The sequence below is a fragment of the Carettochelys insculpta genome, chromosome 11 (genome assembly GCF_033958435.1).
Source record: "Carettochelys insculpta isolate YL-2023 chromosome 11, ASM3395843v1, whole genome shotgun sequence".
Classification (NCBI taxonomy): Eukaryota; Metazoa; Chordata; order Testudines; family Carettochelyidae; genus Carettochelys; species Carettochelys insculpta.
In genome coordinates, this window is record NC_134147.1 from 5,589,327 (window position 1) to 5,661,120 (window position 71,794).

At 43.3% G+C, this 71,794-nt stretch overlaps 1 protein-coding gene across 9 annotated transcripts; it reads left to right on the top strand.

The window, feature by feature from the left end:
- Window positions 1-6,519: 6,519 nt before the first annotated feature.
- NISCH (nischarin) lies at window positions 6,520-60,564 on the top strand. 9 transcript variants are annotated; one of them, XR_012646927.1, is made up of 21 exons: window positions 6,524-6,714; window positions 14,318-14,401; window positions 15,787-15,969; window positions 20,855-20,903; window positions 23,388-23,551; window positions 25,469-25,564; window positions 30,861-30,956; window positions 31,586-31,738; window positions 35,023-35,091; window positions 35,574-35,759; window positions 37,032-37,160; window positions 40,037-40,150; window positions 41,199-41,304; window positions 44,150-44,271; window positions 45,609-45,664; window positions 46,241-47,563; window positions 48,251-48,425; window positions 50,649-50,802; window positions 54,030-54,158; window positions 54,524-54,732; window positions 57,164-57,782. XR_012646927.1 is itself a non-coding variant. In XM_075004835.1 (21 exons), the coding sequence occupies exons 1-21, from the start codon at window positions 6,628-6,630 to the stop codon at window positions 59,786-59,788; spliced, it is 4,266 nt and encodes a 1,421-aa protein (XP_074860936.1). In that variant the 5' UTR covers window positions 6,529-6,627; the 3' UTR covers window positions 59,789-60,564. The 9 variants fall into 9 exon arrangements, 5 of the variants coding, with proteins under 5 accessions (XP_074860940.1, XP_074860939.1, XP_074860936.1 ...); XM_075004835.1 differs by lacking the exons at window positions 54,524-54,732; window positions 57,164-57,782 and adding exons at window positions 57,792-57,953; window positions 59,160-60,564 and having other exon boundaries at window positions 6,529-6,714; XM_075004836.1 differs by lacking the exons at window positions 54,524-54,732; window positions 57,164-57,782 and adding exons at window positions 57,792-57,953; window positions 59,160-60,564 and having other exon boundaries at window positions 6,529-6,714; window positions 40,037-40,117.
- The last annotated feature ends 11,230 nt before the right edge of the window (window positions 60,565-71,794 follow it).

A 71,794-nucleotide genomic window follows, 5' to 3' on the forward strand; every position in this document is an offset into this window, starting at 1 on the left:
CTGAGGCCGAGGGGACTGGGGTGTGGATGATGCTCTGGGGCTGAGCCGGGGCAAGAGGCTGTGAGAAGGTGCAGGCTCTGAGAAGGCGGTTCAGGGCTGACAGGAGGTTGGGTGCAGCAGGGTTTGAAGGATGTGCGCTGCAGAAGGAAGTGCGGGGTCCAAACTGGGGCAGGGGTTCAGGGTGCGAGAGGGAGTGTGGGGTCCTGCCAGGCGGCACTTACCTCAGGTGTCTCCTAGACAGTGGCACAGCAGAGCCAAGCCAGGTTCCTTATCCCCGTGTCACTACTAGACATGGCCAGCACGTTCCCACAGCTCCTGTCCGGGAGAAGAACAGGGGGCTCTGCAAGCTGCCCTTGCCTGCAGGCTCTGCTCCTGCACGCTGGCTGCAGTTCCTGGCCAATGGGAGCTTTGGAATCAGCGCTCAAGGCAGAGGCAGTATATAAGAAAGGCCATCCAGGATCACTTTCTGATCTATACTGTCAAATGCCTTCTGAAAATCAACAAAGCAATTGTAGATGTTCTTGTTCTTTCGTCGAGCTTTCTCCGCTGTCAATCTTAGTGCCAATATCTGTGGCACGGTACTTCTCTCTTTCCTGAATCCCGCTTGCTCGTCCAGTAGACGTTCTTTAGTCTGTGATCTGAGCCTCTCCGTCAGTATCATTAGCAGCACCTTGCCTAGATGACTCGTTCGGGCAATCGTTCTGTAGTTCTTGCACTCCAATGTACTTCCTTTCTTGTGTATTGTCACCAGCACAGATCTTGTTCATTCCTTAGGCGCCTTCCCTTCTTTCCATGTTACAGTACGTAGTCGGTGTAGTTCCTGAATCATACTTTCTCCACCGTATTAGATCACCTCTTCCGTAATCTTATCATTTCCAGGGCTCTTGTTGTTCTTTAGTTGTTTCGCTTCTCTTTCTACTTCATCCTTTGAAATATCAGTCTCCCTCTCGATGCTCGGCAGAGATATCTCTTTTAGTTCTTTGATCGGTCCCTCTGAGACACTCGGGTCCAACTGTGCTTTGTACAGATTGGCGCGATATTTCGTCCATCGCTGCACAACCTTCTCTTTGTTCATGAGCACCCCGTTGGTCTCGTCTTTGATCGCCATCTGCTTTGGCTGCCACTTCCTATTAATAGTCCCAATCCTCTTACACACCTTCCTCGTCTTACACTCGCCATTATATCTCTCTGTATCTTCACGCTGCTCCTCTAACAATTTCGCCTTGTCTTTTCTGGCCACTTTCCTTACTTCATTGCATTTCACTCTATATTGCTGTTCTGCCCTCTTGGAAAATGCAGAGGCAGTGGTGAGAACATGTGGAAACCTGGGAAGTTGGTTTAGAATGAGTAGAGGTATGAGACAAGGAGATCTGATATGTCCGATTATCTTCATCACAAACGTAGAGAGAGCAATGGACAAGATCAAGGAAGAGGTAGAAGGGATATTTCTGCATGGGATGAGAATCAACAACTTGACGTTCACGAATGATATAGTTGTCATTGAAGAAGATGAAGAGAAGCTAGCGAGAATGGTGCAAGTGCTAAATGAGGAAGGGAAGTGGTATGGACTGATTATGAACATTGATAAAACACAATGTTATTTGGAGATAAGGAAACAGGAAGGAAGATCAGCGTAGACGGGATCGAACTAGAGAACGTAGAGAAGTTCACGTATCTGGGAGCAACATAACATACGATCTAGACTGTAAGAAAGAGATCGTGACTAGAATAGCCAAAGCAAGAGCGAGTTTGAAGGCAATGGATAAGATTTGGAAAAGCAAAGCGATTAGCTTAAGAACAAAGCTGAGCATCTTGCAAACGTGTGTGTTCAGCAGCATGTTGTACGGATGTGAGACATGGGTGATAACAAAAGATTCGAAGAGAAGGATATTGGCATTCGAGAGGATTTGTTATAGAAAGCTCCTGAGAAAAGGATGGATGCAGAAGGTCACCAATGAGGAAATATATAGGAAGATACAGCCAAAAGAGAACCTACTGCAGAAGGTTATACAACAGAAGTTACAGTTATTCGGGCATATCTACAGAATGAACGAAGAACAAAAAATCCAGAGCCCGGTATTTGGCATAACGGACAGTTCAAATAGGAGAATGGGTAGACGATATAGTAGATTGGTGCAGAGCTAATATACAGATACTAAGCCACTCCGCACTGGAGAGGGAAAGATGGAAGGGAATAGTGAGGGTGGGATTAGATACCAATGGGCGCTGAACCCATGGTTGTTCTTGATGATGTTGTTGATTGATCCAGGATCAAATTAACGGACCACCTAGTCTAGTATCCCATCTTCCCACTGTGGTCAGTGCCAGGTGCTTCAGAAAAAATGAACCAAACTGGGGTCATCATCAGGTGGTGATCATCTCCTGTGGTCCAGTCCCAGTTTCCAGCAGTCAGAGGTTTAGAGACATGCACAGCTTGGGGCTGCATCCCTGCACATCTTGGGTAATGGCCATTGATGCTCCTATCCTCTGTGAACTTATTTTGTAATTTCCAGGTGCTTAAATACACACACAAGCACACCCAAGACAAAAGTTTTGCTGTGGTAAATGGCAGTGTAATCAGTGCTTTGTTGCAGGAGTGCTCTCCTGTCTGCCAGGCAATCCCACTCACAGAGCCTGGAAGCATTTTATCAGCAAAAATAACAAACAGCATTTGCAAAGCTCACAGCTGTGTAGTGTAGACAAAGCTTGATTTGTGTTTGATCCAGGGTATGTCTATATTACAGCATGTTCAGCGCACCGGAGTTGATCCTCCTGAGTTTGATTTTGACACATCTGGACTCGGCTGTCAACCATGGTACTCCATGCTGTCACCTGGGGTAAGGAATGTCCGTGTGAACCTGAAAAGCCCCGATCTACGCCAGGGAACAAAGCTGATCCTGATACGTCAGTTCTAGCTACACTAATGGTGTAGCTAGAATTGCGTATCTGGGATTGACTTTGTTCCTTAGTGCAGGCCAGGCCCCAGTTTTACTTCTGACCTTCACAGTATCCTCTGGCAATGAGTTCTACAAGTTGACTGTTCATTGTGTGTCCTTATGTTTGCTTTAAACCTGCTGCCTGTTAATTTCACTGGGTGACCCCTGGTTCTTGTGTTAACTAATTAGCACATTTTTATGAACTTTCTCACCACCATTCATGACTTGATAGGCCTTTCTCATGCTTCCCCCTTAGTCATCTCTTTTCTGAGAATGACATCCTTGTGTAATGAATCCCTTGACAGTGATAAGCGAAATGGCTGATGGGATCCTGCCACCCACACACAGTTGAGACTTCATTAGGTACCGGAGAACAGGATCAGACAAGATGACAAACATGCCATTGCAGTAAATTGTTATTCACTTCTGAAGATGGAACATTAGAGGGATCTTAATTAAAATTGCTCTCTAAAAATACTTATTACCTCATTATGAGACATAGCTTGGCAGCAGCTCCTGTGGACATGATGGTGGTGGCAGAAGACCTTCTTCCTGGAATGTACTCAGCATAAACTTTGTCTTTGAAAAGACATAATCCCTTTTCAAGTCACAAGCTGAGTGAGGGAAGGGCACGGCTCCCACACTCAGTGCAAAAAAAGAGTACACGTTTATCAAGCTGGCACTTGCTCCTAGGTGGGAGACATCCTACTTGTTTACTGTCCAGTCCTAAGGTGCTCCTATCTGTTCTCAAGACATGGAGAATGTCAACACTTAATCTATCTGTGATTCAGTTTTCCAATCTGTAAAATGGGAATAACACCATTGTAAAATGCTCTGAGATCTATGGATGAAAAATGCAACATACTGTAAGTGGAGATAATTATACCTCCTCGGAAAAGCACTTTGAACTCTGCTGCTGAAAAGAGCTACATAAGTAGAGCCCTGTGCACAGAGGTGACCTGGGGGTCATTGGAGCTCACATGCACTTCACCCTGGCATCAGCCCTTCCCTGACTCACTGCAACACCATGCACTTCTGGTAAGTGCAGGAGCAGTCCCGCCTCTCCCTGGAGCAGTGCAGCCTGAGACCCGTGCAAGCTTCCTAGCTCCTGCTGCTCTTGGGCCATGCTGCTCCGGGGAGGGGCAGAGGCTGCCCCCACACTCACCAGAAGTGGTGCGACAGTTCCGCAGGAAGAGAGGGACCGGGCGGAATAGGGGAGGGGTGGAGCAGGGGCAGGGGCAGGGGCAGGAAGAGCGTGGGACGTGGACGGGGAGGTGGAGCGTGGACAGGCAGGGGTGCAAGGGGCATGTGTGTGGTGCCCCCCTGGAATCCCTGCACCACTCGCCTCTGCTTGAGTGGACACAATATTTGTATTCATTTCTGTGTCTGCAATAATGAACTGCAGATATCCTCATTGACATTCATGGATGCAGATATCCATGGATATGAAGCGGATATCCACAAACTTTCAGGGTTCCAGATGCAAAATTTCTATCTACAGCTTCAAAAATAAGCCATGAATATCCACCTCCGCAGATGTGAATAGCTGCAGATATAAGGAATGGATTTGCAGGGCTCTGTACATAAAAGCTAGACAATATTAGTGATTAAAGAAATGTTCTACTGTCACTTACAAAACCTAGACCAAGTCTACACGAGGGGTCAATGTTGACCTAAGGTACGCAACTCCAGCTACATGAACAGTCCACATACCTTAGATCCAGTTGCAAGTGCATCCCCAATGTGGGGGGGTCAATGGGGAGAAAGTCTCCCATTGACTCCCCTTACTCTTCTTGCTCCACTGGAGAACTGCAGTGGACAGGAACTCAATCAGCCATTGATTTAGTGGGTCTTTAGTAGACTCACTAAATCAACCCCGAGGAGATCAATCTCCACAGCATTGATCTCCCAGTAAGTGTAGACAAGACCTATAGTGTAAGTGAAGATAGAATTTAGACTATCCTGTATGAAGATTCTGTTTCTACATGGTCCAAAGTCTATTTTGAATTATACCGCATGCAACCCCATTTCATGGGGCATATCTTGGATCAGAATTTGCTCCATAGTTCTCTAAAGGTCTGTTATAATTAATACCTAATTCTAATCCTTAATTTTAATTAATTCTTCTATCACTTGTGTTTCTATTTCTCGCTCTTTCTCTCCCCTATATTTGTTATTTCTATCTTCTTTATTTTGCTAATGTTGAGCCTAATGCAGTCATTGATTGTGTGGGTATAACTGAGGGCATAATTTGCTCCTTTGATTTCTTTGTTTTTTGGGGGTTTTTTTTGGCTAACATCTTTAGATTGTCTCCTTTCTTCTCTAATGTCTGCATCCCAGGCTAGATTCTGATCTCAATGACACTGGTGTAATTTTGGAATAATTAAGAGTACAGTATCAAAACAAAAAAGCAGTCCAGTAGTTAATGGACCCGATTCTGACCGGTGTAACTGGAATTAACAAAGTGGCTTTAATGATATCAGAGAATTACTGCCAATTTACACTGGTGGACTGGTGTCCCTGAAGTTGGAAACTGTTGCACCCGCTCTGTTCAGCTTCAGTTGCCATTTCCAGCTACTCTAGTACCTTCTGATTTTGGCAGTCTTCTGATTAAAGGCCTGCCCATGTCAGAAAGGAACACTATGGAGCAAGATTTCCTCATGCAACTGTTCTGTTGAGCTGCTTGCAAAAGCAGCCATTACCATATTCTTTACGCTGTCATCTTCCTAAAAGGCAGGGCAGCTCCCATGAGATGAGTAAGACCTCAGCTGGCTATTACAACAGTAAACAGGGCTGTCCTTCTGGTTTATGGTGCCCTGTGAGGGAGAGGCAGCCAATAGAGGAGCAAGTGCTGCACTCAGAGCTGCAGGAGAGGAGATGCATGAGCAAGGCAAGAAGGCACAGGTGTGGGAACTGGGGTGGGGTTGCTGCAGCACCCACATTTTACATGTGTTCCCAACTGCTGCCAGCACCGTGCCTGGGATCCTGGCTGCTGCCCAGGCCTCCACTGCCAGCCCCATGTCCCAGCTCTTGCATGGGCCTTCGCTGGCAGACCTGTTCCTGGCTGGGATTCTGGTCGCCGTATGGGACTCTGCAGCTGGCTCTGATGTCCTTGCTGCCACCCAGAGTCTGCCACCTGCCCCTTGCCCTAGACTCCTGCAGCTGCCTCGGGTGCCACTAAATTTTGGGTTCCTGGTGCCTCAAAAGTAGAGGTGACCTGCACTGCTGCATATTCTGCGCCTGCCTAAGGACGGCCCTGACAGTAAGGATCACTGTTTCCAGCCCTGTGGCCCAGGGAGGGCCACTCCTGGAGGTATAGTGCATGAATCACCCCTCCGGCCTGAGCCAGAGCCCCGCCCCTCCACTGAAAGCCCGCCCCCTCTCCAGCCTTAGCCACACCCCTGAGCCTCAGGCCCCGCCCCTCACGGCTACTTGCCCGCGAGGGCGCCGCCTCTCCGATGCCGCTAAGCCCCGCCCCTCGGCGCACAGCCCCGCCCCTCCCGTGTCCCTGCTCGCGGCGCGGGCTCCCAATAAAGTTGCCGCGGTGGCGGCAGCCGCGGCCTGGGGGAGGGGGCGGGAGGCAAACCAACATGGCGGCGGCTGGGGCGGCGGGAGGAGGCGCCGCCAGCAGGGCCGGGGTGAGGAGAGCGGCGCAGTGAGGACCGCGCAGCCGGAGACTGGCCCAGGCGGCATGGAGGCGGCGGGGGCCGGGGAGGAGGGTGAGGAGCCGCCGAAGGAGGCCCGGATACTCGGCTCCGAGCTGGTGGAGAGCTACACGGTGAGGCGGGGAGGGAGGTGAGGTGGGAGGAATTGGGGGGGTAGGGGGGCTGAGGGGGGTCGGGGGGCAGTGGGGGTGAGGCGGGAGGAATGGGGGGAGCTGAGGGGGGTCGGGGGTTAGTGGGGGTGAGGCGGGAGGAATGGGGGGGAACTGAGGGGGTCGGGGGCAGTGGGGGTGAGGCGGGAGGAATGGGGGAGCTGAGGGGGGTCGGGGGTTAGTGAGGGTGAGGCGGGAGGAATGGGGGAGCTGAGGGGGGTCGGGGGTTAGTGGGGGTGAGGCGGGAGGAATGGGGGGGCTGAGGGGGGTCGGGGCAGTGGGGTTGAGGCGGGAGGAATGGGGGGAGTTGAGGGGGGCCGGGGCAGTGGGGGTGACGCGGGAGGAATGGGGGGAACTGGGGGGGTCGGGGGTTAGTGGGGGTGAGGCGGGAGGAATGGGGTGATTGAGGGGGGCCGGGGCAGTGGGGGTGACGCGGGAGGAATGGGGGGAACTGGGGGGGTCGGGGGTTAGTGGGGTTGAGGCGGGAGGAATGGGGGAGCTGAGGGGGGTCGGGGCAGTGGGGGTGAGGCGGGAGGAATGGGGGAGCTGAGGGGGGTCGGGGGTTAGTGGGGGTGAGGCGGGAGGAATGGGGGAGCTGAGGGGGGTCGGGGGTTAGTGGGGGTGAGGCGGGAGGAATGGGGGGAACTGAGGGGGTCGGGGGTTAGTGGGGGTGAGGCGGGAGGAATGGGGGGAACTGAGGGGGTCGGGGGTTAGTGGGGGTGAGGTGGGAGGAATGGGGTGATTGAGGGGGTCGGGGGTTAGTGGGGGTGAGGCGGGAGGAATGGGGGGAGTTGAGGGGGGCCGGGGCAGAGGGGGTGAGGCGGGAGAAATGGGGGGGAGCTGAGGGGGGCCGGGGCAGTGGGGGTGAGGCGGGAGGAATGGGGGAGCTGAGGGGGGTCAGGGCAGTGGGGGTGAGGCGGGAGGAATGGGGGGAACTGAGGGGGTCGGGGTTAGTGGGGGTGAGGCGGGAGGAATGGGGGGAGTGGAGGGGGGTCGGGGCAGAGGGAGTGAGGCGGGAGGAATGGGGGGGAGCTGAGGGGGGCCGGGGCAGTGGGGGTGAGGCGGGAGGAATTGGGGTGATCGAGCGGGGTGGGAGTGAGCGGGAGGAAGCGGGGTTGAGGCTGAGGGTTCCGGGGCGACTGAGGTTGGTGGTCCAGCGAACCCAGGGGGCTGCGAGGTGAGGCTGGGAACATGGGGAGCCATTGGAAGTGGGGAGTGGAGGCCTGGGACCAGTGAGGGTGAGGCTGGATGTTCGGGGGGCCGCGGCGGGGGGTGAGGCTGCAAGCGGGTGTGGAGCAGCGCGTGTGGGGAGAAATGGAGTGTGGCGGGGAGGGAGGGAGCCGGTTGCCCACGTGTCCTAGCGGTGCGGGGAGCCGGGCACCCCCAGGTGATAGTATCGAGTTCAGGGTCTGCTCTCTGGCCGTGGCGGGCTGCTGAGTTGCCTGCGTGCTGGCTCGGAAGAGCGGTGCTAGTGGGTGGCTGGGGTCCTCTTGTCTTCCCTCCCTCCGGCCTGGGGACGGGTGGGGGCAGCTTGAGCAGCACGCTGAGGATGAGCCCCTGTCTGAGGGACTGTCGTGAGCGCTCTTCAAAATCTGGCCCGAATTGTTGGTGCTGCTGTGAAGCCCTTGAAAATTTAGTCCTGCAGCTCTTCAATATCCGTTCCAGTGGGTGGAGCAACGCAATGCCTTTTATTTAGGCAGGATTTGTATGAGCGGCTGTTACGTGCTGAGCATCTGTTTTCTATCAGACTTTATCATCAAGGACAGATAACTTTTAAACCTAGACAAGATTAAATATTTTAATGGTTGAGACAATGGAAATATTTTAATTCTGTATTCTAGTTGAAAAGTTTTGAGGGTTTTCTTGGGAGAAGCCAGATGATTGGTGTTAAAGTTTTCAGCACATGTTTGAGTTTATTTTACTTGGTGAGGAATTAAAAAAGCAATCACATGCAAATTCTGTTTTTAAACCATGTGTATAGGATTCATATAAGGTAGTTCCTTGTTCTGTTTTTCAAGAAGAAGCTGTTTAAAATAATTAAGTAATTATTCATATAAAGAGTGATTTGACAGATATTTTCTCTAACTAAAATTTTGTTCTCTTCCTTTTCCTAGTATATTATGATGAGAATAACCTTTCTCACTGAATCCATTATGGGTGTGCAAACTTTTCTGCACCTTGAGCAGAATAAAGTGCTTGGAAAATGCTTAAAACATTTGAAGGGATCTGGTTGTCTTTAAGGGCAAATTTACACTACAGCAAAGGGTCAAATTAAGGTATGCAATTTCAGCTACATTAATTATGTAGCTAGAATCAACATACCTTAATTTCGGGCTTCTGCTCTTCCTCCACTGAGGGAGGTGAATGGGAGCATTCACTTCTGTAGACTCCCCTTACTTCTAATGAGGGGTAGAAGTACCGATGCTGTTGCAGGTGTACTCTGTTTGATTTACAGTAGGGTATCAACATTTGTGAACTTAAGGTTCATAAATTCAAGTATTTGCTAGTGGCTGCTGCTCTGGGACACGAAGCGCCAGCAGCCACCGCTTCCCCTGGGGCTCCAGGCAGGAGTGGCTGCCATATTCACGAAATTCAACATTCGTGAGGGTTCTCAACAGGGAACCCTTGCGAATGTTGAGACCCTACTATAGTAGCTCCCTGCTAGGTGCTCTAATTCAAAGTCCAGAAGATCACCTGTGTCAGGATCAGTCTTCCCTGTTGTGAAGATGTGCCCAAAATGGCACTTTGAGATCTTTATCTGCTGTTATGTGTAACATTTAAGCTTACTAAACAAAACAGCAGAAGTGTAGCACTTGGAAGACGAACAAAATGATTTATTTGGTGATGAGCTTTTGTGGAACAGACCCACTTCATCAGCTCAATCTCATTTCCAGTAAACGTTACCTCTGATAACAAAAATTTGTGTAGTGTGGCTGCTGAGTCATTGAGCCAAATTGTAGATCAGTGGTCTCCAACCTTTTAAGCACAAGACCAAATTTTGAATATAAGCGCAATCTAGGATCTGCCTCAAGCCCAAATAGCCTTGCCCAGCCTCCTTCCCTGCCTCTGCTCAGAGGCTCTGTCCCACTCTGTCCTGCCTCCATCCCTCATCCTCACGCACTTTTCTCAGGTTGGGTCTAGTTAGATGTTTTTTTTTTCAGGGATCTCTCAGGTGGTGTATCATTCTCGAAAGTGGCTGGCGTATCCAGCAGCTGTTCTTGGGGATGGAGAGGCAGGTGGCTCTGTGTGCATTTCCCCCACGAGCCCCAGTCAACAAGCACTACCCCCATATCTCCGTCTAGACGTGCTTTCTCGTACCTGGTCAGTGGGAGCCGAGAGCCACTGCCATACCTCTCTCAGGTGCCATAGACGCATACCAGCCACTCCCAGGACCAGCACAAGGCTTGAGCAGTGGGGATCCTGCCTTAGCTCCGCTGCATTGCCAATCTGTTAACAGTCAGTCTCCTGATTTGGTTCCAGAAGCCTCTGGGAGATTGCACCCAATTCCAGGAGACTCCTGGCCGGCAGTATGTGCACTACCGTTAGAAACTAAAATTCTAGATGCAATGTATATTTTTTAAAAATTACCATGGGGATGATTACTCCAGTGAGGACAGATTAGGCGTTTTTAGAACTCGCTACTCAAAGTGTTCAATTGAGCACAAGAGAGAGAGAAAAATTATGAAATGCACAGACCAGTCAAAACCCTAAAATAACACACACTGAAAATAAGGTGAAAACAACAGCACCACAAGTGTGTCATGGGTCAGGAGGTGAGCATGAAAAACTCTTTGTCAGTGACCGAGATTCTCCTTGCTGCTTCAAGTATGCTGAGTGGCTGCTGTGTGGTTGCAAAATTTCGAGATAACTTTGCAGCGCAGCTTTGTCCTTCACCTGCCTCCGGGTCTGGAATGGAGGCTATGCGCCCCCCATCATAGTGGGGGGCTCTGCCCCTCAATCATTCCCACCTGCCTCCCTGTGGGACTCCATTCCTGCACCTTACCTAGCTCTGCCTCCTTGGATATATTTTAGTTAGGTCACAGACAGGTCATAACCTCTATGAGTTTTTGTTTGTGTGTGACCTGTCCATGACTTTTACAAACAATAACTGATAAAAATCTTAGCTTTACTCATGTACTATGGAATTCAAGAAGATTACACAGACTAGAAAAAAAATTCAAGAGCCATTTTAATGCCTGTATTTTCATGATGCCATTACCCTATAAAATGGTTATTGGGAGAAGGCAGCTTTGGAGATGCTAATTCCTAAACAAATACTACAGATTGTTATAAGTACTGAAGAATGGAAGGAAGGTTTATGTATTAAACTAACCTGGAAGAAACTAAAACTTGCTATCCAGTCTCTGCCTTTGAAAACGTTTTTTAAAGAAAACATGAAATCTGGACTTTTGCTATCTATTTTTTTAACTAGCCTTGTACCATTCTGCTTGCAGCTTAATCTTTAGCCATACCACTGCTTTGCCCTTCCTAATCACACCATTGCTATTAAATACTCAGTGAAGGTTGTCTGGTTAAAGAAAGGAGATTTGTTCCACTAGCGCTGCATTTTTCTCTCCCACACATGCACCTCAGTTATGTGCTCCAGCATTTCCTGGCAGTTGCAAACATTTTAATTCTAAATACTTACCTTGATATATTTAAAGGATATTATAGTTTCTTGAAGAGATAGTGTTTTCACCTATGTGTAGCTTTATTAGGGTGGGAGTATGATTTTGTGGTTATATCATAGGTCCTGAATTTGGAAGTTATGGGTGGTGTGTGCATCTCTGCCCCAGACATTGAGCAAATCCCAGTTTCTTCATCTGTAAAATGGAGGTACTTACCATTTTCACCATTGTTTAAGGCAATGGAGGTTAGGTCCGTCAATGGCTAACAGCCAGGATGAATAGGATGGTATCCCTAGCCTCTGTCTGTTAGAGGCTACAATTGGATGATAGGAGAGGGATCACTTTCATGATTACCTGTTCTGTTCAATCCCTCTGGGGCATCTGTCATTGGTCCCTCTCAGAAGACAGGATGTTGGGCTAGATGGACCTTTGGTCAGACCCAATATGGCCATTCTTACATTCTTATTATATTTGCTAATGTGTACTGTGTTTTGAGATCCTCAGGTAGAAGTAGCTACAGAAGTACAAAACATGGACGTTTAATGCGAGACTGGTAGCTCTCTTCCTTGCATATAGTGCAAGTGGACTGGAATCAGGTGGTAGTGCTGGCGTTCACTTTAGCAAAAGGTGTCAAAAGTTATGCTGCCCTTTTTAAAATAACAAATATAACATTTTCTGCATGTGCTTGAGAAATTCTATCTAGGAAGTAAATTTCTAACTAAACATCAACCTTAAAAAAATCAAAATTCTTATCAGCTATTCGTTATGTATACTAAATGTAAGTCTTTCTCTGGTACAAGCATTTCAAAGAAATATGTGTCTTGAAGGCATTAGACTTAATTTCATGTCAAGACAGACGAGCTACGCATGCTCAGTATTGTAAGAATATTAGCATGGAAAAAAAGACCTGTCTAGAAATAGGCTGAAGAATCTACAAGGGAGGATCTAACCTGTTTAAGATAAGTAGTATATGCTGAAGGGTGCAGAACACCAGCCTGCAAAATGGAGATTTGTGCTTGGAGAGGGGCAAGCTAGTGAACAGTCGAAAACAGTTCTGAGCTTTAATGGAAAACCTGTGTACAGTCAAAATGCACGTAGAGATCTCTTGCAGTAAGTTGATTTTTGTGAGCAAAAAGTTAGTGATGCAGTTTCATCATCTTTTTCACTTTGTTTATAGCCATCCAGCAGATGGCTCGGTAGACAAACCATGAAAACTCTTAATTTAGGAAGCACAGTCAGCCCTGTTGTATTAGTGGGATCACACAGAATCTGTTAGGAATATTTTTAAACATTAAAAGATTTGTCAGACTAATCAGATTTTTTGCTTAAAAATTTGCTGGTTCTGTATCACTTTGCAAAACAGCTTTGCAGGAGAGCCAAGGCTGTATTTTTATTTACTGAATAAAATATGTATGTTTGGATTAATGAGGAGTGATTCACCAATACACTGATTGCTATCCTTTTAGGAGCATGCCTATTTGTATTAGTACACTATAGGCCTATACATAGGAATCCTATTGCAATAATTTTAAAATAACATTTTGTGACTCCTGTCAATATACCTAAAAATGTTTTTTTGGCCAGATCCATTGCTGATTATATCACTGGTCCTTCTCCATTTGCTTTTAACAAGTGGATGATATTTGTTGCTTTGGCAGAAGGTATGAACCCTCCATAGTGCAGCTAAATTAATTGTTCAGCATTGATTATGTTAGGTGAGAAAATTCCTTCCTCCTTGCTGCAGGTTATCAGTTTGTATTATGAACAATGAGTTTTAATTAAATTGTATCTTCACTGTAGCTTGCCTACTTTGAGGTACTTTTGATCGTATATTATCTAGTTGGTGTTTTGCATATAGCCACAGTGGTTAGCCTCTATAACAGGAACAGGTAAATCATGAAGCAGATTTTGCTGCATTATATATTTCCTGTTGTTAGTTCTAGTGCAATACCCTTTCCTTTCATTAACATTAAGTCTTTCCCTTGCTTTTATGTGGGAGCAGATGTAGGGAGGGGGCTGGTAGCTTTCGTCATTCACTTAATAATTCACACTCTACAACTTGCTTTTGTTGAAGACTCCTAGGCTGTGTATACCCTACAGAATTACATGGGTATAACTAGATTGCTCAGGGGTGTGAAAAGTACAAACCCATGAGCAGCATAGTTATACCAGACTAACCTCAGTGGAAACGGTGCTGTGTCATCTGGAGAACTTTTCCTGTGAACATAGCTACCACCCTAGTGGAGGGGAATTAACTGCCAATGAGAGAAGCTCTTCATTAGCATAGGAGCATCTTCACTTCAGAGTTCACTGGCACAGGTGCAAGTGGAGACCTGTCCATAGGCTTTGCAGTTTCTCATGGACCACAAATTCTGGCATCCATAGTACTCATATAAGCCTGTAATTCCTTGTGTGACCTAATTCAGGGGTGGGCAAAATATGACCTACAGGTTACATCCGGCCCACCAAGCTGCTGGATCTGGCCTGCAGGAGCCTGCTGTCAGGCTCCCTGTCTGCCCCCTGCCACTCTGCACTCAGAGCAGCAATCTGGATGCTGCTGGTCTGGGGTGGGGAGCGGCTTTATGCACTGCCCCCACCCCCAGCAAAATTTTACAGCTCCCATTGGAAGGTTTGCAGGAAGATGTGTGCGGGGCGGGGGGGGGGGGGGGTGCATAGTCCTTCCAGTGGGGGTGGAGGGGTGGGTGGCAGTGGCAGCAGCACTGGCCTGCTTGGAGTATTTGAGTATTGGCACTGCCCTAAGGTAAATTGTGTTTGACCCCTGTCCTAGGGTTTCCTTAACCTTTGTACATGAAACAAACTACCCTTGCTGGATCACTTTTCAATGTTATACTGTATTAACATAGACATATTGTTATTGCCAGCTTTTCTTTATCATTAAAGCTCTTCATGTGCCTTACTCTGCTGTTGGCTTTCTTTAGGTATATATTATTCAAGTCAATGTCGGGAGTCATCAGTGGACAGTCAAACATCGTTACAGTGACTTCCATGACCTGCATGAAAAGGTAAAGAGGGTAACTCTGTGATGCTGAGCTCTTGCAAACTATCTTTAAAACCTTGTCAAATCCTGCTGTGTGGCACAAGCTTACTGTATCCTTTTAAAAGATATAAAGTGAGGAATATTAGGCCTTTTGGATGCGGTGTTAATGAAAGAGATAAGATTCATTGAGCTGCAAAATTAAGTTCTCCTTCCACCAGCAATATGGTCTTTCCCTTTTATACTGCCTTGGATGGACCATGTCAGCCAATAAGAAGGTAATTCAGGCATTAGAAGGGACCAACGCCATTGGGCTTGCTCGGGTTAGGAATGTTTTTATCGTCTCCCCTGACTGAGCCAAAAGAAACCCCCACAATCAACCACAGCTATCCAGTGGGGGGAGGGGGCAGAATGCAGCTTAATTAATGCAAAGCAAAAGCAAGCAAAAGCAGTATTGTACGTCCTGGAAGTTGGTATCTGCCCATCACTAAACCCTTGAACCAAGCCTGCAGACATGAGTTTTTGCACCAGGGATGGGTAGCCTATGGCTTGCCTCGATCCAGCCAACACGGGTCTAGGCTCCTCCACAGCTGTGTGGGGGAGAGAGGAGGCCTGAGTCTCAGACAAGATCAAGGCTAGCTGTGGGCCAGATTCAGCCCACAGGCTCTGCTTGGCAGCAGGGGGAGGTGCCTCTGCATTCTGCTTAGAAGCATTCCCTGCAGGCACTGTTCCTTGTTGCTGCCCTTAGCAGTGGTCAGGAGCCCCAGCCCTAGAACAGGTGTCCCCTTTCCCTCATTGACAGGACCATGAGCAGCCAGCGGTTAGTCATTTCTTCATGTTGTTTTAAGTATTTATATGGCATTCATCATTGTAGTATCTGAGCATCTTGTGGAGGATTAGCCAGTTTTTTGGTCAAGGTTCAAATTCCTTGGTGAAGGTACAGTCAAGGTCCAGATTCCAGAGAAATATTTTTTAGACTTCAATAACAATAATGACAGATAAATAAATGAAAAGTTTGAGGTCCATTCAAAAGCATCTTGCAGTCCAGATTTGGCCTGTGGTCTGCCTGTTGACTACCCTGATCTTGTGGAAGAATTCTGATGGTTGTACTTAACATTTCTGGGGAGGCTGAGAAAGCATAGGGTTCCAATTTTCAGACACTGACAAAACAAAATATATCTATTATTGGAAACCTGTTATTAATTGTTTTCATGTTTTAATAGTCTCATCTCCCCCCAAAAAATAACTTCGTGAAATTGTAGCCATACCTTTTTAAGTAACTAAAGTTTCGGAGAATGGTACAGGAAAAAAAGAGAACATTTTCTTAATACCTTAAGTTGTATAATACTTTTTGCTTCTTTCAAGAGCAAAAGCTACTTCAGGGAATAACTTACAATAATGCCATTTCTACAGCTTGTTTCAGAAAAGAAGATAGATAAAAACCTGCTGCCTCCCAAGAAGATTATTGGGAAAAATTCCAGAACTCTGGTGGAGAAAAGAGAGAAGGAATTAGAAGTTTACCTGCAAATGCTTCTGTCCAAGTTCCCCATTGCTGCACCCAAAGTGTTGTCACACTTTTTACACTTTCATTTGTATGTAAGTCACATCTTAGCTATCTCGGAATTGATAACGTGTCCTCTTGGTGTTGTATCTTGTCCATTTGAGTCAATGAGCAGAGCAGGAGTCCAGTGATGTTTACACCCTCATTTTGAGTAGCTATTTCTTTTTTTTTTTTACTTGATTAAACAAAGTGGTTTTAAAATCACTCTTTGCAGGTTTTGGACAACATAAAAGGCCATAGAATGAACATCTTCAATTAAATCTTTCATGCTGTCCCTACTGCTATTGAAGCTGCTCTCAAATAATGAGGACAGGGCCTTTGGCATGAAAAAATATGTTGGAGGGATACTCTAATGCTCTAAATGAATCTGTAGTGCCATTAATTGTTGGGCTGAAATCGATATTGTGAGGTCTCAAAAGGAACATTATGTAATTGAACTCAACCTGTACTTAATGATTAAGAGTTAGAACTGTTACTGTAGACAGCTTCCAGTAGGCCAGATGAAGAAAAATTCTCTCTCTTCAGGAAGACATGTTGGTGGAGTATCCTCTAGAGAAATATCTCTACCATCAGGTAAAATATCATTGCAGAAGATGGTTGAAATAAGAAGCAATGACTTGTTATTGTGGTTCACAGTGTGAAAATAGGTCATCTCTTGTGATTGGATTTTTTTCTTTTTGTAGCCTGTTGTCCCATAGTAAGGAGAAGGAGGCGTTAAAGAGGGGAATATGCATTGGGGTTTGAGCAGGAAAGAAAAGTAGCGATTGCTTTTAATGGATGAATATGTAATTTTTGACCACAGGCATTAATTTGTATCCTGGTAAATTAAAATGATGATTAGCATTCAGAAAATATAAATGTGCATAGTAACGTGATATAGTCTGTGTCTACGCTAGAAGCATCTGTCAACAGAAGTATATGTAGAAGGGAACCTCTGTCAACAGATGTGCATCTACGCGCAACTTGCTCTGTGGACAGAGAGCTGCCAGGCTGCACTGCCCTCTGGTGCCAGAAAGCAGAATGGCAGCTCTGCACAGAGGGCTGCCTGGCAAGTGGAAGCCCTCTTTGTTGACAGAAGTGTCTACACTGCACTTCTGTCAACAGTACTCTGTCCAGGGATTGTTATGCCTCAAATTTTTGAGGAAAATGCAGGGTTCTGTTGAGATTCTGCATAGTGCATTCCTGAGTTATGTCAAAAGAATGCCCCTTCTGTCGACAAAACCTTCTAGTATAGACGCAGCCAGAGTGTTTAAAATACTGGATTAAGAGAAGTCTGAGTTCTAGTGTGACTATGTAAAGGCTTTTTGTGTGACCATGAATAAGTCGTTTAACATCCTTTTCCTTTAGTTTCCCTAAATGTATAATGGAGGGTGGGTAAACGTTTTGGAAAGTGTTTAATTTTAAGTGAAAGTAGTTTTACAGTGGATATGAAAAGCATTATTGGGTAGGCTGCTTAATCTGTATTCTCCCCCTTCAAAAAGTATGTACTTGGAAAATAGCAGATTTAGGCAGATATCTAGATCTGAATTTTCAAATATATGCTGTTTTTGTTCCTTGACTGTGGCTGCCCAATTTGATGTAAGTGGAGATGTGACTTTCAGAGGTGCTGTATACCCTCAGCTGCTGGCCCCATGCCTCTGAAAATCAACCCTACACATCTGACTTTGACTATCTAAACTGTAACAGCCTGTGTAATACTATTTAAGTTGATTTTTGGCTTTATCGTGCAAGTTAATAATTTAATTCAGAGTATTTCAGGATTCAGAGTGATTTACAAACCCATGATATACCTAATAGAGAGGAAGCCGTGCTGGTCTATACACTATCAAAACAAAAAGCAGTCAAGTAGCACTTTAAAGACTAGCAAAATAGTTTATTAGGTGAACTTTCGTGGGACAGACCCACTTCTTCAGACCATAGCCAGACCAGAACAGACTCAATATTTAAGACACAGAGAACCAAAAACAGTAAGCAAGGAGGACAAATCAGCAAAAGATAATCAAGGTGAGCAAATCAGAGGGGTGAGGGGGGAAGATCAAGAATTAGATTGAGCCAAGTATGCAGACGAGCCCCTATAGTGACTCAGAAAGTTCCCATCACGATTTAAACCATGCGTTACTGTGCCGAATTTGAATATAAAAGTCAGCTCGTCCACTTCTCTCTCTAAAATTATTATCGTACCATTTTAGAAAGAGAAGTGGACGAGCTGACTTTTATATTCAAATTCGGCACATTAGCGCATGGTTTAAATCGTGATGGGAACTTTCTGAGTCATTATCGGGGCTCGTCTGCATACTTGGCTCAATCTAATTCTTGATCTCCCCCCTCCACCCTCTGATTTGCTCACCTTAATTATCTTTTGCTGATTTGTCCTCCTTGCTTACTGTTTTTGGTTCTTTCTGTCTTAAATATTAAGTCTGTTCTGGTCTGGCTATGGTCTGAAGAAGTGGGTCTGTCCCACGAAAGCTCACCTAATAAACTATTTTGCTAGTCTTTAAAGTGCTACTTGACTGCTTTTTGTTTTGCTGTGATATACCTGTATTTGCAAGAAATAAATTATTTTTGTTATAAATTTGACATAATAAGAATGTTTATTTAAGTATTGTTTTCTGTTTAAATTTTCACAGTTCTGAGAAAATATGGAGGGAAACCGGTAAAAGGGGTGTGACAATTTAATGACAAGTAGATGCAAAAAGTTTCAAGTCTTTAGAGCTGTTAAGACACTAATTATGAATAAGATGTCAAAATATGCCAAGTAAACATCCTTTGATCAAACTGTAATGAGTTCTCTAGCAGCACATTTCTTGTCTGTAAATTTTGATTAATATCTGGGGTAGTAGTTTTTCCACAGTTTCTATACATATGCTGAAATGAGCACTTAATTGACATTCACCAATAACAATCTAATTGTTCCATGGTTAAGTATACCTAATGAGAAAGGCATATAATATTTTACAATTATGCAAACTCAGGGACAGAGGTTGAGACTTTCTAATGACCATCTCACAAGTCAGTGGCAGAGATGAGATTTGGAATCCCAAACCCTCTGCTCTTATTCTAGATTACCTTTTGTCTGGGAATGTGTCCAAACCCTGCTCATTAAAACATATATAAAAAATATTAGCGCTGTAGTTAACTAGCAAGCCACATATCAGAGGGGTAGCCGTGTTAGTCTGGATCTGTAACAGCAACGAAGGGTCCTGGGGCACCTTATAGACTAACAGAAAAGTTTTGAGCATGAGCTTTCGTGAGTGATGAAGTGAGTCTGTGCTCACGAAAGCTCATGCTCAAAACTTTTTTGTTAGTCTATAAGGTGCCACAGGACCCTTCGTTGCTGTTAGCAAGCCATAGACACTCATTTGGGCTGGGTCTCTACACAAGCTCCTTCCTTTCAAAAGAGGCATGTTAATGAGCAGGTTTGAAAGATGCTAATGAGGTGCTTCAATGAATATGCAGCGCCTCATTAGCATAACGATGGCCATGGCGATTTGAAAGTGCGGCTTTTCAAATCGCACACCGCCCCTGAAGATGGGACCTTCCGAAAGGACCCCCCACGGTTTTTGAAAGCCCTTCTTCCTATCTGGTGTTAGGGAGAAGTGCTTTTGAAAACGGGGGGGGGGGGGGGGTCCTTTTGGAACGTCCCTTCTCCATGGGCGGTGTGTGATTCGAAAAGCCACACTTTCAAATCGCTGCAGCTGCCATTATGCTAATGAGGTGCTGCATATTCATTGCAGCACCTCATTAGCATCTTTCGAACCTGCTCATTAACATGCCGCTTTCGAAAGGAAGGGGCTCGTGTGGACACAGGGTTGGTGTTTAGATAGTCCTTGTGTGTTAGCAAACTGCAGTGTTGCTTAAATTATACCTCTTTTCCTAATGGGCAAATCTGGGTTGATGTATGACCTCATTAACTCTGTTTGCTTGGATGTTCTAGAACAGTGTTTCTTAAACTGTGTTCCCTGGAGCACTGGTGATCTGTGAACAGCTCACAGGCATTCCACAGTGGCATAGCAACTAGCAGTGATGTTCAGCACATGTATATGTTTTCTGTTATTAAAACCAGATAGTGATACTTCATTGCTCTGATACATGGTTAAATTTATTTTTTTGTTTTTTGCAGTGTGTGTTGCTGTTTGGTTTTGGTTTTGTGGCTTTTTTGTTTGTTTGTTTTTTGTTTAAAAGAAAAAGGTTAAGTGTTCCACATACAAAATATTATTGTTTGGTGTTCTGTGGTCTCTAGAAGTTTAAGAAGCCCTTTTCTAGAATACTTTTAAATTGCAGTCGGGGGGCCTTTTTTGGACAAGGGGCAACTGACACACAGAAAAATCAGCTGGAGTCACACACAAGTGAGAGCAAAAGCAAACAAAAAAAACAACTCTCACTGACCTCATCCCTGCCAGTGAGAAGGAAAGGAGAAAAAAACTCTCATGTTTCCTCCAGAAAACTGAGAAGCAGGAAAAAAAAGGCACTCACTTCACTTCTGTGAAGCTCCTGCCCTCTGGGTTTGTGTGGGAGGGAAAAAGTGGAAGGTGCCCAGGCTCAGGTTTGCCCCAGCGCCAGACTTATTGTTTCTCAGCAATGAGTAAGAGTTTGTTGAAGGAATAAACTTACTTTCAAGTAGTGCTAGTATTCTTGGTTGTATTTGCTCTACTAACTGTTAAATTTATATCTAGTCTAATTCTGCCTTTATTTAACTTTAGATAATTTAATTTTCAAAATTATTGTAGGTTGTATTCTTAGTGACTTTAGTATTAAAATCTGTAAGATATAATTATGGCCTCAGTAGTTCGTTTGTAAGGTATTTCTAAAGGTCTTGTACTATGGTAAGTAAGGGAGATTTTTGGTATGTGTCAGATATGTTAACATTTGAAGAATGCAACATTTTTAAATTAGTCAGTTACAGTGGCTTGTTCTTTGCAGGAAATCAATGGGATCACAGCTGCATTGGCTGAGGATCTGTTTCACAGAGGTACTGTAACAAATTGCCTAGAGTTTAACAGAGAGTAATAGCATGCTTTCAGTAAGCAAGTGTTCTGAACATAGTTGTATATGAATATACATGGGGTGAGGTGTCTCCAGGCAGCCAAGTAGAGATTTTCCCTTTGAATGCTATGTTTTGTTTTGTGTGGTGCTTTTTTTGCTTTCCTCCCTTCTGTCTCTTGCAATCCACTCTTCCTTACTGGATGGATGCTCCATTTGGACAGATGTATTTTGGTTTGAACAAGACTGGGCCCTTGTCAATGCTGGCTTATAAAGATGCTCTGAACAGCTACGTGGAAATGTAGTAAATAGATATCACATGAGTATTCAGTCTCTGGCTCTTGGAATGGACTTACTGAAACGTCTCCAAAACTCAGAACTTTCATACGATGACTCCGGGGAGCACTCACCAGGAAACTTCCTTCAAAATTTGATGTGGCATATTCCAACATTTCCTCTTGTAACTTACACATACCTTGTCACATTAATTCCAGTTGTTTTAGTGTAAGCTGAGTTAAAACTTTATTTGTTCACTGTACATAGATTTGTGGCAATTTTTTACTTCTAACTTCATAGTTTAATTAACCTCCTAATTAGTCTTCTGAATGCATTCCAGTCAGCTTGTTAAAAGGCATTTGTTCCCAAGATTTGGAGACAGAATTCCTTCTCCTTTAGTACAGTCACTTCCCTTGGTCTTGCTGCCGATGGAGCTGATCTGTATGTTAGCAATTGTAATTTGTGTAATTGTGAAACCATTTCAAAGGGACTATTCAGAAAATTGTGGAACTCCTTAAAATAATATTTACAGGACAAAATTCCATCCTGATTTATAATACATACATCATTAGCACCCACAGAGTTGCTCTGGATTTACACTGGTGTGCAAGAGCAAGGCAGATCCTGGTATTTGTAATTTCAGCACTGAGGATGAGATTTCCAAAGTCCTCTGCAGCAGGCCTTCCTCTGCTTCCAGTAAGGTAGCATGGGGTAAGAATCAGAGTGCTTTTGGAAATGCCATCCATAATTTATGAAGCGTGTTACAAAAACTGATGCCTCTTCTGTCCCTAATGTCTAATTGCCTCCTCTGAGTGAGAGGGAAAATGCTAACAATTCCAGATCAATCTATTTGTGATTTATCTGTTATAATCGAAGTAGAATGTTCAGATGTGCATGAGGGCTGACAAGCTGAAGCTATTTTGTACTATTTGAAAACCAGTCGTACATAAGCATACTGGCATGAGAAGGGATTGAAGAAAATTTGGCATAAAGTCAGGATATGTAGGACACATGTTGTACTTCAGATAGTTAGCACTCATTTGGATATTGAGAATACAGTCAAACCCTAAGATACACACACTCGAGTTGCATGTATCTCGGGTTAACACGACGGAGTGGCTGGGTTAATGTGACTGGTGCCTGGCTCTGGGCTGCCTGCCATTCAGGGGAGCTGGGAAACTGATCAGTGCAGCGGCACTGATCAGTTTTCCCTCTTCTGTGAACAGCGGGCCGCCCTGAGGCAGGCTTTCAGCTGGCCACCACTCACAGTGCTGCACCGATCAGTTGCCTGGCTCCCCTGAGTTACGTGAAATTTGACTTAGGAGGGGTTGTCCAAGAATGCAACCTCCAGGTAAGTTGTTGTCTGCTGTACAGTGGGAGCCCTCAAGCCTACTAGTACAGTAGGGTCTCAACATTTGTGAGGGTTCCATGTTGAGAATCCTCAACGAATGTTGCATTTTGCAAATATGGCAGCCACCGGCACTCCCCATCTGGAGCCCAGCTGCTGGGGCTCCTGCCCAGAGCCCTAATGAGGCAGCAGCCACCAGCGCTCCCCACCCTGGAGCCCTGGGGGAAGCAGCCTCTCACAAATAATTGAATTCGTGAACCTCAAGTTCACGAATGTAGGGACCCTACTGTATAGCCGTTATAAATGTTTTCTGTAATTCTCCATAATATACTGCAAATGCTAGGAAGTCTGCAAATATTTTGTTTTAAAAGGAACAATTGTTCTGCATATGTCATTGTTGGTGTTAATTATGAATTTATGTAAGGGCAGCTTGGAGAGGAAAGTATGGTCTTTTACCTTAGGTAAATGGGCTTCAGTATGTCTGATCCTGCTTCTATTAAAGGTAACGTGAGTAGGCCTTTAACTTCATTAGGAGTTTTAGGCCAGTTGTGACTGAAGGCTTATTTTAAGCATTTATATTTTGATGCGAGAAGTCCACAGTTTGTTTTTCAAATACTGTTTAAAATTGCAAAAAAAATGGATGTTATTTAAGTACTTTAGTCAGTGTTAGAGTAAACAAAGAGTGACCAGTTAAAGCTCCCTCCCACCTGAGGCTCCCACCACCACCATAATACTCCTCTCTTGCTCCTTCCCCAGAACAGTGGTGGGAATCAGCTGTTTCACCCTTTGGGTGAAATCTTAAACTATTATGGCTCTATCTTTAACGTCGCTTTTGTTTTGTTTTTTCAGGCGAGCAGTTACTAATGGCTGGAGAGGTCTTCAGTATCAGACCACTGCAGTTATATGCTATCACTCAACAATTGCAACGGGGGAAACCTACGTGTGCTAATGGAGATGCCAAAACAGATCTAGGTCATATTCTGGATTTCACATGTAGACTCAAATATTTAAAGGTAGAATATGTTGATGTAAATAATGTTGATATTTTTCCTTCGGTTCTTTTGTAGTCTTCATTTGTATCCTCTAGAACTTCGTAGTGTGCTGTCAGTGCCACTCAATCCTTTGACAGCATAGAAACACCAATATTAAGGCTGATTAGGTGGCCTAGAATCTTCATGTTATTGTTCCTAAAAGCAACATAGCAGCTGATACTTTCCTGCAGTACGTGGCCTCACCAGAGCCCCATTGTAGGTACTGTGTGCAGTCGTACAGGCGTGTCATCTCTCTGAGCATTTGTTGGCACGTAACTCGATACTACTGGCTGTTTTAGGTAAATTTTATAAAACCTTTGTCCACTCCATCATCTTCACTTCATAGTTTTTGTAGCTGTAATTGTAAATAGTCATTTTTTCTGCAGCTGTCTGTCAAAAGAACAGTTTTAGCCCATTATAATCTTAAAAATAAAATTTGTATGGCAGTGTCAACACTGATAAGTTTAGTTTTTAGCCAAAGCAGATTTTTTCTACCAAATTTGAAGTGAATAAGAAAGGTTTTCCTCCTTTCTGAAGTAACAAAATTAAATGGGTATCATAATTAAAAAGAGCTTCCCTGTGTCTTAACTGTCTTCTGATTTAAATCTATCCAACTGAACATACAACTTCTGAAGTCTAATTATAAAGATGACCTTTCAGGAGTACTTAAAAGTTAAAGCACGCATGTTACATGCTTGAACCCTTAATACAATTTATCGAATTAAATATTAATCTAAACCCTATTAATCACATTAAATGTTATTTTTGTTTGGGATTAGAATAATTAGTGTCACAGAGCAGTAGACAGGGAGTATAGTCCCTTACGAGGCAAAAAATGAACAGCTAGCAAGAATATAGAAGGTGTCAAGCTATGGTGCTCTATGGAAGCAAAGATGCACCTGCAGTTCCATTTCTGTGGAGCTTTTCAGTTCCCCTGCCTTGCTCCAGTGCAGCAGAGCTTGCCCAGGCTTGGGTGTTCTTTGGCCTCAATGGTGTTTTCCGATCCTGTAAGCTCTGTGATAGCTTTTGCTAGAATGTGTCAGCTCTTCCACAGCTTGTAAACCTCAGATGAGTTCAAGCAAGATATCCTATAGGCTTCTCAAATTCAGATGTTCATGGGAAGTGTTTCCCAACTTTCTGTACTGATAGTAAGTAATATTAATTGAAGACAATCCAATAATACCGATTTGGACTTAACTAGATTCGCTCTGAAGTTTGCAGAAATTCAACTCTTTTTAAAGGCTGTCAGGTTGGAAGTGCTTTGCCATACTTGTAACTCTGAGATGGAAAAATGTGTACTTTTCTGATTTCACTGCAAGAAGAGAGTTTATATTGGTACGTGGGAATTAGAATGTCCATTAGCTTAGAATGGAAAACTAATTACAGTCTTAACGATGAAGTCTTTGCTGAAACTCCAGATGCTACAATGTATGAGCACAAAATAGCAGCCATAGGCCCGGACAGTACTATAAACTTCCATAAATCCCTGAGCCACACAGTTATACTGACCTATACCCCAAATAGGCTGCACTGCATCAATAGAAGGGTTTTCACATTGACATAGCCACTGCTGATGAGAGAAGCTTTTCTGTTGGCAGGGTAGCATTTTTCCTGAAGCAAACAGCTATGGTGTTTTAAGTGTGAGCCTGCTTTCAAGTTCACCTCTTTGCTTTCTGTATGTTTGGCTTTTTCCTGGAAGTTTTTCCCCTCTGTTTTTAAATGCTGAATTTTATTCAAGGATCATTAACAGTGGAACCCTTCAACTTTTTGGCTGTCACTTTGTAAGGTTCTCCATTATATTTATATGGTTTAGTCTCTGTAATTTGCAACAGACATTGATAAACAGGTATGTGATTGATTTATTTATTTATTAATTCTATCTTTAATCTGGCCTACTAGGTAACTGGCACAGAGGGACCTTTTGGAACCAGCAACATTCAGGAGCATCTTTTGCCTTTTGATTTGTCAATATTTAAATCTCTTCATCAGATAGAGGTATGCCTAACATACTCTTTGTTCCCTAATTTTCTAATGTCTGTTCAAAAGCAGTTTTGCAGTACCGATATTGCAGTGTATTACTTAATATTGGTGAGTTTACATTTACTTTGGCTTGGCACCTGAAGTAATTACAATGTTTTATATCTATTGCTTATAAGGGAGACAAGTACTACTTTCTCTAGGCTCTAAAAAATGAATGCTAGACTAGATATTTAGAACAGCTTATTTTGCATTTTCTGCTTAAAGAGCAAGATTCCTAATAGAATTATAGTAGATTTTTTTCTTAGATATAAAAATCAAATGAATTTGCAATGATCTTGCTTCTTAGAAAAGATCTAATAACAAAGTTTTAGCATGATCTCCTATTACTAAAACATCTTTATTTGCTGAAATACCAAATATTTACAAATATAGCATGAAATAACATGTTTTCTTATAGTACACTTTGTGGTGCAGCACTTCTGTTTGTTCACTTGTTAAATTGCAAAACATTTATTTACAATTGGTCTGGCATTCATTAGTGCAGCCTAGCAAGTTTCTGTAAAAAGTTCACACACAAAAAAAAATCTGATTAGGTGGGTCTTACCTACGAAAGCTCATTGCCTAATGAATAAAATTTGTAGTCTTTAAGGTGCTAGAAGACTGCTTGGTTTTTTTGGTGAAGCTACAGACGAACATGGCTACCCTTTGAGACTGTTAAAACTTCAGTCATTTATTTCATGGATTACATCATAGCTTGCTTACCATACTATATACTTGTTATAGAGACCTGCCAATATCTGTACTTTGTTATGAAATATAAAGAAATAACAAATTTCCATTTTAGGAGTACAGCAAATGATAATATAATGGTAAATACACCAGAGGCGTAGAATCCTCTAGAAGAGCTCAGATCAATTCGTATAGGTTCATAAATTACAGGGCTGGAAGGGATCATGGTGATCGTATATTCTGACTTCCTCTATGACATATGTCATAGAACTTCTCCAAAACAATTCTTAGAACCTATCTTTTGCAACAGTAGCAGCCTTGATTTAAAAATTGTCAGTGATAGAGAATCCAGCACAATTCTGTGTAAATTGTTCCAGTGGTTGATTAATCTCCCCATTAAGTGAGAGAGAGATAGCTGAGTTAGTCTGTATCTTCAAAAACAACAAGAAGTCCTGTGGCAACTTACAGACTAACAGATATGCATCATATAAATATGACCTCTGTTCGTTGTTCTCACGTGTCCATTTATATTAAGCTATATTAAAACATGTACTGTTGATGGTACCAAGTTTCAGAGCAGTTTGGCTCATGTGATCATTAGTGACCTGTCTTCATTACTTGCTGCTTCCTTAGTGATGATTTTTTCCATGCAATTAATAACGTTAAACAGCATAGGGTCACAAACTGATCCCTGTAGGATTCTACTGGAAATATATCCCTCGATGAGTCCCTATTTACAGTTACATTTTGGTACCTATCAGTTAGCCAGCTTGTAATCAGTTTTCTGTGTGCCATGTTTATTTTATAAAGGCAGGTGGGTGAGGTAATATCTTTTTTTGGACCAATTTCTGTTGGTGAAAGAAACAAGCTTTCAGGCTTACAAAAGCTCTTCTTCAGATCTCTGTAAGGGAAGAGCTCTGTGGTCAGGTTAATGCTGCTTATTCTCTTCGAAAATTGGCACAATAGCTTTCTCCTGGTCTTATGGAACTTCCCCAGTGTTCCAAGGCTTCTTGAAAATCAGCATTGACAGTTCAGCGAACTCATCAGCGAGCTCTTCTAAAACTCTTGGACGCAAATTACTCAGATCTACTGATAGTAAAGAAGTTTAACTTTAATAGCTTCTGGTTAACCATATCATAAGGTGAGATATATTTGTTTTCTCCCCAAATACGAAACAGAAATACTGAACACCTCTGTTGTTTGCGTTGTCATTGACTACTACCATTGTCAGGATTCAGTTTTACTAATATATGTATAAAAAAATTCTTTCTTGTCCTTAACTCTTGCTAGTGATAGATTTCTCCTTGTTTGCCTTTGACTTACCTTATTTATTTTCTACATATCCTGCTTTCTTATTTATTCTCGTCACTTTCAGCTTATCTTCTTTGTTTTAAGTTCAATGATTGGTTGTTCTTTATCTGTTAGGACATAGTCAAATAAAGAATTCCCCAGTGTTCGCTGCACTGCTTTTTGCCTTAGGAAATCACCTGTAATGTTTACAAAATTACAAGGAGGTTTTAGTCCTGGGAGCATGAGACCTCCAGCATGGGTCACTGTACTTAAGTCCCCCATAGTCATGCACCTTTTCTTTCTAACCTGTGTAGATTGATGCATGAGGAGGTGGTCATCTTGTTCTCTAGTGTAGTTTGGTGGTCTGTAGCCAATATCAACTAGTACTCCACCTTGTGTTTTTCACTTAGCAAGTTTACCCTAAGCTTTCAGTCTGCTTTTCTTTAGAGTTATCCAGGACTCAGAAGCAGGTGACGTGCATCTGATGAGGTGGGTCTTTGCCCACGAAAGCTTATGCTCCAAAATTTGTTAGTCTCTAAGGTGCCACAGGACTTTTTGTTTTTTCAGAAGCAGGTAGTGTATCTCCTCCTGCCTTTTGCCCTCTTTGTTTTTTCTAAATACATTATAACCATTTTAATATTCCAGTGATGCAAATTACATCGCCAGGTTTCAGTACTATCCACTAGGCCTAATATATGGTAATAAATGAGCATTTCCAATTCCTCTTGAAGTTTTTAACTGATGCTCCTAGCAGTGGTATAGAGACAATGCAGAAATTTCTTCTCTTCATGTCCTTTGGTTCCTTGATTAATTTTTTTTCTCATCATCTTGATTTTGAGCTCATTGCTCATATCTTCCCTATTTTAACCCTTTCCTTTTGCTGTTAGTTTAAACCTCTCCTCATTATTCTAGCCAGCCGATCTCCAAGGAGATTCATTCCCCTTCTGCTGAGGTGGAAACCATTCAAAATATACAGCTCTCTTGCCTCATTGAAGGTAGACCAGTGTTATACAAAACCAAAATCCTTTACCCTTACACCACTTACCTAATCAGTGATTCACTTCCTCAATCTTTGGCCTTCTGTCTCCCATCATTAATGGGACAAGAAGGATGTCAGAAGAAATTACTCGAACATTTTTCTTCAGAATTTTTCCAAGTTCCCTGAAGTCATCTACTATGTGTGAGGTATCCTGCAATGGTTTCATTACTGCTGATAGGAAACCATCCCCAGTGGATCTTAGACCATTGACTTCAGAAAACCTATTGAGTGTTAGAGTGACATCTCTTGTCATACCTCTGGGAAGGTAACACACTGTCCTGTTGTCCACCTGTACCTTGCCTTTGATTTGTCTGAATATTGAACTTACAATAAGGCTTGTCTGTGTTCCTTGGATGGTTGGGGAACTTTTTGCAGGAAAACTTTATTCTCGTATAGATTGGGCCCAACTGACATCCACATATGTCCTGTACTTCTTTCTGTTCTCTTAGGCCTTGTGGATCTACAGAAGTATCTTCTATAGTGTTCACATTAAGCACATTGTATCAGAAACCTTGTAGCTACGTAATTCTTGCTGGTCATCTTCTCTCTGTTGGCCACAGATTGCCCATCCTTATCTGTCTCCAGCTATGTAAAAAGCTGCTATGACCTCTTGCCTCTGGTGGTTACAAATGAGCAGACCTTCTATGACTTCCTCTCACTCTGATTTCTTGGGGGGTCAGCTAGATGATCCTGATTCTGCTCGCCTTAAAATTTCTGGGTTTCAGACCAGTGTCATTCTTCCTTGGATTTGGGATATTGGTGTTTTCCAAACCTGGTTGTTTCCATGGCTTCTCTGATTCTCAGTAACCTCTCAACCTGTCCCACCAATCCTAGAATCTTTTCCTCCAGCACAGTTACCAGCTTGCACTTAATACACAGGCAAGCTCTTCTGTCTACTGGCAGGAAAGAACATGACATATCTATTGCAAGTTGGCATCACTATTCCATTGCTGACTGATATCACACCGTGCTGAACCTTACAGGAAAGCTGGAACACCCCTGTTAGTTGCCTGTATTGTCTGGAGCCTTACCATGTTTGCCAAGGCACTGATCAAAGTTTCAAGGCCTGGAACCTTGCAGCCTTTGGTGAGGTATCCTGCTTATTCATGGGCCCCTGGGTCAGCTAGGCAGCCCATACACAGAGAACAGTTAGCCATATAGTCCACAGATGGACCAAGTGTTCCACTTACCAGGCCCCACTACTTTCAAGCACAGAGTCTGCAGCTACTCCTTCCAAAACTCCTTTATTAGCTTCCTCTCTTGATGGCATTTATTTACTAAAGCTATTTTAAATAAATGTTATAATATGGGAAGGAAGTAAATCAGTAACCCTTTGAGGGGATCCAGAAGGCTACACCAACTAAAACGTGCTTTGAATTTCATATGGGGCTGATCACTTTTTTAAAAAAGACCACAGAAAAGGAAAAGTGATTTAACATGAAGGGTTTTGTAACTGGAAACCTCTGGATTGACATCCCCCAGTGCGGTATCAGTTCTGTCCTGGAAGGACCCCACTTATACACATCTCAATTTCTATACCCCGTCAAGCTTGTCTCTGATACTGCCCACAATGGTGTCATTTGTAGCGGTGTTCGTGCGTTGTAGCCTTTTATCTACTAGGAACCAACTAGTCTGAGTCTGCTAAACACTTCAGGTGACAGTGGTGTTCTTCACTTCCAAAGAGGTGCAGACTGGAGCCTAAAAACCTCCAAGTAAAAAGACCAATATTCTTTAATTTGTCGCATATAATGAAGTCACTGGAAAATTTGTCATTCAGCCTAGTCTCTTCCATTTCTTATGATGCTACTTAATGTTGAGAATGCACATGGGTTGTCAATATGATCAAATATCTATTGCTACAAATACAGTTAAACTTATTTGTAAGAATCTTTTCCAGTTGGTAAGAGTGAAGCATTGTTCCCCGTTAAGCTGCCTGGGTAGTTTCAGCATGATAACGTTCAGTTGTGCTGGCTGGTTTATTGAAATAGCTTTGAATTTCACTGCTTCGGAATTGCCCCACTGATTTCATTGTTTGCTTTTGTTTTGGCCTGACCAAGTTCCAGTGCACAAGACTAGATCCTCTCTTGGTTGGTCCTGTTGCTTATTTTATCCTTAAAGGAAAGTTTATACATGCTCTTTCTGTGGATAGGTTTGAACACCTGCGCCTTTGAACACGCTAGCCTCTTATTCCTAATGTTCTAAAACTAATGTACGTGTGACTTATTTATAAGGCTGTATTTTCACTTTAAACAGATAAATCACTGTGGTGCAAATCTTATTAAAGGGCTGACTTCATCAAAGCCAACTTTAACCACGATGAGTGTTCGGTTTTCAGCAACCTCCATGAAAGTAAGTGTAATTTTCTAAGACTGGCAATGGTTCAAAGCTTGTCCAAAAGCATTGCAGTTGCAGGAGCATTTATTTGAAGTCATTTCATTATGTGTCAAATTTTACTGTGTGAGCCATATAACTGAAGGGTCATATAGTACCTTAAGGGATAATGTCACTTTTATAAATTGGAAGGAAGTGTTTACTGTCTGTGTGCCAACTCCTTAACAATTGTTTTTACAAATAAAATATTGAAAGATTTAAAAATATTCTTATCAGAGGAAATTATAATTACAATGCATAACTATATTTTACTTGCTTATACTGTTCCCTGCCCTCTCCTTGGCTCAGGGTGTCTGGTGTTCATGACAATGATGTCATTTCTAAGTAATCAGTGTGTTCATGCAGATTTTTCTCCATTCTCCAGCTACTGCTAGGAGAATTTCCCATCCATATGCCCAAAAGTAGCATGGTTCTTGGGGTTTCAATCCTGACACTGTAGATATTAAGGTATATTAAATTTAGTCTGAATGTGTTTTAACACTTGCCAAAGGTTCTTGACTAAACTATTGAAAGACTTGAGAACGATTAGTTTTCCCTGAAGGCATAGGCAGAATGCTTTAAAAGTTTTTAATGTCTGTCTTAAACAGGAAATTCTAGTGCCTGAGGCCTCTGAATTTGACCACTGGGAGCCAGAGGGTGCTCTTTCAAGTTGTCCTGTGACAGCAGTTATCCCAACTTGGAGGACTTTAACAACCTTAGATATGAGTCACAATCGCATATCTCAGATTGATGATTCAGTGGTAAGACTTCAATGAGCTTAGTCATTAAGACATTTTCTTGTTTGGAAAAAATGTATGACGAGCATTCCGTGGAACAATCTAGATAGGCAACAGGGCTTGAAATTTATATTAGAAAATTCCATTTGTCTATGTTTTGTTTGCACTGACTAATGTACATTGACAATCTGAATCACAGAAGAAGCAGTTAGGGACATTGCCTAATCACAGTAAACTCACACAATTAAATTAATGGCAATTTAAAAATTGTCGTTAATCATAGTTTTAATCACACTGTTAAAAATAGAATATCAGTTGAAATTGGTTAAATATTTTGGGTAATTTTCTGTTTTCAAACAATGGTTTGTTATAACAGAAGACAACGTATACATTGCTCACTTTCTATTATTTTTATTGCAAATATTTGCACTATAAAAATTATGAAAGATATAGTATTTTTCAATATACCTCGTGTAAATACTGTAGTGAAATCTCTACTATGAAAGTGCTGCTACAGATACAGATTTTTTTGTTAAGTAATTGTACTCAAAAACAAAATAATGTAAAATGTTAGCTTACAAGTCCACTCAGTCCTATTTCTTGTTCACTCATTTACTTGCATTTATAGGAAATAATGCTGTTTGCTTTTTATCTACATTGGCATCTGAAAGGGACAAACAGGTGTTTGTATAATACTTTTGTAGCTGGCATTGCAGGGTATTTACATGCGAGATACAGTAGTTCGATCATGCTTTGGCCACCATTCTAGAGGATATTCTTCAGTGCTGATGACGCTCATTTAAAAAAAAAGTTAAATAAATTTGTGACTGAACTCCTTGGAGAATTGTATGTCTCCTGCTTAATTCTACCCCCTCCTTCTGTGTTTCATGGTATAGCAGTCTCAGATGATCACCCAGCATGTGTTCGTTGTAAGAACATTTTCACTGTAGATTTGACAATGCGAAGAAGGTGCCAATGTTATATTTCTGAAGATAGCTGCAGCACTCTACCCAATGTACTAGAACCTTATGTGCCTTCCAGAATCTTAGAGGGTAACATTCTTTCAGAAGTCTTAAAAGAGCAGCACTCTAACGCGGAAAAGATGGAATCTGAACCACCAAAGAACATCTCCCTCTTCTGCTGGTGGCATCTGACTCAAATGATGAAAATGGACATGTGTTGGTTTGCGCTGCTCTGGGTTGTTATTGAGCAGAACCCATTATCAGTATGGATATGTATCCTCTGGAATGGTGGCTGAAGTGTGTAGGGACATATATATCCTTATCACATTTAGTACATAAATACCTTGCAGTGCCAGCTACAACAGTGTCATGAGAATGGTGCTTCTCACTTTCAGGTGAGACTGTAAACAAGAAGCAGATACTTTCTGTTCTGTTGTAATTTCAATCAGTATCTTTGAAAATATAGAAGACATCTAGAATAAATAAATTGTAATCTGTTTAACAATGTGATTAATCACAATTATTTTTTAATCACATAGTTAATCACAATTAGTTTTTTAATTGCTTGACAGCCCTAAAATCATTAATTTTGGAAGCTACTGAAGCAGTGAAATTGCAGGTTTGCTTGTTTTACTTCAGTAGTTTCTGCCCTCGGGCAAAGCAAGGGCACTGTCAAATGCAGTTTTTGTATGCACCATTTTGTGTATATGATGAGGTGAATTTTAAAAAAATACTGCAGGTCATCTGAAACTTTAGCTGTTCAAACTAGTCTTATTTTTAACCTAGTTATAAAAAAATAAAATCCTGTTCTGGAATGGGCTTTGAAAGTGATCTTTTGGTTGAATCTTTGCTATTACCAGTGTTTAAAGGCAGTTTTGAATCCTGCCAATTATATTAGCACAGTTGACAGGGATTCAGCATCAAATGTCTTCTGAAAGAGAAAACCACATAATTAGGGGGCTGGAGCATATGGCTTATGAAGAAAGGTTGAGGGAATTGGGACTGTTTAGTCTGCAGAAGAGAAGACTGAAGGGGGACTTGATAACAGCCTTCAACTTACTGAAGGGAGGTTGCAAAGAGGCTGGAGAGAGGCTGCTCACGGTGGTCACGGATGTCAGAACACGGAACAATAGTCTCAGGTTGCAGTTGGGAAGGTCCAGGTTGAACATTAGGAAAAACTTTTTCACAAGGAGAGTGGTGAAGCATTGGAATGGTTTAGCCAGGGAATTAATGGAGTCTCCATCCCTGGAGGTGTTTGTCTCACCTCGACAAAGCCCTGGCTGGGCTGATCTGATCTGATCTGATGGGTTTGGTCCTGCTTAGAGCAGGGGGCTGGACTTGATGGGTTTTTTAGGTCTCTTCCAGCTCTATTGTTCTATGATACTAAGTATTCAGTCAAATCATTGCTTCCTGTATTTTTCTTTCCATGCTGCTTCTGTATCTCCCAAATTAAACATAGTAAAGTAAGCTATGTTTTTATATTAGTCACTGCTGTCATGTCTGTGCACCTCACAAAACGCTAACAAATTTTTCCTCAACCCATATGTGAGATTACAAAGTTGTTCTCATTATACAGACCGAGAACTAGAACACAGATTAAATGAATTGTCCAAGGTCATGAATTCTGTGACATAGACAGAAAAGAATCTAGGTCTGCTGTGTCCAAATCCAGAGCCTTATCCCCAGTGCAGTCCATCCTCCCTTGACTAATTTTTGCAAAGAGTGATCTTTGGGGAGATCAAAACCATAGCAAGGATAGAATGCAGGCAGTATAACAAGTCTCTGAATGAGACTTTCATTGTCCAATATGAATCAATCTGATATTAGGGTGTATATGGGATCTTGAGTTTATTGTGGCCTTATAAATGCTTCCACGAGATACCAAGTTGATGCATGAATAGTAGACATAAGAAGGAACTCAAGGTGATGTGATTCTTGTGATCCTTGCCTTTATCTGGGTTTCCATATGATCTAAATATCCATCCTGCTAAGGTGAAACATCTCAAATGAATTTGGGTTATGATGAATGGCTTAAGTGGGAGACAGGCCCCTAACACTGAGTATGAAACCAACATTTCTAATTAGATCTTGACCTCACTTCTCAAAGTAGAGATAACGATTTTTTGAAGAAGTTCGCGGTACCACTTAAGTTGTAGAAATACCACATTGGGTGGGTGGATGAGTGAGGTGTTGTTTTTTTTTTAAATTTTTTTAAACCTTAGAGACTTGGGACAATGATATATGCCTTTTTCTTAATTGTTAATCATCTGACAGTCTGGGAAATGTGGACAGATTGACAAAAACTGAAGGACATTGTACTGAATAAAACAATTTCTTTTCTTCCAGAAACTAATTCCAAAGATTGAATTCCTAGAATTGAGTCACAATGATGTGTCGCTCATAGAGAATTTACAGGTCAGTGATGTTTTTGAAGACTGAATTTTGTCTCAGACCTTGGAACGTGATGGTAAAGACTGCTTCCTTTGGACTTGGTGTTGACTGGCATTTCCATAAATAATGCATCATCTGTAAAGATCACATCAGAACATAGTTAAGAACAGTTTGAGCTAGCTTCTTCCATGTCCATGCTCCACCATATACTACTTTCAGTCTTTTGTTTTCCCTTCCTATATTTTTCTTGTTTCACCAGCTTTTCTGCAGCTTTTATTGCTTTGCACAACAGCTAGCTGGCAGTGTGGGTCTGCAGTTTTGAGTCAGGAGGATCTCTCCCTCCCTGCATCAGGCCCACATGGATGAATGATACTACGCGTATATATTTTAATCAGTGCTGCTGAGTGTGGAGTGTAATCTTGTACACATCAGGGGTGAGCATTAGCAAAAGATGTTGTTTAACTTGACTGAGCTGATTGTGATTTTGCTGCATTCTTCTATTGCAGCATCTTTACAACCTCATTCATCTGGACCTATCGTACAACAAACTTGCATTGTTGGAAGGTGTTCACGCAAAAATTGGGAACATCAAAACTCTGAATTTAGCTGGAAACCTCCTGGAAAGGCTATGTGGCCTTAACAGACTGTACTCACTAGTCAACCTGGACCTTAGCAACAACAAAATAGATCAGGTAACTTCTTAGTTTCATTTGAACAAAAAAATGAACTTTTTAAAAATTGTTCATCAGGTTGTGGACAGTACATTTCAGAGTGAGTGGCTTCAGATAAATAAGTTAAAATACAGATGTAATTGTTTTTTGTTTGCATCATTATTGTTTTTTTCCTGTTTTATTGACCATATGCTTTAGTCTACACTGGGGTGGGGAATCTCCAGTCCATGGTCGAGATGTGGCCTGTGGCTTGCCTGATTCTGCCTCCCCTTCCCACTCCTCCCAGGTTTGAGGTTCCCTTCCCCACAGTATTCGGGCCTGCTTAGGGGAGGATTAGAGCCCCAAGTCTCACAGGCTGGACTCAGGCAAGCCAGGGTTGGGTCCAGTCCATGGGCTCTGCATGGCGGGGGCAAGAAGCAGCTCTGTGCATTGTTGCTGCCACTTCCCCTTCCTCTCCTATGACTGGGGGAATGTCAGTGCAGTGCTGCCTGGAGGCTTCCCACCCGCCCCCCGCCACCTCTCTGATTGGCCACAGTCCTGGCTAATCAGAGTGGTGGGGTGGGGAAAGTCTCCCAAGGTAGCATTTTTCTGCTCTGCCATTCCCCAGCTGGGGGAAGGCGCAGTGGCAGCAGCACTTGAAGGTAAGCACTCCCCACCGTTGCTCAGCTCTTCTCCCTACTCCTGCAACCCCTCCCACCCAGATCCCTCCCACTCTCTGCCCTTTCCTGTACCCTCCCTCCTGCCCAGACCATCCTCCCTCTGCCTGTCAGTCCTATACCCCATGTTGCTCACTCAGACCACCCACCCTCTGCCTGTTCCTTCACACCCCTCCCACCTAGCCCCCCAGCCTTGTTCCTGTACCTGCCCTCCCACCCAGACCCCAGAAACCTGCTCACAGCCTGGTCTTGCACCCTCCCTCTGGCGCAGACTACACACCTGCTCCCTGGCAGCCCCCTCCCACGCACTGAATCATGAACCCTCCCCTGCATTATTGGTGTCACCGCAGAAGAGTTACTCTGGCCTGGAGGAAGCCCTGGACTGTAGTCCCCTCTTCTCCATGCCCCCCCCAGCCTTTGGGGCTGGAGTGTGAGGAGAAAGAGGTGTCTCAGTTAGGAGCCACATCAGTGAGGGGTTGTTTTTTTCTGCTTCCCACTTTTGTTTGGCTCCTGGCTGATTTTTCTGTGGGTCATAGGCCCCTGACCCAAAAACAGTTCCCCACCCTTGTCTATACACACTCAATTTGAAATAATGCAGATTTGAGTGACACGTCTATTTATGTGCAAATACTTTCAGATCGATGAAATAAGAAACATAGGAAGCCTTCCATGTTTGGAAAGGGTGGTCTTATCCAACAATCCTTTGAGCATCATTCCTGATTACAGGACCAAAGTGCTAGCCCAGTTTGGGGACAGAGCCTCCGAGGTAAGCCATATGGAATTTTTATTGGAATTCGGTACTGGAAAAGCTTATTTTTTTAAAATCTGTAGAGAAAACAAATGGTTAGCTCAGCTTTTTTTTTCTTTTATGCAGCTGTCAAACTAGATTGCAAAAATTTTGTTGAAAGTTTCAGATATTAAAACTGTTAACCATTTTACCTTTGGTCCCACCACCTGGCTGCAGGGATGGGGTCCCACCACTGGCCCAACTGAAGCTGGGGCTGCTCAGGTGCCACATGGCTGGTCACCACTAGACTTAACTGGCAAGGGCCAGTTAATTGGTAAGCCTACCAGTAAGCCTCATGCTTACTGGTAGGCTTACCAGTTAGCCTGTTAACATCCCTAAAATGTTTAGCATGTCATAGAGGTTATTCTTCAACTGCTCGTTCATGTGCGTTCCAATTAGAGGTGCATGGTGGCTGGAAACTTTTCCCATAGCAGTGCCTGTGGTGCTAGTCTGGGCACTATCTGGAGTGATATCTTCATGGCATCCAGTATAGTGTCCCACTAACCCCTCCTTTTCTCAGTTTTATTACCACCGGTGCCAGTAGGCTGGAACTTCCCTAGCACTTGCTTTGCAAATGTGCCACTTTTTCCTTTGCGGTACATAATTTTCCTTTTAATTAGGTAGTATATGTAGCTGTATTAGTTATTTAGTAGTTCCTTAGCTTTACTGGGCGTCTTTTTCCCCTGGGAGGTCTTTGTCTCCATTGCCCTCAGAGCCATAGTACGTTGCAGTCACCGGGATTTAAGACCTGCCAGCACTGTGCTAGGTGCATGCCAGAAAGTGACCACACTCTTCATGCCTATATTGTCTGGGAGAGAGTCACCAAAAAAATCACTGCTGCGTTTGTCAAGAATTTCAACCAAGAACTCTAAAAGATAGTTAGAGAACAGTGGCTTAACATCCTGCTCTTGGAAGAGGCTCTGTGCCCACAGTCTGACCTTGGGCCTTAGGGACCTGGCACCAAGCACATCCTCTACAGTGTTACAATTCTGTCGTCCTCAGCACTGAGGCAAGATGCCTGAAGACACACCACTGCACATCCTCAAAAGGATCATCTGGTAGGCACTGTTCTCTATCACCAGTGTCACAGAAAAGGAGACCAGATGGTCATTCTTCCTCTTCATCAACAGAAGTGCAACCTCAGAGCTCTACCCCTCCAAGTCGCCAACCACTGCAGTGCCAGTGCCCTCAGAAGCTATTTTGACAATGGTTCTAACACTGGCACCAGTACTTAACCCTCCTCCACCCCAGTGGTGTTGGGAGCTACACCTGCAACTTTGTTGACCTCTCCTGCAGTGCCCTTGCAACAAATCTCGAGTGTAGACCCAGTGTTGTCGACTTGTGAATGTGATCCTCCTTGGCAGCAGAAAGCCTTCCTCCAGAGCCACATACCTCGTAAGATAGCCCAAATGGAGAACTGTTGCTACACAGACGCATATTTCCTTCTAGTTACTCGATTCCTCAAAGGACTGGATAGACACTATCCACATGTGCATCAACCTATCCCACCTTTGGACCTTAACTTAGTCCTCAGTAAACTTATGGGTCCCCCCTTTGAACCACTAGCAAGTTGCTCGTTGTTGTCTCTCTCTCATAAAGTAGCATTTTGGTAGCCTTTACGTCAGCTAGAAGGGTGTCCGAGTTGAGCACCTTCACATCAGAACCAGCGTATACTGTTTTCTTTACAGATAAGGTACAACTTAGACACACCTGGCTTTTCTCCCAGATACGGTGTCCCAATTTCACTTTAACCGGGTTATATTCCCTCCAGTGTTTTATTCTAGGCCCCACTGCATCTCCAGGGAACAAAGCTTGCATACTTTAAATGTACATAGGCCGTTAGTGTTCTACAAAGACACGACTAGACCATTTCTGAAATCTGTCCTGTTGTTCATGACAGTGGCAGAAAGAATGAAAGGTCAACCAGTATCAGCTCAGCCTGTCTCCTTCCGGGTAACATCTTGTATTAGAGAATGCTATGGTGTAGCTGGGGTTCCTAATCTGCCCATCCTAGCACATTCCAGTAGAGCACTAGCATCCTACTAACCTTTTTAGCTCAGGTCCGTAGTCACGAAATCTGTAGGGCTGCTACGTGGTCTTCAAGGCATACGTTTACTGCCCCGCTATGCCATTACTCAGCATGCCAGAGATGTGGCCTTTGGCAGAGAAGTGTTGCAGTCAGCTTTTGGCATCAACCCTACCACATAACCTTTTTGCTTGTGAGTCACCTAATTGTAATACACATGAACAAGCACTTGAAGAAGAAAAGATGGTTATTTACCTTGTAACTGTTGTTCTCTGAGGTGTATTGTCAGTGTCTCTTCCAATACCCACCCAGTGGGGCAGTGTATTGAGCACCCAGACTAACCCTACAGGCGCTGTTATGGGAAAAATTTCTGGCCACTGTGAACGCGTGCACATACACCTAATTGGAATAGACAAGAACAACAGTTACAAGAAGGTCTGTAACTGTCTTTTTTCTGTTTCAACGAAGGAAACCAAATTACACTAGACAAGGTCAGTTATGGTAATAAAACTTGAGGCCCTGTGTGGGTAGGGAAGCAGTACGTGTATTCCTCAAAACACTTTTTGCTAGAAAGCTGTGATGGCAATTTCTCTGGCTTTTTTTGAACTTGCGTTTCAAGTTGTGTCAGTTCTTTGCAAGTTAGAAGGTCTGGTTTTCTATGCAGAGTAGCCCTACTTATGTTCTTAGTTTGCCGTTATGGTGCCAGATTACTTCAAATGTTTGTATTATCATAGTCTGTGGTCATCTCAAAATAGAGGTGGTGTCTTGCGTCTTTCAGTATTGCTATTGCGTCTTAACCGAGCAGTTTGTCTTTATGGATTTTCTTCAGGTTTGTTTGGATAATATCCGTACCACAGAAAAGGAACTTGACACTGTAGAGGTGTTGAAAGCCATTCAGAAAGCAAAGGAGGTTAAGTACAAACTGAATAACTCTGATAAGAAGGTGAGGATTTAAAAGGGGGTGTGTCAAGGGCTAGAAACCATGTAAGTAGAGCATGGGCAATAGTGATGGTTGGGGGGCAAAAAAAAGGTAGAAGTTAAGATAATGTCTCAAATTATGCTTGGACCTATTTCACATACTGTTGAAGCATCTGTATTGTAACAACTTCTACCAACCATTCTTTGCTTGCCGGTTTAAAGTCTGATCCACTTTAAATGCAGCAATTTTTCTAATTTTTCCTGTTGTATTCCTTTAACTTCAGTAACATCTTCTTGGCCTTCTTTTCTGTGGTGGTCTGGCAGATAAGGAGAAGGAGGAATGGATAGAATGACTTCACAATATACAGACTGGCTAACTTGATGAGAAGTCCAGCTGTGCTGATCCATGTTGTCATTTGTAAAGCTAATTCAAAGAGGATCACTAAAACAAATTCCACTGATTATGCAGTCAAGTATTAAAATAATTTTTAGAAGTCCCTCCCTGTTGGCACTGGTAGGGATTTCTTTGATTTTTTTTTTTCTCCTCTGAGAAACAAGATCAGGTGAGACTGTGCCTGTACTGTTAGTTAGGAGTGTGATTCCCCTGCTCAGGTACTCACACTGACTAGTTGGCACTGAGCTGGTGTAAGTGTAAATAGCAGCGTAACATTGGTAGCAGCAGAGTGCATACCCACCAGCTATCTGCTCTTATGTTCTTGGAACATATCAACTGTGCTTCTACCAACCGTGCTACTGTTGCTACAGTGCCATTGGTCCTCCATAAGAGCTAGTGAGACTTAGGGACATAAACATCCCTCTCTTGTAGCGTACACATATCCAGAGTTCCCCTCAGCTGCAGTTAAAGAATATTTCAGGCAGTTTGGTGCCCGTTATAATATCAGCTTGAATGGAAGTGAACTGAAGATTATTAATAATGGCAGCACTTTCACAGAAAACAAGCCATGTGACACTGTGGATTTGTTTTAAATCTTGGATCGGATAATTGCCTGTATGTTTATTATCAAAGGTGCTAGATACTTGTTTCTTTAACCACCACATACTTTCTTTGTTAGATCAGTGAGGACTCCAGGCTCACTGCTGCCAGCTCCAAATCAAACTGTTCTCTTAGTGTTCATCCTTCCTCTCCTTCTCTGCCTCGTCCTGTCAGCTCCAGCCAAGGTAATCATGTATGTATCATGCTGCTGGGCTGGGCCTCTTGGTCCTGGTTTTCTAGGCTGCATTGATATACATGAAGTGTATTATAGAATATAAAGTTTTGTCAGCATCACTTGAAGTGTAAAGGTGAAAGGGTGTTGTCCCAGACAGCCAAGCTGTGCTTCTACCAGTCAAATTCTGACCCATACTTTTCCTCTGGTGGCAATAACTGTGGTAGCTGTAGCATAAACCTGGTGCAAATTTGTTTATCGCTGTATTTACTCCTGCTTTTCCTAATATATATAAAGACCTAGCGGCAAATGTTGTGTAGAGCCATGCTTTCAAATGGCTTTTCTTCCCTGTTTGGTGTTTGGCTCTTTAAAGGAGGTTGCTGGTTCCCTTACTGCTTTTTGACAAGAGACATGGTTGAGTCAGGAAACGTCAAAGCGGGGCAGCAGAGAAAAAGAAGTATGTAATAGCAATATTAACTTGAGTTATCACACCGATTCCAACCCTGTGATCCCGGTATACCTGTTTGGCCAAAATCCTTGTGACAAATGTTCATAAAAGCAAACCCATTGCATATATGGGGCATGCACAAAAAAGGCTTTGTGCTCTGCATCTCCTTTTGCAGCAGCCATTAATGCTATTTATAGAGCTGTGCCCATTGCTGCTAATCTACAGGAGTGCTGATGCATGTCTGAGATTGTTTGCTGTAAGTGGAGTTAGATGAAAAGGATTAAATAAAAAATGGAAGCAAATGGTAAGGATTAAGACTCCTTCTGGTTCCTTAAAAGGATATTGCAAACAAGGGTGTGTTAGGTAAGTTGTATGGTTTGGGATGGGATGCAATTGATAATGTTTTGGGTAAACATGGGAACTTGGGTGGGGGAGTTGGAAATGTCCAGAGCTCATGTTCCTATTCTGAGAGAGAACGCGGTACCAGTATTTCTGCAAAAATCTTACAAGGCTTCCCCAGCATCTTCCTCTATGAGAAAACAGAGTGTTATGGTAGCACTCACATGATTATTTGTACATGACCAACACAGGAACTAACATCTCAGAACAGAATGACTGTTATTTTTATGTACTTTGTCCAATTTTAATTCTATGTTGGATGTCTCTTGTAATCTACAGATAAAATGTAGTAGGTTTTTTTTTCAAACTTTGGGAAGCTGCTACTTAATTTGTGTTAGGTGTCTTGATTCTGTAATTACTTTTCTGAGTACTAAAGTGTTTCGTATTCTTAGTCATTGGTTGAGAGTAGAGCTTTTTTTAATAAAATATCAACACGTAGCTTTAGATGGGGATCCATGCAGAAGTGAAAGGAAAGTGAGGAAATAGCTGACAAATTACTGCAAAAATTGGAATTTAAATATTTCTGGGAAATGTAGAGAGGATGGGTTTTTCTTCTGTTCTAAATATTTGGGAGTATATTAAATAGTGGCATCAAAGAACAGGAGACTTACTGACTGAAGTGCTCAGGCATCTTGTAAAATTTTGCTGCAAGAAAGGTAGGAAAAGGATTAAGATTTTTTTTTCTTACCTTGGATCATTGGTAAATTGTTTTAGTAACAGATAGGAAAAGCCAAAATTAAAAAAAAAGTGGGTGAAAAAAGTCCAGTGACACAGCTGCTACTATTGAGGTCAATTTATAAGACTTAATCATTGTAAATATTTGGGCATTCTAGTAAGGTATTTTTAAAGTCTCGCTTGATTTTAAGAATTCTAGTTAGAAATATTGAAATATGCATCTGTTTATCACTTTTGGTGTTATTTTGAACTAGCAGGAACAATGCGCTCCCTGACTTGCTGTTTCTGTGAGCTGTGTTCTTTCTTTTTCAAGGCAACATTGGTTTCCATGATGTATGAATAAGATTAAATGTTGTAGTAAATTACTTATGGGAGAGACGTAAGTAGATAGACAGGAAGCAATATACCAGAAATAATTCTTTAGTGGCTCTTAGCTTGTTTTATTCCCTCCATAGTTAAAGCAGTGTTTCCTTTGAGGAAGTAGCTTTGTTCATTTGCATTGGAAAAGAATATTTGATTGGACTTAGTGAGCTTTTAAAGCCAGTCTATAGCTTATGTACAAGTCTTGCACTTCACATTATGAGTTATTGTTATCAATAAATGGGCCGAGAACACTTGTTTCTAATAATTAAAGCATTTATATGAAGTACTGAGATAAAACAATACTTAGAATTGGTAACGTTGATTCACTGTATCGTGTATTAACTACATTAATATTACATCAGACTTCCCATATAATCCTTGCTTAAAAACACTCAGGCACTATAGTTTGGATAGCTCATCTTTGTTTAACTCATATCAATTATTCTGAGATCAGGTGAAATAACTGTATAGGATTAGTATTGTAGCTACCAGCCACCTTTGAGCTGAGTAGGTGTGTATGGGAAGGGTTTAGAGTTGATGGGATTTTGTGAGTGTAAATTTAGTAGAATACAATGATCTGACAGAAAATGCACAAAATCTGAAAAGAAACATATTTTCCAGCATTGTTCTCTCAGCCAATCAATGTTTGAAATGTTACTCTTTAGCTAACTGCTGAGTTTACTGTACCATAGGAGGAGGCTAAATTAAATAATTTGTTTGAAAGTCCTGCTCTAAGTACAGACCTCTATGCAGCTAATGATGCCGTTATAGTTAGACTTAATTTCACTATCTATATAAACTTACTTTCTTTGATTGGTTCACTATGTTATGTGAAGGTATCTTCTGTTATGTTAATGACTACTTGTCAAGTTTTGCTTAGATATTTTGAGAATACTTGTCAAACAGTTGCAGTTAGATAATGTGTTTTGGTTTTGTTTCAGCATTCTTTAAGAGCGATTTGTATTTGTTTTAGAAATAATTTGTAGAAAAACAGCCCTAGCCAGCAGTTTATCTCCATCCAGTAGTTCGGCTCCTACAGACCATACAGTTACCCAGAGATGCTCTGAAATACTAGCCACTAGATACAGAAATCAGGTAACTGCAGTTCTCCACCAATGCCTCTTCGGTTTCAAAACTGTTTTTTATTTTTTTTTCCAAGAGCACAATCTCTTCATGTTAAAATTGTCTGAAGCAGAATGTTCTTATTAATCTGATTGTTTCTGTACTATGTGAATTGCTGTAATGAACAAAGAAAAGTTAGCTGCAAATTACTTACCTGTTAGATTACAGTTTGAGAAATATTCAAACTAATTTTTTTTTTGCTTTTATAATTGGGTATAAAATCAGTTTTCAACTTTTATCTAATACGGCCTCTAAACTGACAGCTTTTGTTCCTGTGGACTCATAATATTGACATTCAGGAGTTTTCTTCCACTTGAACTGAATGTAACCTTTTCTGTAGCACTAGGGTGCTTGGTCCATCTTCTGATATTTTAGAACCACTCAAGTAGTGAAGAAATTGCAGAGGACAGAATTGCCATGCCTTAAGCTTGCTTTGCAGTACCTGCATTGAGATGTTGTTGAGTGTCATTGCAGATTGACACAATGTCAGTATCCCATTACTGTCACTACCATCCACCTAGTTGCTAAGATTGGAGTGGGGGCTTCCTCTTTCTGCCACTTCTGTCTGGTTGCCTGGAGACAGGATACATGTGGGGTGGGTGGGAAAAGTGTCTCTTTGGTGCTGATAGGGAAAATCAGGGTGGCTTCGGTATTCTGCATCCAGAATCCAGGTTCATGATGGGTCCTTTCCACTACTTCATTAGTTTTAAGCTATTTGCATATATTAAGCAATGTTGGGAGCCTTTCTTAGTAGGGAGCTGAGTCAGCTGGATCCTTGGATCTGCCACTGGCCTAATGTGACCTTCAGCGAGACACTCTGCTGCTTGCTGTATGCTTCCCTTTACCCATCCTCAGGAAAGTTTTACACTGTGTAGCATTCTGCATACAAAAATCTCTGACTGCTGTTCATACACAGTGTCGCAGCAGCCCAGCCAGGTGGCTAAATGACCATTTTACCAGTGGGGAAATTGAGACAGGTGGGTGACACAAGGGTGCAGGACTAGAGCCAGTAATAGAACCTATATCTGCCTAACTCATGTTGTGCTTTGGCTGCTGAAATGATATTGGTAAAACATTTTAAAGGCCTTTGAGGAGGTTCTCTAAAGTTAATTACCAAGTAGTGCAACAGGTGTATTAGACAGACCTTTGGATTCAACCACTTGTTGATCTGATGGCCTGTAAACATCTCAAGAACCTGGTATCGATTAATACTATTCTATGGCTAAACTCATGTTTATTGAAATTTGTGTGCATTTCTATTTGTTAAATACAATACGCACAGCTCCCTGACCTTCCTCTCTTCTCCTTAGGCGCCTGCTTCGCTGTTGCATTTATCAAAAGAATATGGAAAAAGTCATCATATTTGGTGAGGCAAAATAACTGACTTCTAATGTAGATATGCTTATAATAGTTGGCTATTTTCTGCAGACAATATTTCTCTCTCGCTGGACACAAGTCAGAATGTGATCCCATTTCTGGAACTCTGCTTGAAAATTTTTCTCAGCTTGAAAATTTCTTCGTGAAGTTTTATCAGAGTTCTCTTTTGAACTGTGGGATGTATTTGAAAATCAAGAACTGCCTCGGGCTGTTTAGGGGAACAGTCAAATGATAAGGGGGTACTTCAGTATTTTAAACTGATTAAATTATCATTACACCTGGGGTGATTAAATTTATTAAGGATGAGGAAGAGAAGGTAAATGAACACTCAGTTCCTCTGCACTTAGTGCTCTAATGATTAAGTGATATCTATCTGATGTTTAAAATTGGTGGCTGAAGAACACAAAAGGTGCTGTACAAATTAGGCTGTGGTATACTTTCCCTTGCGATGATTGTGTAGGTTTTGAGTATCAGTGTCTTGATATGTAGTAGAAGAGGTCTTGGATAGCTATGACTCCTCTTAAACTTAACCTTACACTTACTGTTGTTTTTTCTGTCTCTGAAGTTTGGCTCATGCAGATGGACATGGTGCATTGCCTGACCCTCATAACACTGTCATCTTGCCTTTTACCTGTATGTCCTATACCACCACCAACCAGGATTTTACCCAGCACATATCCACCATGATAGCACAGTCTTTGCAGAAATCTCCCCCTTCCTCTATTGAAACAGAATACAAAGGGAGCCCTTTGAATGATTCCAGTGCCACAGATACTGAAGATGGCTATTTTGAAATGGGACTTGGAGACCGGACTTTTGAGTTCAGTGCTACTTCAAATACTGCTCCTCCAGCTCCTGATGGCATAAGAGCAGAGAGCATTGACATCATCAAAATTCTCTGGAGTTTTTCTATTCAGGTTCATAAAGGAGGACTCAAGCAGTTTGCCTCTTGTTTGGTTTTGACTGGCAGTGTAATAGCTGTGTTTGAGATTCCTCGTTCAGATTCAAAAGGCACCTGCCCACCTATCCCATCTGTGTTGAAACTAGCACTGTGTGTTCCATATACAGATCTTACAGAGTTTGGCTTTCTCATGCCAGAAATATGTTTAACGATCAAGGTGAGAGATGACAACTGCCTGTTTGTTGTTTCAGACTCCCAAAATCTTCAGGACTTCTATTCCTGTTTACAAGCCTGCTGCTCTCAATGTTGCACATCTGTGTTGTCAAGTTCCACGTTGTACTGTGGCAAAGCAAGCTTGCAGGAATTTGTCTACCAGCTGATGGGATTTTATCACCTGTCACCAGATGACATTGAGATAAAAGGTTGCTTTCCAGCATATCTTGTTTACAGTAATAAAACTGATGTTCAGAAGGCCACTCATTTACCAGAATCAGTGGGTGATAACAGAGCATGGACTGACCATGCCTTGTGTTCTGCGCTTTGCTCTACATTGTATAAGTCCACTGAACAGAGCCACTATGCATTTCATCCCTGTTGGGTATTTCTGACACCCCAGCATTTGCATATAGTAAAGGTTGACTTTCATGTAATGCCAGCTAAATGTGCAGACTCAGAAGATGCTAGAAATATATTCAAGCTGAGCAGGATTCCACTGGCTTCTGTTGTGTTGCATCCAACCAGTCATCACATCCACCAGAAAGGGTCATTCTCAGATGGGCATGTGCTTGAGTTACTCATCGGATACAAATTTATTACAGCAGTATTTGTTCTACCTCATGAAAAATTCCATTTTCTAAGAATCTACAGTCTTTTGAGGACACTTCTTCAAGATGTGAAAACAATAATTATATTGAAGGCTCCTAACAATTTGGAATCAGTAAGAAATCACCTCTTGGATTCAAAAAACAGACACAGCCAGACAGCAAGGTAATTGCGTCCCTTAAAATACATGTGATGCAGCAGTGAAATTAACGCGTCCTAACCAGCACAACGTTACTGGAAACTTACATTTAGTAGAGCAGTAGGGTCTTGGTAATTGAGAATCAGGCCCCTAGCATTTGTAGTGTCTTTCCTTTCCCTCTGGATACAGGGTTGTACAATAGTAACAGAGAGAGCTGTGCTAGACTATATACTATCAAAGCAACAAAGCAGTCCAGTAGCACTTCAAAGATTACAAAATAATTTATTAGGTGATGAGCTTTCGTGGGACAGACAGCTCATCACCTAATAAATGATTTTGTTAGTCTTTAAAGTGCTACTGGACTGCTTTTTCGTTTTGAGGGTTATACAGTGTTGACAGTTCACACTTAGCTTTATATTCATAAACTATTGTATGCTCGTGTGAAAGTCATCTTTGCATTTTGCTGAAACGTAGTAGGACGACAGTGAATGACAAAGGCCTTAAAGTAAAATAATTTACTCAGTGCACAGGAAGTTGGTTGAGACATGCTGTTGTGCACTGCTTCTAAAACCACAGATCTCTGTTCTGAATTACTGAATGGAGTTTGGCATATGAATGTTGCTTCTGTAGGGAAAAACTTCATCTTTCCTTGTTGGTTTACATTTGTGGGTTCATTCTGACCTAGATGTTTCTTGCTCTATTCTGCCTCCTAGCTTTTGCAAGCCTTGTTTGACGCTGTCATCTTTATATCCATCTGAATTTCTGATGCAGAAAATTACGGATGATAACCAAATTCCAGTTTATCTTCCGATTTCGTCGTCTCTTCAGTATGTGGCTGGGCTAAAAGGAAATGCCATTGTGGAGTTTTTCCATAACAGTGTTGCTGAGGTATTGTGTACAAACAAGGAATACCTTTCTTGTTCAACCTGAAATCATGTGCTTAATAGAGATGAAATCTGGAAGTTGCTAATCAAGGCCCCAAACCTGTAACTGATTCCAGCTGGGAGAGCCCCCTACATTGAGCCTCCTGGAAGTTGTTGGGGCCCTGCAAACCTCTGAGTCTGGCAACAAGGTCCTCAGTGCATGATTAATCCCTGAATTAATGTCATGTGTTTCTCCAGGGATGCAACTCTTTATTTCCACAAAGGTTAGGAAGTTACAAATAATTAGCAGGATGGGCTGGGGGGAGTTTACTGGGGTGCCATTCAGATATTACTGGAATGGTGTCTTAAGGCAGAGGTTCTCAGCCTTTTTCTTTGAGATCTCCCTCTGCCCACATGCTATAAAAGTTCCACAGCCCTCCTGTGACACAGCTGCATATAAAATCCATGGCTGGTATTAGGGAGTAGCAGGCAAGGCAGTTGCTCATTTCCACATGCTACAGGGGGCCACACAAAGCCAAATTGCTCAGGATTTGGCTTCAGCTCAAGGTGGCAGAGCTTAGGGCTCCAAGTTTCAATCCCTGGTGATGGGTCTTTAGCTTTCTGCCCTGACCCCAACAAGTCTAATGATGTCCCTGCTTGGTGGACCCCTGAAACTTGCTCACTGCCCTGCCAAGAGGCTCTGGACCCTGATTGAGAACTACTGTCTTAGGGCTCCTTAGGTGATGTTTGTGAACAGATACTGAGCTCCGTAGGCATACCTACTGCAATGCCAAAAAGACGGTCTCTCTGTGAGCGGACAAATCCCATGGCCAAGCGAGTATTAGCTGGGGTGTTAAATGGGCTGGATGTCAAGCTTGAAAATACATCTCATAGCTGAAGTCGCTTTGCCAGCATTTGAAAGAGAACTCACCATGAGCAGACTGAAAATACCAGCTGAAGAGCTGTTCAGACACACACAGAACACCACAGCTTTTTTCCTGACTAGTTTAAAGTGCAGTTAACTAGATTTCAGTAGAGCTAATTCAGTTCTGCAGTTCATAAATCTTAGGGAAATGGTTTCAGTTGAGGACGTAGAGGCTCTTTATGGAATGAGATGATAAAGGAGCTATTAAAATAATGATTTAAAACAGTGTTTCTCAGACTGGGGGTCCTGACCCAAAAGGTGGTTGCAAGGCTATTGTAGGGGGTTGTTGCAAGATCACAAAAAATAATGATGGGAGGAGGAGAGCAGGAGGGGAAAGGAGGGTACACAACTATTCTCTGGCTGCCCGGCTCTAAAGGCAGCTTGGTCACAAGGAGCAGCTGAGAAATAAGGGTGGCAATAAGGTGAGTATGCTGCTATGAGTACATGTGCTAATTCGCTCTCACTTTGGGTTTGGGGTTATCACAAAAGGGGGCCCAGAAGCCCTAATTTAGGAAATTGGAACAGCTACACTTTTGCAAATGTTGGATAAAGGATTTGTGAATTTGCTCAATTATTGAATTTGGGAAAGCCAGTTGCATAGTTTCAATGGGTGTTAAGTGTTTTGGGCATAATATCTAACAAACTATGCCCCTAAGTTAATATAGTAAAATGCAGTCTAATTCTACTTCCCAGTACAGTGTGTGTCTGAGGCATGTAATACATACCATCTTTACTTCAAAGTAAGATGAGCAGTTTTTGCCTGGGTAAGATGGTACAGAAGTTCAGTGACTCGCCTGAGGCCATAGAATCAGTTTTGGATAACTTAGACTAGAAGCCAGGCTGTGTAGTGCAAATACTTGATTTAATTGCTGGTGATGCTTCCTCCCTTTTTCATAAAGCTGTTTTGAACCAATCACCTCAGCAGTATTTCAAAGTTTGTTTTGATCTTTGAGGTGTGACAGTCATTTACTTACAGAAGCTCCTTAACTAGATTTTGTTTCTGTAGCTCTGTCAGATTTACTGGTTTAGTTTTTTTGTACTTCCCTGGCAACTCTATGAAACTAGGAGTTGAGAAGTGTGACAAGCTAGACCACAACATAATTTTCCTGTCATCCTTTCACTATTTCATGCACACTAGAATAGTTTCATGGAGAACTCTTCTGAGATAGTTGAACTCGGAAACTTTGGGGAAAACATTATCACACTTGAATTTGTATGCAGATGTTAGTTGCACATTGGTTTACTAGGAAAAGCCATTCCCAGAAGTTCTAGCAAGTCAGAGATGAAGATGCGCAAAATTAAGCAACACCATTTGTCTTGTAGGTGGAAAATGAAGAGCTAAAGCATCTTATGTGGTCTTCTGTTTTATTTTATAAAACTCCTGATGCGGAAGTGACGGCTTGTGTGTTGCTCTCAACAAAAGCTATTTACTTTCTCTTGGATGATTCTATAACTCAAACTAATGAGCACCTGTTGGGTAAGACAAAAAGTCTTAATTTTGAATCTCTGAAGTTGTTGGGTTAATTTGCAAGTGAGCTTCTCTCTTCCTGCTGTTCTTCCTTTATATTCAGGGTAGGTTTGACATCCTTTTTACATCGAAGGACTCTAAATATCCCATCATGATTTTTCAAGGCTCACTCTTTGCACTATGCACGTTACCTGGACCTTTACTTTGCAAGAAGGGATTTGGGTCTAATCCAAGACTCTCTCTCGAATAGCCACCTCTCCATGACATCTGTGCAGGTTTTTCTGATTTTACTTAGGGAGTCTGCAAGCAACTTCTGTGCAATCAAAATGACACGTTCCATGCCTGCAGCAACATGTGCTTGACCTAAGGCTTGACTTGTCCCCCTGTTTTATGAGAGTATCTTATTGACATACTTGTCAATGGGATTTACATGTGGTTCATGGATACAGTGTTCCCTGTAACTGTGATATGCTGCCAGCCTTATTTGCCCACTTGCGGAACAAAACCGCTCAGCTGTTAGGGTCCTCACTAACAGTTTGCCGCATCATGATCATCACAGAAGTGAGGCTTAATATTTTTAGATTGAGGATGCCTGACTTTATTCTGGTTGCATGTAACCCATTCCTTCAACATGCTCATCTTCAGAGGCTAAGTGCATGTTCTGCCAAAGCCAGGGCAGAAGCGGAGACAGTAATGAACTCTTAACCACTGAATATAACTAGGATATGTTTGAATACCTTATCTGGCATGTTTGCTAAGTGTAGAGCTCATCCAGCACATAGAGATCTCCCAACATGATCATATTTTGGCTTGTTGTAGGTCAGTGGGAATTGTGGTGTTTATATTTTCTTTCCTGATTTGGGCAAGAATAAGACTTTACAAGCCTATTTCCTCTTAACATTCCTCTGTTTGCTCTGGCAAGTGCATTTTGGGCTGGATTCTTATTTTAGATACAGCAACGAAGGGTCCTGTGGCACCTTATAGACTAACAGAAAAGTTTAGAGCATGAGCTTTCGTGAGTTAACTCACTTCTTCAGATGCTGGTCCTGGAAATCTGCAAGGCCAGGTATAAATAGGCCAGAGCAAGGCTGGGGATAACGAGGTCAGCTCAGTCAGGAAGGCTGAGTTGTATTGTCATCAGTAGATCTGGAGGTGTGAACTCCAAGAGAGGGGAAGCTGCTTTTGTATTTAGCCAGCCATTCACAGTCTTTGTTTAATCCTGAGCTGAGGGTATTGAATTTGCAGACGAATTGTAGCTCAGCAATTTCTCTTTGGAGTCTGGTCTTGAAATTTCTTTGCTGCAGGATAGCTACTTTTAAATCTGCTACTGTGTGTCCTGGGAGATTGAAGTGCTCTCCTATGGGTTTTTGTATATTGCCATTTCTGATGTCTGATTTGTGTGCATTTATTCTTTTACGTAGAGACTGTCCAGTTTGTCCGATGTATATGGCAGAGGGGCATTGCTGGCACATGATGGCATAAATTACATTGGTAGATGTGCAGCTGAATGAACCCACGATGGTGTGGCTGATCTGGTTGGGTCCTGTAATGATGTTGCTGGTGTGTATATGTGGACAGAGCTGGCAACGAGGTTTGTTGCATGGATGGGTCCCTGAGTTAGAGTGACTGTGGTGCGGTGTATAGTTGCTTGTTAGGATTTGTTTTAGGTTGGCAGGTTGTCTGTGAGCAATGATAGGTCTGCCTCCCAAGGCCTGTGAAAGTGTGGGATCATTGTCCAGGATGGGTTGTAGATCCCTGATGATGCGCTGTAGAGGTTTTAGCTGAGGACTGTAGGTGATGGCTAGTGGTGGTCTGTTGGTTTCTCTCTTGGGCTTGTCCTGTAGCAGGAGGCTTCGTGGCACACGTCTGGCTCTGTTGATTTGTTTTCTCACTTCCTCAGGTGGGTATTGCAGACTCAAGAATGCTTGGTGCAGATCCTGTAGGCGTTTGTCTCTGTCGGAGGGGTTGGAACAAATGCAGTTATATCTAAGTGCTTGGCTGTAAACGATGGATCGTGTGGTGTGTCTGGGATGGAAGCTGGAGGCTTGAAGGTAGGCGTAGTGGTCAGTGGGTTTACGGTACAGGGTGGTACTGATGTGTCCATTGTGTATAAGCACGGTAGTGTCAAGGAAGTGGATCTCCTGTGTAGATTGGTCCAGGCTGAGCTTGATGTTGGGGTGGAAGTTGTTGAAGTCCCGGTGGAATTCCTCCAGAGTCTCCTTCCCATGGGTCCAGATGATGAAGATGTCGTCAATGTAGCATAAATAGAGCCGGGGTGTTAGTGGACGAGAGTTGAGGAAGCCTTGTTCTAGATCAGCCATGAAAATATTGGCATATTGAGGGGCCATGCAGGTACCCATAGCTGTGCCGCTGATTTGAAGGTATATATTGTCACCGAATCTGAAATAGTTGTGTGTGAGTATAAAGTTGCAGAGCTCAGCCGCCAGATGTGCTGTAGCACCATCAGGGATACTGTTCCAGACAGCATTTATTCCATCTTTGTGTGGGATGTTGGTATACAGAGCCTCTACATCCATGGTTGCTAGGATAGTGTTTTCTGGTAGGTCACCAACGTATTGCAGTCTTCTCAGGAAGTCAGTGGTGTCGCGGAGGTAGCTGGGGGTGTTGGTGACATAGGGTCTGAGGAGAGAGTCCACATAACCAGACAGTCCTTTTAGATACGTGACTAGAGAAGTTGTTCAGAGCTGTAGTTTGACCCAAGAAGGCCGTTATTAGCTATTTTTCTGAAAGTGTGATATCTTAGGATTGGTGTTATCTTTTAAGTTTAGTCTGTGTCCCTGTGTTTAGGGCTCCTGCACCTTTGCAATGTACTTGGCACTCTAAGGAAGTCCGAAAGCAAGTTATATCATACTTCTAGATGGTGGCAGGGTGAACATTTTTCACTGGAAGCAGTATCATTTCTCCTTTGAGTTTCTGCAATGTATCTGCAAGGTGAAATGTTTTCCCTGGAGCCAGTGTCATTTCTCTTTTCTGAGTTTCTGAAATGTGTCTGCATAAGCAAAGCATCCACTATTAAATGAGCAGTCATTAAAGAAAAACACTTTACAGGAGGGGATGAGTTTGTTTCAAGCACAACAGTGGATCCATTTATATAACTTGATAAATAAAGATCAATCTAAGAGCTGAATTTAATTTTTATGTTTGTAGCCTAAAGTTAAAATCTTTCCTTTTTGTGACTTGGTCTTTTTCATAATATTTTATTCTTCATTCATTAGATGTTTGGAACCAGGAAAACTCCGATTGTGAAGATAGCTCTTTTCACCTCTCTTGCTGCTTTGTGCTAAAACTTAACGATCTGCAGTCAGTGAACGTTGGACTTTTTGATCAATATTTTCGAATTGCTGGTGAGTAACATTTCATGCTGTAGATTTTTCATAGTTACCAGTAATGCTGTCATCTGGAGTTCATCCCATCTTCACTTCGTATGAGGACCATTTTTATCCTGCCTTATTTTCAAAACTAACATATTTCCAGTATGGTATCACTGATCATGTCACACTGGTGCCAGTGTATAAATACACATGGCTGAAAATGGTGTCCACTTATGTTGTCCAGACAATAATTTTGTGGTGCGAAATTCTACACTTTCCTCATCTTAAATGTAGTAAAATCTGGAAAAAATAATCTCTTCAGCCACATGTAAGGTATTCATGGAAAGCAGGAGTGAACTTTTTCCAAGTAAATGTTCCATATCTTTTCTTTCTTTAAGAGATGTCCTCAGGGGTCCTCCATTCCAGGTGTTGATGTGTCGCTTTGCCTTCACTCGGAGAGCTTCATGGCAGTGTCCATACAGACCACAAATGTGCGGCGCTTGCCTCACGCTGTTGTTTGTTGAAGTGTTGTGTGCGTGGCCCTGGATTCCTCAGCACCATCTCAACTGTATCCATGAGACAGAACTCTGCAGTCCTGATGGACCTAGTAAATTGATAAGGGAAACAAACCATAGTTATAGTAGTGTTAATAGTTTAGTATGTCATTAATGTTAGTACTTTCAAATGCCAGTTGTGTTTAAAAAAATATATATATATTCTTTCAATGATCAGCCCTCACTATGCCCAGCTCATGGGGCTTTAAATGCTGCAGGGATGCAGTGCCAGTCTCAGATGGACATTCTCAGTGCGTGTTCACTGCCTGTGTAAGACCCACTGCAGTAAGCTTTTAAAGCCAGAGCGAGACAAGACAGGGATCTGAGGCTGAAACTTATCCCTATGGAAAAATCCCTCAGACTGGCCTCAGACTCAGTGCAACAACCCACTTCATGCAAAGGCTCACCAGCCCCTTTGCAGTCTGTCCTCCAAATCAAAAGGATCTTCACGGAAGTGGCCCTCTTTGGTGCCATATCAAAACAAAAAAGCAGTCCTGTAGCACGTTAAAAACTAACAAAATAATTTATTAGGGGATGAACTTTCGTGGGATAGACCCACTTGTTCATCACAGCCTTACCAGAACAGACTCAATACATAAAGCACAGAGGTCCAAAAATTGTTATCAAGGTTGACAAATCAGAAGAGCGGCCAGGGTGAGGAAGTTGAGTTACATAAAACATCCAAGTATGTAAAAGAGTCCTTACAATGGGTCAGGTAATTGCTGTCCTTGTTCAAACCATGTGTTAATGTGTCAAATTTGAATATGAATGTTAGTTCCGAACATTCTCTCTATAGACAGTTGTTAGTCTCTTTTCTGAAGAACTCAAACTCTAAGGTTTTGATGGCGCACTCCATCAAAGTGCTGGATGACAGGTTTGTGTATTTGGAGGCTTTTGATGTCTGCTCTAGTTCCATCCATTCTTTGTCAGAGCGTTTGCAGTCTGTCCTATATGAATGGTGTGTGGGCATTGTTGGCAGGTGATGTCATATATGAAGTTAGTTGAGGAACAGAAGAATGTTCCCGTGATCCTGTAATTAAAATGGTTAGGTTCAGGGATGGTATTTCCACAATAGATACGTGGACAAAGTTGGCAACGGGGTCTGTTGCAAGGAAAAGTTCGAGGATTAGTAGTATTGTGGTATAGCCTGTGGTTGCTGGTGAACTATCTCTGTCACTGGTGTCATATCAGTGAATGAAAACGGTGTCTTCTGAATGTTGTATGGGTGTTTTGTTTTGTTTTTTGTTTTGTTTTCCTTCCAATTTGTGTGTATAGAGGTGGCTCTGCTCAAGTGGAAAACACTTGTGTTTATGTAATGTTCACATTGAAACTTGTAGCCTTGTTATGCAGTAGTGGAAATATTTCACTATTGCCTCTGCAGTTAAGGATGTGCAGGCAGAGATAACAATGAATTAGTATAAAATGATGCTTATTAAATCCTTGGCTTATAGCTTCATTCAAGCAAAAAGCAGAAAATGATTTTATGATGGTTTAATAAAGGTATTTGGCTATTGCCTCAGGACTTGAATGGTAAGAAATGAAGACACTGATGAACTCTGAAGACTGAATATAATTATGTCTTAATGGTTTATTTGGCAGGCTTGCTGAAAAAAATCATCCAGTCTTTAATCTAGATTTGAACAAATTCAGATTTCCCAGCATCTTTTGAAATAGATGCAAACATTGCCTGACTCTTCCTCTGTTCTCAGAGTTAGTGTCTCTTGCCAAGAGAGGATTCTGCCAGTTTTAAGTGGGACATTGCTTGAACACGCTTCCCAGATACATAAGGCTATTAAACAATGGAAATATAAACTATTCTCCCCTCTTTGTTCATTCTTAATAGTGTGTGGCACCTTCCATTTTTAAAGTGAATTTATTCAAATCATGTTAAAATGTCATTTCCTGGCATTTTTCATTTGACTTCTAGAAATTATTGTAAATATTTATGCCTCAAAGCCTCTGTTCCATTCTTCTAACCAATTTTTAAAATTGCATGCTATGTCCTATTGTCACCTCTCAGTGGTTTGAGGCCAACAGAGACCTCCACCAGAAGTAGACACTAAACTTCTATCTGGCCAAAGGTAACATTTCTAAAAGCATCTGGCCCATTTTGAACAGTGACAGAAGTAGTTAGATGACTAAGTCCAAGGGACTCAAGTGACAGGTAGCTTAGGAGCTGTAGAAAAATGCATCCTAGCCTAGCTCTCTTTAAAATAAACCCTATCAGAGAGTAATAAAGGCTAGATCTTATCATAGCATTTTCCATCACTAAGGCCAGATGTGTAGTTTATAAAGCTGTCAATTCTGTCTTTATATTTACCTGTTGTGCAAGGTAGTGATTGACAGCACATTTTCGACTGCATATTTTTTGGCAAGACTTTAAGACTGACACCCAGTCATGACTTTGGTTAAAGGGATTGTGTCGTCTTGAAATCTGGGCGTTTCAGATGAATTCAAGTATTACAACTTGCCTTCGTCTGTCAGGTGCTGGGACCAAATCACAGGATGGATCACTCAGTTATTTTCCTTCTGTTCATTTCCTCTGAAGCGTCCGGCATTGTTACTATTGGAAGACAGGAAACTGGACTAGATGGACAATTGGTGTGACCCAGTATGTCTATGTGTATGTTCTTATGTTCTCTCCTATGACAATGAGATCCTAATGCAGAAACTGACCATAAAAAGGAGATGCTGTAGGTGACCTTATACAAAGTGTAAGTGCACAATTAAACTGACAAAGCAGGGTGTTTCTTTAATGTTCACTTATGACATCAGTAAGTAAAATATTTTCAGAAATTAAATTGATAGACTTCTTTTGAAAGTAAATTTACAGAGTAATGCACAGTCATGCAGTTAAATGTCTGCATTCAGACATGGTCACACCCAGCGTTCTGAAATAAGGTACCTTGTGAATGTGCATGTGCTAATTGTTCAGTAGGTTTTGGAGGGATCCTCTTTTGGTCAGAGGATCTGTTCTAACTAATTAACCAAACAAATTGCATCTTGAGTTAGTCACTACAGGAAATTTTCAATGATGGTGAATGGACATCTGCTGAAGTTGTAGTAAAGCCTCAAATAAATAGGTAAGTAGTTTTTGTTTTCTTTTCACCAGGACATTCTGCAGATCATATAGTAACCTGCCTAACCAGAGACAGTTACAGTACTCATGCCTTTATACAGCACCTCATGGCTGTGCTGTCATTGCTGGCACGCACACCTTCACCAGAACCAGTAGATAAGGACTTCTACTCTGAATTTGGGAATAAAAATACAGGTAAATGGTTCATTCTGCACTCTGAGTTTAGTATTTAAAATGCAGTGTAACATATTCTTTAAAAAAGCGTGAGTGAAAAGTACTACGCATTGATTGTGTGCTTCCTATTAACTCAGGTCCACTTCCACTTGAAGTCCTGTGTGGATTTACCCTCAACTTTCCTGTTGTAACAAAAATGTTCAATTTTAGAAAGTTTTGCACATGTGGGAGACAAAATATACCTCTTTTAATAGAATCCATTAAATAGCAGCCCATACATAATCTTTTGCGCCATCTACTGCTGTAGCTTGTATTTATGGATTAGACTTAAACTTAAAGCTTTTAGATGAACAGTTCTCTTAACACCTGCAAACAGAGGGTCTCTAAAGGTTGTAAGTTCTTGGACCGATAGCAATGTCCAATTAGGTTTAAGTGATTTTTTAAAAGATGTGTTAAATTCTTATCTTCAGCCATTAAGATGTCATAACTTTTTTTGCTAGATTTCTAAACTTAGAAGAGGGTTCTTTAAATAAACCTGAATTCTTCGAAGGTATTTGATTCTTTTAAGAAAGCCTTTGAGGAAATTATTGTTTGTCTGGTCTGAAGCATTTTTCATACAGCCATTAATGGTAGACCAATAAGTGAAGCAATACGAAGTGTGGTGTAGCCTTCTGCCATGCCAGCGGCTTGTTCTTTAGAGAACAATGTGTATATCATTATACTACATTAGACATCACAACTTGAGAGAGAGGTCTTGTTAGAGGGACCTCTGAAAGACCTGTGTTCATCTTCTGTGGTGGTGTTAAGGGATTTCTTATTTATGTTCTTGATGATTCCATATTGGATTCAGTTTGTTTAGAACTCAAAAGTTGATTTGGTTTCCCAACCCCCCGAGTACTAGTAAGGCAAATTCTATGAACTGAGAATCAAGCTATTTTTTTTTTCATGCTTCTTTTGCCACCACCACTAATTAAAAGGTTTGGTAGCTGCAAATGAGCTGAAAGTTGTTTGTTGGAAGAGGCAGATGAGAAATCTGGTAAGGACATGCGATCCAAATAAATTTTTCATATATTTTATAGAAGTAAAAACTGTGTATAAATAATTACTAAACTTGAGTTATTCCTGCTGCAACAAACTATGTCAAAGGATCTAATGTTTAGACCTATGCGTCAGGGAAGCATTGTACACTACTGAACTTAAAGTATTCATTTATATTTGTGTTTGCAGGAAAAATGGAGAATTATGAACTGATTCACTCTAGTAGAGTGAAGTTTATATATCCCAATGAAGAAGAAATTGGGGACCTAGCTTTTCTAGCTGCAGAGAAGATGGACAGTTTGGCTAATCTCCAGTCTCTAAATATCCTTCTGTATGTGTTGGCATTTCAAGTGAATCATATGGAAGGAACAGCTCAAGCCAATAGTTCACTGCAGGCTAAAACTCTCATTTTAACCAGCTCTGATTTGTTCCTTTTCAATGAGGATTATGTCAGTTACCCACTACCTGAATTTGCAAAGGAACCACCAAAGAAAGACAAGTATCAACTCACAGACGGAAGACGAATCCGGGATTTAGACAGAGTGCTTATGGGCTATCAGACATACCCACAGGCCCTCACATTTGTGTTCGATGACGTTCAGAACCAAGATCTCATGCAGAACCTAACCCTGGATCACTTTGGAGATACTGTTAGTGCCCCAAAAACAAATACTAAACATAAAGGTGGTGGGAATGGAGAGATACAGTGGTACATCTTTATCCCAAGTGCAGAAAGCCGTGAAAAACTAATCTCACTGCTTGCAAGACAGTGGGAGATCTTGTGTGGTAGGGAGCTGCCTTTGGAACTCACTGGGTAATGGTCCCACAGCTCGGTGATTGGCATGCAAAGCAAAGCACAGTGTTTGAATGAGCAGGACTTCTGGTATCTTCTCAAATCTTAAATCAGCGGCCGATACTGCACTCTCTTGTCATTATAGTGCCCTTGCACAGCAAACAATTTCATATAGTAATACAGTGTAACCTGCTGAAGTGTTAACTGGGAATTAAGTTTTTTGTACATTTTATTTTTATGCACTGGTATGTATACGCAATTTTAATGAAGCATCCTGGGAAACTGTATGGAGCAAAAGGAGTTAACACTAGACATTGTCTAGGGCTGTAAACATTTCCATTCTTTTTCAATATATAACAGTCTAGATGTTCTATACAAACTATACGATGTAAATAATAAGAAAAATGCTTGTGATATGTTAAAAGTGCAATGGTATTTGTACAAAGATGTATTTTAATGGGTATGCTGCTAACGCTTATTTAATGACTTTACAAACACTTTCACATTTTTGTCTTTTGGAGGTCACATTTGCTGCTAATCACGAACCTAGTGGCAAAAGTCAACTGGACGAACCACAGCTAAATGCTACATCTTCATCTGAAATTATAGTTCCATGGCACTCTCATTCATTATCAGTTAGTAAAAATGATGAAATCAGTTTGCTGCCATCATGGAAATGAAAAGTGCCCAGCATTGATTATACTAACATTTTGCCAGCAAATAATGGTGACTTTGTACCTCTGAGTACCCAGTGTTTTCTGTTCCCTTCTTTCTCAATGCAAATAAAATGAAATTTGAGTTTCCCTGGCCTGTTTTTTATAGATCTATATTCACACTGATTTTTTCAAGTATTTGCCAGATTGCAGTGACTGCTAAAGTGCTATAAAGTTTAAACCAACTGAGTCTCTGGCACTAAGTCTAGAGGTATAAACAGTTGTGATGATTGTAAGTAAGTACTGATTTATACTGAGATGGTTTTGCATACATTCTTATATTACACTCATCACTGTAGTATCTGAGTGCTTTCCTGTAGTGAATTACTTTACTAGCATCTGTCATGTGGTAAGAGGATAATTTTGATTTGGAATATGTTGTATTATATGAACATGCATTGCTATGTGTATAGATGAAGGAAGTGTGTCTTGTACTTAGGACAAAAGTGGTGAGGTTTTTTCCAGTGGGAGTTAATTCTACAGCCTTGGACTGCCCTCTTCTCCACCCACCCCCCGCACCCCCAAGAGAGCCATCCCCTACTGAACAGATGAGCTTTACCCTTACTGTAGAAAATTCCACTGTGCCAGAGGAGCTAATTTGTCAACCCCAGTTTTCATCTCAGAACTTCAGTCACTCTTTTAGATATCCTGGGCTCAGACTGTTGAATGCCTTGAAGGCAATGATCATGACGTTAATGTCGCTGTGATGTTCGATGTGATGCCTGTACCAAGAGCAGAGGACAAGTCTGATGTATTTGGAGTAACCCATGTTCCTGTGGAAATGTGTTCTAGCTGGAGCTTCCTAAGCACCGAAGTCCTCGTTCCCAGGTATAAGGCAATGCCTAGTGCAGCAGAGAGGGTGACAAAGATGTGTGTAATGGAGGCCAGGTCATCGTATACCCCTAGCCAACTGGGAAGTGTAACTGGCTGTCATGTCAGGGCTTTGCACCAGTGAACAGCCCAGGAATGCTCTTAAACTCAACTATAGACTGACTAACCAATTGCAGGTGTGAACCTTCCACCAAAGAAGACTGCCCTCTGGCTTCCAGCTCTTCGAGACATCTCTCCTAGTTAACTCAGAAATAAATATATACTGAACGTTCATAGTTAAACGTCAATAGTTCTCTTCTAAACTTTGCTGCCCCAAGACAAAAAGAATTCCTGTTTCACAAGAGGAGAATTAGAGATGAAATTCTGAGGACTAAGCTTCTTAAAGCTTAAGATGCATTGAAAACAACTTAAATTCTTCTGCAAAAGTTTGTGATTTTTTTTCTCTATTTTAATTCTATAATATGCACCCCTTGCTAGGCAGTTGAGACAGTTTTTAGGTTAGTACTATCAGAGCACAAATGTAAGTAAAAGAACATCACATAATTATAAAGGAAAATAGCTTCCCAAGGCCATCTTCCCTAATTTAAACTGGCTGGGTCCCCACAGTGTAAATTGAAGTAGCCCCCGTCAGTTCAGGCAAGCCACAGTGGTTTACACCAAGTGAGGCTTTAGCTCTACATTTTTAACATTCTATATTTGTTATAATTGTGTAAGGATGAATCTGAATGAATCTTCTTTAGAAAATATGTTAATGAATGAAGGAAAATAATCTATACTCTGCTGATCTGAACTTTATCTCCCTTTTTTCGGGATGAAATTTTATAGTTCTAGTTCTGTCCCCCATAGCTTCCCGTCTGTGCACGAGTCACTTTTACAGCGTGTCTGCACCCTACTAGTTCACCATTCTGCCTGGGTATATGTGCTGTGTAATAATTGGCCCGTCTTTTACTTTTTTCCTGTTCTTGTTGACTTAGATACAGATTTCTGTAAAACTGTTGGAGGGAATTAAAATAAAACTTCAGCCCCGTGCCTTTTTCTTTAAATATCTGATTAATACTAAAGACTCAGTTAATTCATCTTCAGTTGTTTACCTCAGAAATAAAATGAATTGAGGGGATATGAAAAAATACATAAAATAACGGTCTGAAAGCAGTGGTTCTCAACCTTTTCACTACTGCAGACTTTGTCGCTCCCCCACAAAGTGTTCACAGACCCCCATCAAAGCCAGTTCTATTTTCTATGATCATTTTTCTTTTTTATGTTTTTCCATGGACTCCCTGCAGTACCCTCACAGACCCCAGGTTGGGAACCACTGGTCTAGATGAAGGCATTAGCAGCATCTGTTGTGCCTCATAATACAAAAAAGAGGGCTGGCAAATTAATAGGTGGCATATTCAAAGCAGATGAATACTAGAACGTGGAGCCTCACCACAGGAAGTTACTGAAGCTGCAAACTTAGGAAGATTCATAAAGGGATGAACATTTATATGAGTAATAAGAGTATCTAGAGAAGTCTTGATGAAAATTTAGGACGGGATCTAAAACTCATGCTTCTGGGTTTAAGGCAATTTCTACAAGAGGTCAAAATGTCCGTGAGAGGTGGTGTATCTCACACACCTGCGTCTTGTGAGGTTCTTTCACATTCTACTGGCCACTGTCAGGAGGCAGAATGCTGGGCCACATGGACTTCTGGTCTGATCCCATAAGGTAATTCTTTCGTATCGAAAAGCCTGTTTTTTCAAATGTCTCAAATACTAGCTAGGATGCTTCAAAGTAGGTTGAGTCTGAGGGAGCACTGTGTTTATCACCTGGCAACAGCTGAGGCCTTGAGTACGTGCCTGGTGTGACAGCGAGGTAAAGCTGCCTGCTTAGGAGGTTACTGTAACGGATGAGCAAAAAGGAGAACTAAAAAATGCAGGGCAGGGATCAAAGGGGCTTTGCAGTATCTCCCAAGGTGAGCCAGCAAGCCCATAGCAAGAGCTTTTGAAAACATCAGTGTTAAATGTGACATTTCTCATCCCTTCTCTGTTGACCTGTTCAAACTAAGATTGCAGGGTAGAAGTGTTCTCTTGGAAATTACAGTGTTTCCATTCAGCAGTGCTGTTGTCAATTGCACATCTAGCCTTAGCTGAGCAGCTAAGTCCATGGCAAAGCACTTGCAGCCACTTTAGTCAGCTATATCATCAGCTCTCTCCATGCCAAATTGTTATCATGTTGCACAGTCTGCTTAGGACAGCAAAACAGAGGTCACAGAGTGAATTGGAGAGAGCATTTATCACACAGGCGCACACAACTGCCATGTCCCATGTGGCTGAGTTGCGCCTGTGTTGAGCAGACCAGAAGGCTGCTGAGTGACTGTAGGAGCTGCACCACTGCAAGCGAGCAGAGTAACATAGTGCTGGTGGTTACGTGAGCTCGGGTTTGCAAAGCAGCCTAAGGGAGTCCTTTGACTTTCAATGGGAGCTGGGTGTTTCTTCTTCGAGTGTCCCCGTGGGTGCTCCACATTAGGTGTCGGGCTCGCCCGGCGCCGCAGATCGGATCTTCCAAGCAGTTTCTGCCGGACCGCGCATGCGCCGGTGCGCGCCACTCCCCCGCGCGCTCCCGGCCACGTGCACGATCCGGTCCCCGCCAGTTCCTCTTAACCGCCGTCGGCTGCAGACGGAATCCGAACTAGGCTAAGGCCAAGTAGCGTATTCAATGGCTTTAACTGTTTTTTCTTTAAAGTTTTTCAAGTACTTAGGCTACTGCAAGTTAGCCGGTTGTTATTTTTCAAAAAAAAAAACAAAACAACAAACAAACTACAAGCGGGACAGCTTCAATCCAGTCCCAGTAACAAGCGCCGGAGGCCAGGAGCATAGGGCCATCAGCCCTCCTGCTGTAGCAGGCCATCAGAAGGGGAAAACAGCACAGACAAGGTGCTAAGTACCTGTTTAACAACTGAAAGACTCACCAACAATGTCCTCTTCAGGATTTAAAAAATGTGAGTCCTGCCGAGAGGTGCTGCCAGCGTCCGATGGGCACAGTCTATGCATAAGGTGCCGTGGGGAGTCCCGTGTTGCACAGAAATGCTCCTTCTGTGCTAAATTAACAGCCAGAGCAAGGAGAGACAGGGAGATGCGGCTTGAAATGCTGCTTTTCGACAAGGCCCTCCAGCCAGACGTGCTGGAGCGGCCGCAGCAGGAGGGTCCCTCCGGGGCCCATAAAAGGAAAGCTGCCTCCCTCACCCCATCAGCGCAAAAACGGAGGAAAGTCTCCCCAGCCCGATCCCTGCCGGCAACAATAGCGAGCAGGACGGGAGGAGCGAGCAGCCCCCAGCCGCAGCAACAGCTGATCGGCGGCAGCACGGAGAGCCACGTGGAAGCGGCTCAGCCTCCGATAATCAGCCAGCCGCCCTGCACCGCAGGCAGGGCGGCGGCTAAACAAGCGCCGGTACCGGCGGCACCGCAGGCAGCGGCACCGACCCCCGGGGAACCGGCGGTGCAGAGCGCGCAGGCACACAGCCTGTAGGCACCGGAGGACACCGCACGTGCGGCACCGCCCTCGAGCGTGCCGAGCTCGGTGCGGACGGGGCCGGGATCCCCTGTACGTCAGGGGGCGGAGTTACCTCCTCAAGGGAGGGGGAAGGCTGCACACAAGAGGAGGCATTGCAGCCCCTCTCCGCACAGGGCTGTGGAGTTGCTTTCTCACAGCCCTCCGCTTATGTTGCAGACTCCAACCAGAAGGCAGGGGTCCCCCCTAGCCTACCCAGAGCCCCCTTCTCTATTTTTTGCAACCAGCCTCACCCTGGCTGGGACCACCTTCACCCTTCCTGGGGTTTGAACCGCTGGACTATTGTGCAAAATCGCTGTCTCCAGCCCTCCCCCAGACGCAGAGGGTATGCACCAAGGGAGTGGTCTAGGTCACCTTCCCAAGAGCAGTGCCTATACTGCCATGGTCGCCCCTACCACGCGGGGCATAGACACCATCGGCTATCTACTAGGGAAAGATCCCCACAAACGATCTCGTACCCCCGAGGGCAATTGCGACCGGGGACAGAGACTCAAGCATCTCAGGGGGGACTGGTTATGGAACCCCGAGATTTTCCCTCGCAAACCTCTAGTGAGAGGGTGTACCATCACCAGCAGGAACCGGAAGGGTCCAGAGAGACGTACCCCAGCGGTTCCTCGCTCTCCTCCCTGGATGAGGCTATGGCCCCGGGGGACGTCCATCCTCCGGACGATCTCAAACAGTTCCAAGAGCTGTTTTACGAGGGTGGCCTTCACGCAAGGCATCCAGACAGCTAAGGTGCAAGAGAAACACCATAAGCTCCTCAAAAATCTGAGACCTCCGGCCTCCTCCAAAATAGCAATACCGCTTGATGACGCAATCTTGGAGTCTGCCACTATGATATGGCAGACTCCTGCGACTATTCCGCCTGTCCACAAGAGAGCGGGGAAAAAAAAAAAAAGAAAAAAAAAAAAAAACTTCGTGCCGACAAAGGGCACGGAGTTCCTGTTCAGCCACCACAACCAAATTCCTTGGTGGTGGAGTCGTCGCAATGTGGGGGAACAGACAAACATGCCAAAAAGCTAGAGCTGTTGGGCAGAAAGGTCTACTCCTCCTCCACTCTACTGTTGCAAATGGCAAATTACGCAGCGCATCTAGCGAACCATAATTTCGACAACCACATTAGGTTAACCTCCCTCATGGACTCGCTTCCAGAGGGCAAGAAACCAGTGCTCAAGGCCATCATGCAAGAAGGCTACGCGGCCTCGAGGACGGGAGTTCAGATCACCCTGGATGTTGCGGACACAGCAGCACGCTCCACAGCTACGGCAGTGGTGATGCTAAGGGAGTCCTGGCTCCAGACTCCGGGTATACCAAGGGCCTGCAGACAGAGATAGTCGATCTTCCCTTCGACTCGCAGAAGCTGTTTGCTGAATTAACTGACTCGGTCCTTCATTCCAGTAAAGATTTAAGAGCCACACTTAGGACCCTGGGGATTTATACCCCTCCATACAGAAAGAAAAGTACTACCCTCAACAAAGATGGTACCAGTACCAGCAACAGCGTCCCCAGTACCACAGGGGTTACGAGCAAGGGCGACATCAACAGCACCAGCAGTACAGAACTCCCAGGCGTCATTCCCAACACAGCCGTGCGTCCTCGGGGCAGGGCCAAAGGCCACAAGTTTGACACACAGATCCTGGGCTGCGCCATCACTACCATCGCAAGGTCATCCGAAGCGGTTATTCCACCATCGCCTCCGACCATTCTATAACCAGTGGCAAAGGATCACCACAGACAAATGGGTGCTGGAGATCATAGCCATGGGGTACGCCATCCCCTTCCAGTCGCTCCCACCGCCATGACCTCCACCCAGGCCCCACCTCCAGGAGGCCTCCCACGTAGCGAGGCTCAAGCAGGAGGTAGACCATCTCATGCTCATAGGGGCAGTGGAAAGAGTGCCAGAGCAACTGCAAGGGAGAGGGTTCTACTCGAGGTACTTCCTCACGGGGAAAAAGACAGGAGGCGGGAGGTCCATCTTAGATTTTCGAGGCCTCAACCGGTACCTGCGCAAGCAACGCTTTCGGATGATCACGATCGCCTCCATCCTTACGGCACTAGACGATGGAGATTGGTTCGCAGCCCTCGACTTATAAGACGCGTATTTTCACATAACTATTCATCCAGCTCACCTACGATTCCTCTGGTTTTTCATGGTAGGCAAAGAACATTTTCAATACAAGGTCCTACCGTTTGGCCTCTCCTCGGCCCCCAGAGTCTTCACCAAGCCCTTGGCAGTGGTGTCAGCCTACCTGCACAGACGGGGTATTTATATTCCAGTATCCGGATGACTGCCTACTCAAAGGGGCCTCGAAGGAGGAGGTACTACGCATGATATGCGTCACAGCAGGCACGTTCTCTTCGCTCGGCTTGGTTATCAATCTGACAAAATCAAAGATAGACCCCACACAGGACATAGAGTTCGTAGGGGCACGCATAAATTCTATTACATCGAGGGCGTATCTAACAGAGACTCGCTTTCGGGCCGTCGGCTCCCTCGTGCAAGTCTTCACCTTCAGCCCTACGGTGCTGGTTCTGACGTGCTTACAGCTGCGGGGCCACATGGCAGCAGCGACGTTCGTAGAACAGAACGCCAGGTTACACATGTGCAGCATGCAGCACTGGCTGGCGAGCGTATACAACCCGGCAGCACACACTGTTCACAGGGTGGCGTCGCCCACAACAGAGGTGCGCAAATCCCTGTAATGGTGGGTAAACCCCGAGAACCTGCTAACAGGGGTACCCTTCCACCAACCACACATACTGGTTTTTCTTACTACAGATGCCTCCCTCATAGGGTGGGGAGCACACATGGGCGAAGAGGTGACGCAAGGGCTGTGGTCCTCCACGGAGCAGTCACTGCACACAAATATACTGGAGCTCAGAGCAGTGTTCAACGCCTGCAGACACTTTCGAGACCATATAAAAGGCAAAGTAGTCGGGATCAGTATAGACAATACCTCCACCATGTTTTATGTAAATCGGCAAGGAGGAGCTCGGTCCCGTGCCTTATGTGCAGAAGCAGTCCGGTCGTGAAACTGCTGCATCGCCAACAATATAACCTTGAAAGCCTCGTACTTCCCAGTCGCTCACAATGTGAAGGCAGACCAGCTGAGCACGCGTTTCGCACTCACGCACGAGTGGCAGAGATCCGTCCCGATCTGCTGCAACCGATTTTTCATGCATGGGGTTTTTCCCCAGATAGACCTGTTTGCTACTCAGCACAACAAGAAGTGCCCACGATTCTGCTCCAGGGCAGGACTGGGACGGGGGTCCCTGGGGGACGCCTTCGCGATCTCATGGAGGGGCCCCCTGCTTTACGCTTTCCCTCCCACAGTGCTCATCCACAAAGTGTTGCAGAAAGCCAGGAGGGAAGGAGCCTGAATGATCCCGATAGTCCCAACGTGGGATCGACAGCAATGGTTCCCCCTACTCCTGTGCATGTCGGACCGGCCACCGATGCCCCTTCCGGTGGCGCCGGATCTGCTCACGCAAGCCCAGGGGTCCATAGTGCATCCGCACCCCCAAGGCCTGCGACTACAAACGTGGTTAATCCATGGCTCAGCTCCCTAGAGAGCACATGTACGGAGGAAGTGCAGCAAGTCCTAGAAAGTAGCAGGAGGACTTCCACCAGGAAGACCTACAAGCAGAAATGGACTCGCTTTACGGCATGGTGTTCTACCAAACAGCTAGCCCCCCTTTTCGGTGCCTATGGCTGTGATATTAGAGTATTTACTGGACCTCAAGAGAGGAGGACTCTCGCTATCCTCGTTTAAGGTCCACCTTGCCGCCTTTTTGGCATTCAGACACGGAGAGACAGGGCACATGGTGTTCGCCCATCCCATGGTTACCAGGTTCCTTAAAGGGCTGGTAAACCTATACCCCCCTCGGAAACCGCTTCCACTTTCGTGGAACTTGGACCTGGTGCTTAATGCAAAAAGGGGACCACCGTTCAAGCCTTTGGCCACGGTTTCCCTCTGCCTCCTTATGATAAAGACGATCTTTCTTCTCGCAATCACGTCAGCTCGCAGGGTGAGCGAGCTTGCGGCAGTTATGGCAATGCCACCCTGCGCTGTTTTTTCCAAGGAGGCGGTAACCATACGGCTGCATCCAGCCTTTGTTCCTAAAGTTTCTTTCTGAGTTTCATACTAACGAACCTATTGTTTACCCTCGTTTTATCCAAAGCCTCATAACTCTAACAAAGAGGCGTGCCTACACCTCCTGGACGTGAGGAGGCGCTAGCTTTCTATATAGACAGGACCAAGTCCTTCCAGAGAACGGATAGACTCCTAGTCTCTATCGCTCCCAAATCAAAAGGAGAATGTCTCTCTTCGCAGAGAATCTCGAAGCACATCGTATCTTGCATAAAATTGTGCTACAAACTCAAAAAGACTCCTTTCCTGGCCATGCCCAGGGCTCATTCCACTAGGGCGGTGGCAGTATCAACAGCCCTTTTTCAAGGGCGTTGCGCTAAAAGACATTTGCAGAGTGGCGACCTGGTCATCCTGTGACACCTTCGCCAAACATTACACCCTTCACAGGGTATTCCAAGAGGATACCCGTCTCTCGACAGCGGTCCTCTCGGGGACAAGCTGCACATAATCCGATTACCCACCTCCTATCTTGGGTTACTGCTGGGTAGTCACCTAATGTGGAGCACCCACGGGGACACTCGAAGAAAAAAGAAAGGTTACTCACCGTAGTAACGGTGGTTCTTCGAGATGTGTCCCTGTGGGTGCTCCACTACCCGCCCATCCTCCCCGCTCCGGATCTCTGTTTAGTGTTTTGCAGGAGCATCCGAGGCGGTTGGTCAAGGAACTGGCGGGGACCGGATCGCGCACGTGGCCGGGAGCGCGCGGGGGAGTGGTGCGCACCGGCGCATGCGCGGTCCGGCAGAAACTGCTTGGAAGATCCGATCTGCGGCGCCGGGCGAGCCCGACACCTAATGTGGAGCACCCACGGGGAGACATCTCGAAGAACCACCGTTACTACGGTGAGTAACCTTTCTTTCTCTCTCTTGGAGCCTTTGAAAATCCCAGCTTCACGATATTGCCTAGTGACAGTGGGTTAGAAAGGCAGCAAAGTGAAGCTGTTAGAAGGGAACATGTAGCTGGCGCTCACCAGAGCAGAGAGAGGTTTTAATGTGGAAAAGACATGGATGCAGACCATGGGAAGAGCTAGACTGGAATAGACAGCAGTTATTTGCCAATATTTCTACTGCAAATGTCATGCTGTTCCTGGACGACCTGAATTTCCAGGACATGAATGTAGATAATTTCCTCTTGAGTCACTCAGCAGCTTTCTGCTCTGCTCAACAGAGGCGCAACTCAGCCACTTGGGACATGGCAGTTGTGTGTGCATGTCTGTGATAAACCCTCTCTCCAATTCACTCTCTGACCTCTGTGTTTTGCTGTCCTAAGCAGACCGTTGAGCGCCTACCCCTTTCCAATCTGCCAAAAGGGAAAATGAGTCCCTTGCAGAATCACATTCTGATCTGGCAACCCAGCAGCCACAAGGGAATGTTGCTGCCTCTAGAAATTTTATGCTGCTTCTATGATAGCATAGGCCCAGTTATCTTATACAGTACATGTGGCTTGGTGGGTTGTACCCTTAACAGCATCTTTCAGTTCCATGGGCATCTAGGCATTCATAAATTCTGAACAAATAGAACTTGCTTTTCCAAAGAGCGTAACAGAGGTGTTTTTCTTTCCACAATTCAAATGAATTTGCAAGCCCCACAAAAGCCCCATGGTATGATAGAGTGGATGGTAACTCGTTTCTCTTGGCTTTCTGTAATTTCAGTCAAGATTGTGTAAACAAAAGATTTCAATAGCAGGAAATTGCCCAAGCTAGTTGGGACTGTAAACCCTCTAGAAAGAAGGCTGGTGACCCAGTGTTTTAAAATACAGGTGGATGAGTGTGTGGAGAGTTTGCAAATGTAGGTACATACCTTGCCTTTGCTAGCGAAATATATTTTCCAGCTGGCTTGCATTCAGGCATTTGACTAAAATCCGTGAACTCCACATATATTGTATGTACAACACAAATGTCAGCAGCAGTTGCTTTCAGTTTGATTTGTGCTGTTATGGGTAGGACAGATGAGTTGGGTGGCTGAGAGCCTGTAGGACAAATATCAAAGGGCTCCTTAATCTAGCTGTCTATAGTCCTAACGGAGTTGAGCATTCTGGTCTCCCGCTGAAGTACAGATGTGGTCTCCTCACCTCAAAAAAGATATTTTGACATGAGAAAATGGTCAGAAAAGGGCAACTAAAAGGATTAGGGGTTTGGAATGGGTCCCATATGAGGAGAGGGTAAAGAGACTGGGACTTTTCAGTGTAGAAAAGAGGAGACTGATGGGGGATATGACAGAGGTATATAAAATCATAACCAGTGTGGGGAGAGTGAATAAAAAGTTATTTACTTGTTCCCATAACATAAGAACTAGAGGACACCAAATGAAATTAATGGGTAGCAGGTTTAAAACTGCAATAAAAGAAAGTTTTTTTTTTCACACAGCACCCAGTCAGCCTGTGGAACTCCTTGCCAGAGGAGGCTGTGAAGCCTAGGGCTATGAGAGTTCAAAGAAGAGCTAGATAAATTCAGAGGTTAGGTCCATAAAAGGCTATTAGCCAGGGGGTAGGAATGGTGTTCCTGGCCTCTGTTTGTTGGAGGCTGGAGACGGATGGCAGGAGACAAGTCGCTTGATCATTGTCTTCGGTTCACCCCCTCTGGGGCACCTGGTGCTGGCCACTGTTGGCAGACGGGATGCTAGGTTCGATGGACCTTTCGTCTGACCCAGTAATGGCCGTTGTTAAGTTGGTGAGAGCCATCTGTTAATGTGTTTGTGCGATTCTCACCACTCTTATTTAAGCACCTGACACTTAAGGACAAGATTCTCATTAATTTAGGTGCTTAACTCCTATTTTAGGCTTGCAATTCCC

Coding starts and splice junctions, on each gene's coding strand:
- NISCH (XM_075004835.1), top strand. CDS start 6,628: ATGGAGGCGGCGGGGGCCGGGGAGGAGGGTGAGGAGCCGCCGAAGGAG. Junction 6,715..14,317: donor AGCTGGTGGAGAGCTACACG/GTGAGGCGGGGA, acceptor GGCTTTCTTTAG/GTATATATTATTCAAGTCAA. Junction 40,151..41,198: donor TGAATAACTCTGATAAGAAG/GTGAGGATTTAA, acceptor TTTCTTTGTTAG/ATCAGTGAGGACTCCAGGCT.